The sequence below is a fragment of the Anas platyrhynchos genome, chromosome 7 (assembly GCF_047663525.1).
Source record: "Anas platyrhynchos isolate ZD024472 breed Pekin duck chromosome 7, IASCAAS_PekinDuck_T2T, whole genome shotgun sequence".
Lineage (NCBI taxonomy): Eukaryota > Metazoa > Chordata > Aves > Anseriformes > Anatidae > Anas > Anas platyrhynchos.
Genome location: NC_092593.1, coordinates 41,182,149 through 41,251,866, shown reverse-complemented (window position 1 = coordinate 41,251,866; position 69,718 = coordinate 41,182,149).

The window sequence follows — 69,718 nt, the reverse complement described above, 5'->3', positions numbered from 1 at the left end:
CTGGGGAGTTGACTTGTACCCAAAGCCTTCCTTTGGTGACACCTTTGGATGGTCCAAAGGGGCTCGCAACGCATTTCCTGGGGCTGGATTTTTCACTCGTCTACGATGACTGCTAGGGTTACGTTTAGGGTTGCTCGGAAACAGCGAACCCAGAGGGTCCAGTTGCATGTGGGGCTGCGTAAAGGCTCCCCTGGGGAGTTCACTTTTACCCAAACCCTCCTTTGGGGGCACTTTTGAATTGGTGAAAAGGGCTCGTAACGCATTTCCTGGGGTCTGATTTTTCAGTTGTCATCGATGCCGGCTAGGGCTATGTTTAGGGATGCTCGGAAACAGCGAACCCTGAGGGTCCAGTTGCATGTGGGGCTGCCTAAAGGCTCCCCTGGGGAGTTCTCTTGTACCCAAAGTCTTCCTTTGGGGACACTTTTTGATGGGCGAAAAGGGCTCGTAACGCATTTCCTGGGGCCTGATTTTTCAGTCGTCTTCGATGCCGGCAAGGGCTATGTTTAGGTTTGCTCGGAAACAACAAACCCGGAGGGTCCAGTTGCATGTGGGGCTGCGTAAAGGCTCCCCTGGGGAGTTCACTTGTACCCAAAGCCTTCCTTTGGTGACACTTTTGGATAGTCCAAAGGGGCTTGGAACGCGTTTTCTCGGAGCCGGGTTTTCAGTCTTCTCCCATTCCGGCTAGTGATATATTTAGAGTTGCTCGGAAAAATAGAACCCGGAGGGTCCAGTTGCATGTGGGGCTGCGTAAAGGCTCCTCTGGGGAGTTCTCTTGTACCCAAAGCCTTCCTTTGCGGGCACTTTTGGATGGGAGAAAAGGGATCGCAACACGTTTCCTGGGGCCTGATTTTTCAGTCGTCTTCGATGCCGGCAAGTGCTATGTTTAGGGATGCTCGGAAACAGCGAACCCGGAGGGTCCAGTTGCATGTGGGGCTGCGTAAAGGCTCCCCTGGGGAGTTCACTTGTACCCAAAGCCTTCCTTTGGTGACACTTTTGGATGGTCCAAAGTAGCTTGCAACGCCTTTCCTGGGGCCTGATTTTTCAGTCGTCTTCGATGACAGCTAGTGATATGTTTAGGGATGCTCGAAAACAGCGAACCCGGATGGTCCAGTTGCATGTGGGGCTGCGTAAAGGCTCCCCTGGGGAGTTCACTTGTACCCAAAGCCTTCCTTTGGTGACAAATTTGGATGGTCCAAAGGGGCTCGTAACGCATTTCCTGGGGCCGGATTTTTCACTCGTCTCCGTTGACTGCTAGGGATATGTTAAGGGATGCTCGGAAACAGCGAACCCGGAGGGTCCAGTTGCATGTGGGGCTGCGTAAAGGCTCCCCTGGGGAGTTCACTTGTACCCAAAGCCTTCCTTTGGTGACACATTTGGATGGTCCAAAGGGGCTTGCAACGCATTTCCTGGTGCCGGATTTTTCACTCGTCTACGATGACTGCTAGGGCTACGTTTAGGGTTGCTCGGAAACAGCGAACCCGAAGGGTCCAGTTGCATGTGGGACTGCGTAAAGGCTCCCCTGGGGAGTTCTCTTGTACCCAAAGCCTTCCTTTGGGGGCACTTTTGGATGGGCGAAAAGGGCTCGGAACTCTTTTCCTGGGGCCTGATTTTTCACTCGTCTTCGATGCCGGCTAGGGTAATGTTTAGGGATGCTCGGAAACAGCGAACCCGGAGGGTCCAGTTGCATGTGGGGCTGCGTAAAGGCTCCCCTGGGGAGTTCACTTGTACCCAAAGCCTTCCTTTCGTGACACTTTGGGATGGTCCAAAGGGGCTTGAAACGGGTTTTCTGGGGCCCGTGTTTTCAGTCTTCTCCCATGCCGGCTAGGGATATATTTAGGGTTGCTCGGAAACAGCGAACCCGGAGGGTCCAGTTGCATGTGGGGCTGCGTAAAGGCTCCCCTGGGGAGTTCTCTTGTACCCAAATCCTTCCTTTGGGGGCACTTTTGCATGGGCGAAAAGGGCTCGCAACGCATTTCCTGGGGCCTGATTTTTCAGTCGTCTTCGATGCCGGCTAGGGATATGTTTAGGGTTGCTCAGAAATAGCGAACCCGGATGGTCCAGTTGCATGTGGGGCTGAGTAAAGGCTCCCCTGGGGAGTTCACTTTTACCCAAAGCCTTCCTTTGGGGGCACTTTTGAATTGGTGAAAAGGGCTCGTAACGCATTTCCTGGGGTCTGATTTTTCAGTTGTCATCGATGCCGGCTAGAGATATGTTTAGGGATGCTCGGAAACAGCGAACCCTGAGGGTCCAGTTGCATGTGGGGCTGCCTAAAGGCTCCCCTGGGGAGTTCTCTTGTACCCAAAGTCTTCCTTTGGGGACACTTTTTGATGGGCGAAAAGGGCTCGTAACGCATTTCCTGGAGCCTGATTTTTCAGTCGTCTTCGATGCCGGCAAGGGCTATGTTTAGGTTTGCTCGGAAACAGCAAACCCGGAGGGTCCAGTTGCATGTGGGGCTGCGTAAAGGCTCCCCTGGGGAGTTCACTTGTACCCAAAGCCTTCCTTTGGTGACACTTTTGGATAGTCCAAAGGGGCTTGGAACGCGTTTTCTGGGAGCCGGGTTTTCAGTCTTCTCCCATTCCGGCTAGTGATATATTTAGGGTTGCTCTGAAAAAAAGAACCCGGAGTGTCCAGTTGCATGTGGGGCTGCGTAAAGGCTCCCCTGGGGAGGTCACTTGTACCCAAAGCCTTCCTTTGGGGGCACTTTTGGATGGGTGAAAAGGGCTCGTAACGCATTTCCTGGGGATTGATTTTTCAGTCGTCATCGACGTCGGTAGTGCTATGTATAGGGATGCTCGGAAAGAGCGAACCCGGAGGGTCCAGTTGCATGTGGGGCTGCGTATAGGCTCCCCTGGGGAGTTCACTTGTACCCAAAGCCTTCCTTTGGTGACACTTTTGGATGGTCCAAAGGGGCTTGAAACACGTTTCCTGGGGCCTGATTTTTCAGTCGTCTTCGATGCCGGCTAGGGCTATGTTTAGGGATGCTCGAAAACAGCGAACCCGGAGGGTCCAGTTGCATGTGGGGCTGCGTAAAGGCTCCCCTGGGGAGTTCACTTGTACCCAAGGCCTTCCTGTGGTGACAATTTTGGATGGTCCAAAGGGGCTCGCAACGCATTTCCTGGGGCCGGATTTTTCACTCTTCTCCGATGCCGGCTAGGGCTATGTTTAGGGATGTTCGAAAACAGCGAACCCGGAGGGTCCAGTTGCATGTGGGGCTGCGTAAAGGCTCCCCTGGGGAGTTCACTTGTATCCAAAGCCTTCCTTTGGTGACACTTTTGGATGGTCCAAAGGGTCTTGCAACGCTTTTTCTGGGGCCCGGGTTTTCAGTCTTCTCCCATGCCGGCTACGGATATATTTAGGGTTGCTCGGAAAAATCGAACCCGAAGGGTCCAGTTGCATGTAGGACTGCGTAAAGGCTCCCCTGGGGAGTTCTCTTGTACAAAAAGCCTTCCTTTGGGGGCACTTTTGGATGGGCGAAAAGGGCTCGGAACTCTTTTCCTGGGGCCTGATTTTTCACTCGTCTTCGATGCCGGCTAGGGTAATGTTTAGGGATGCTCGGAAACAGCGAACCCGGAGGGTCCAGTTGCATGTGGGGCTGCGTAAAGGCTCCCCTGGGGAGTTCACTTGTACCCAAAGCCTTCCTTTCGTGACACTTTGGGATGGTCCAAAGGGGCTTGCAACGCGTTTTCTGGGGCCGGTGTTTTCAGTCTTCTCCGATGCCGGCTAGCGATATATTTAGGGTTGCTCGAAAACAGCGAACCCGAAGGGTCCAGTTGCATGTGGGGCTGCGTAAAGGCTCCCCTGGGGAGTTGACTTGTACCCAAAGCCTTCCTTTGGTGACACCTTTGGATGGTCCAAAGGGGCTCGCAACGCATTTCCTGGGGCTGGATTTTTCACTCGTCTACGATGACTGCTAGGGTTACGTTTAGGGTTGCTCCGAAACAGCAAACCCAGAGGGTCCAGTTGCATGTGGGGCTACATAAAGGCTCCCCCGGGGGAGTTCACTTGTACCCAAAGCCTTCCTTTGGTGACACTTTGGGATGGTCCAAAGGGGCTTGGAACGCGTTTTCTGGGACCCGGGTTTTCAGTCTTCTCCCATGCCGGCTAGAGATATATTTAGGGTTGCTCTGAAAAAAAGAACCCGGAGGGTCCAGTTGCATGTGGGGCTGCGTAAAGGCTCCCCTGGGGAGTTCACTTGTACCCAAAGCCTTCCTTTGGGGGCACTTTTAGATGGTCCAAAGGGGCTCAGAACGCATTTCCTGGGGCCTGATTTATCACTCGTCTCCGATGACGGCTAGGGTTAGGTTTAGGTTTGCTCAGGAACAGCGAACCCGGAGGGTCCAGTTGCATGTTGGGCTGCGTAAAGGCTCCCCTGGGGAGTTCTCTTGTACCCAAAGCCTTCCTTTGGGGGCACTTTTGCATGGGCGAAAAGGGCTCGCAACGCATTTCCTGGGGCCTGATTTTTCAGTCGTCTTCGATGCCGGCTAGGGATATGTTTAGGGTTGCTCGGAAATAGCGAACCCGGATGGTCCAGTTGCATGTGGGGCTGAGTAAAGGCTCCCCTGGGGAGTTCACTTTTACCCAAAGCCTTCCTTTGGGGGCACTTTTGAATTAGTGAAAAGGGCTCGTAACGCATTTCCTGGGGTCTGATTTTTCAGTTGTCATCGATGCCGGCTAGGGCTATGTTTAGGGATGCTCGGAAACAGCGAACCCTGAGGGTCCAGTTGCATGTGGGGCTGCGTAAAGGCTCCCCTGGGGAGTTGACTTGTACCCAAAGCCTTCCTTTGGTGACACTTTTGGATGGTCCAAAGGGGCTCGAAACGCATTTCCTGGGGCTGGATTTTTCACTCGTCTACGATGACTGCTAGGGTTACGTTTAGGGTTGCTCGGAAACAGCGAACCCAGAGGGTCCTGTTGCATGTGGGGCTGCGTAAAGGCTCCCCTGGGGAGTTCACTTGTACCCAAAGCCTTCCTTTCGTGACACTTTGGGATGGTCCAAAGGGGCTTGGAACGCGTTTTCTGGGGCCCGTGTTTTCAGTCTTCTCCCATGCCGGCTAGGGATATATTTAGGGTTGCTCTGAAAAAAAGAACCCGAAGGGTCCAGTTGCATGTGGGGCTGCGTAAAGGCTCCCCTGGGGAGTTCACTTGTACCCAAAGCCTTCCTTTGGGGGCACATTTGGATGGTCCAAATGGGCTCAGAACGCATTTCCTGGGTCCTGATTTTTCACTCGTCTCCGATGACGGATAGGGTTAGGTTTAGGTTTGCTCAGGAACAGCGAACCCGGAGGGTCCAGTTGCATGTGGGGCTGCGTAAAGGCTCCCCTGGGGAGTTCTCTTGTACCCAAAGCCTTCCTTTGGGGGCACTTTTGCATGGGCGAAAAGGGCTCGCAACGCATTTCCTGGGGCCTGATTTTTCAGTCGTCTTCGATGCCGGCTAGGGATATGTTTAGGGTTGCTCGGAAACAGCGAACCCGGAGGGTCCAGTTTCATGTGGGGCTGCGTAAAGGCTCCCCTGGGGAGTTCACTTGTACCCAAAGCCTTCCTTTCGTGACACTTTGGGATGGTCCAAAGGGGCTTGCAACGGGTTTTCTGGGACCCGTGTTTTCAGTCTTCTCCCATGCCGGCTAGGAATATATTTAGGGTTGCTCGGAAATAGCGAACCCGAAGGGTCCAGTTGCATGTGGGGCTGCGTAAAGGCTCCCCTGGGGAGTTCACTTGTACCCAAAGACTTCCTTTGGTGACACTTTTGGATGGTCCAAAGGGGCTTGCAACGCATTTCCTGGGACTGATTTTTCAGTCGTCTTCAATGCCGGCTAGGACTATGTTTAGGGATGCTCGAAAACAGCAAACCCGGAGGGTCCAGTTGCATGTGGGGCTGCGTAAAGGCTCCCCTGGGAACTTCAGATGTACCCAAGGCCTTCCTTTGGTGACACATTTGGATGGGCCAAAGGGGCTCGCAACTCATTTCCTGGGGCCGGATTTTTCACTCGTCTACGATGACTGCTAGGGCTACATTTAGGATTGCTCGGAAACAGTGAACCCGGAGGGTCCAGTTGCATGTGGGGCTGCGTAAAGGATCCCCTGGGGAGTTCACTTGTACCCAAAGCCTTCCTTTGCTGACACTTTGGGATGGTCCAAAGGGGCTTGCAACGCGTTTTCTGGGGCCCATGTTTTCACTCTTCTCCCATGCCGGCTAGGGATATATTTAGGGTTGCTCGGAAACAGCGAACCCTGAGGGTCCAGTTGAATGTGGGGCTGCGTAAAGGCTCCCCTGGGGAGTTCTCTTGTACCCAAAGCCTTCCTTTGGGGGCACTTTTGGATGGTCCAAAGGGGCTCGTAACGCATTTCCTGGGGCCTGATTTTTCACTCGTCTCCGAATACTGCTAGGGATATGTTTAGGGATGCTCGGAAACAGCGAACCCGGAGGGTCCAGTTGCATGTGGGGCTGCGTAAAGGCTCCCCTGGTGAGTTCACTTGTATCCAAAGCCTTCCTTTGGGGGCACTTTTGGATGGGCGAAAAGGGATCGCAACGCATTTCCTGGGGCCTGATTTTTCAGTCGTCATTGATGCCCGCTAGGGTTATGTTTAGGGTTGCTCATAAACAGCGAACCCGGAGGGTCCAGTTGCATGTGGGGCTGCGTAAAGGCTCCCCTGGGGAGTTCACTTGTACCCAAAGCCTTCCTTTGGGGGCACTATTGGATGGGCGAAAAGGGCTCGCAACGCATTTCCTGGGGCCTGATTTTTCATTCATCATCGATGCCGGCTAGGGATATGTTTAGGGATGCTCGGAAACAGCGAACCCGGAGGGTCCAGTTGCATGTGGGGCTGCGTAAAGGCTCCCCTGGGGAGTTCACTTGTACCCAAAGCCTTCCTTTGGTGACACTTTTGGATGGTCCAAAGGGGCTTGCAACACGTTTCCTGGGGCCCGGGTTTTCAGTCTTCTCCCATGCCGGCTAGGACTATGTTTAGGGATGCTCGAAAAATCGAACCCGGAGGGTCCAGTTGCATGTGGGGCTGCGTAAAGGCTCCCCTGGGAACTTCAGATGTACCCAAAGCCTTCCTTTGGTGACACTTTTGGATGGTCCAAAGGGTCTCGCAAAGCACTTCCTGGGGGGGGATTTTTCACTCGTCTACGATGACTGCTAGTGCTACGTTTAGGGTTGCTCGGAAACAGCGAACCCGGAGGGTCCAGTTGCATGTGGGGCTGCGTAAAGTATCCCCTGGGGAGTTCACTTGTACCCAAAGCCTTCCTTTCGTGACACTTTGGGATGGTCCAAAGGGGCTTGCAACGCGTTTTCTGGGGCCTGTGTTTTCAGTCTTCTCCCATGCCGGCTAGGGATATATTTAGGGTTGCTCAGAAAAATCGAACCCGGAGGGTCCAGTTGCATGTGGGGCTGCGTAAAGGCTCCCCTGGGGAGTTCACTTGTACCCAAAGCCTTCCTTTCGTGACACTTTGGGATGGGCGAAAAGGGCTCGCAACGCATTTCCTGGGCCCTGATTTTTCAGTCGTCTTCGATGCCGGCTAGGGCTATGTTTAGGGATGCTCGGAAACAGCGAACCCGGAGGGTCCAGTTGCATGTGGGGCTGCGTTAAGGCTCCCCTGGGGAGTTCTCTTGTACCCAAAGTCTTCCTTTGGGGGCACATTTGGATGGGCGAAAATGGCTCGCAACGCATTTCCTGGGGCCTGATTTTTCACTCGTCTCCGATGACGGCTACGGCTACGTTTAGGTTTGCTCAGGAACAGTGAACCCGGGGGGTCCAGCTGCATGTGGGGCTGCGTAAAGGCTCCCCTGGGGAGTTCACTTGTACCCAAAGCCTTCCTTTGGATGCACTTTTGGATGGTCCAAAGGGGCTCGCAACGCATTTCCTGGGGCCTGATTTTTCAGTCGTCTTTTATGCCGGCAAGGGTTATGTTTAGGGATGCTCGAAAACAGCGAACCCGGAGGGTGCAGTTGCATGTGGGGCTTCGTAAAGGCTCCCCTGGGGAGTTCTCTTGTACCCAAAGCCTTCCTTTGGGGGCACTTTTGGATGGGCGAAAAGGGCTCGCAACGCATTTCCTGGGGCCTGATTTTTCGGTCGTCTTCGATGCCGGCTAGGGATATGTTTAGGGATGCTCGGAAACAGCGAACCAGGAGAGTCCAGTTGCATGTGGGGCTGCGTAAAGGCTCCCCTGGGGAGTTCTCTTGTACCCAAAGCCTTCCTTTGGGGGCACTTTTGGATGGGCGAAAAGGGGCTTGCAACGGGTTTTCTGGGGCCTGATTTTTCAGTCGTCTTCGATGCCGGCTAGGGCTATGTTTAGGGATGCTCGGAAACAGCGAACACGGAGGGTCCAGTTGCATGTGGGGCTGCGTAAAGGCTCCCCTGCGGAGTTCACTTGTACCCAAAGCCTTCCTTTGGGGGCACATTTGGATGGGCGAAAAGGGCTCGCAACGCGTTTCCTGGGGCCTGATTTTTCAGTCGTCTTCGATGCCGGCTAGGGCTATGTTTAGGAATGCTCGGAAACAGCGAACCTGGAGGGTCCAGTTGCATGTGGGGCTGCGTAACAGCTCCCCTGGGGAGTTCTCTTGTACCCAAAGTCTTCCTTTGGGGGCACATTTTGATGGGCGAAAATGGCTCGCAACGCATTTCCTGGGGCCTGATTTTTCACTCGTCTCCGATGACGGCTAGGGCTACTATAGGTTTGCTCAGGAACAGCGAACCCGGGGGGTCCAGCTTCATGTGGGGCTGCGTAAAGGCTCCCCTGGGGAGTTCACTTGTACCCAAAGCCTTCCTTCGGTGACACTTTTGGATGGTCCAAAGGGACTCGCAACGCGTTTTCTGGGTCCCGGTTTTTGAGTCTTCTCCCATGCCGGATAGGGCTATGTTCAGGGATGCTCGGAAACAGCGTACCCAAAGGTCCAGTTGCATGTGGGGCTGCGTAAAGGCTCCCCTGGGGAGTTCACTTGTACCCAAAGCCTTCCTTTGGTGACACTTTTGGATGGACCAAAGGGGCTTGCAACGCGTTTTCTGGGCCTCATGTTTTCAGTCGTCTTCGATGCCGGCTAGGGCTATTTTTAGGGATGCTCGGAAACAGCGAACCAGGAGGTTCCAGTTGCATGTGGGGCTGCGTAAAGGCTCCCCTGGGGAGTTCACTTGTACCCAAAGCCTTCCTTTGGGGGCACTTTTGGATGGGCGAAAAGGGCTAGGAATGCATTTCCTGGGGCCTGATTTTTCACTCGTCTTCGAAGACTGCTATGGCTACGTTTAGGGTTGCTCGGAAACAGAGAACACGGAGGGTCCAGTTGCATATGGGGCTGCGTAAAGGCTCCCCTGGGAACTTCAAATGTACCAAAAGCCTTCCTTTGGGGGCACTTTTGGATGGTCCAAAGGGGCTTGCAACCCATTTCCTGGGGCCTGATTTTTCAGTAGTCTCCAATGACGGCTAGGGCTATGTTTAGGGTTGCTCGGAAACAGCGAACCCGGAGGGTCCAGTTGCATGTGGGGCTGCGTAAAGGCTCCCCTGGGGAGTTCACTTGTACCCAAAGCCTTCCTTTGGTGACACTTTGGGATGGTCCAATGGGGCTTGCAACGCGTTTTCTGGGGCCCGTGTTTTCAGTCTTCTCCCATGCCGGCTAAGGATATATTTAGGGTTGCTCGGAAACAGCGAACCCGAAGGGTCCAGTTGCATGTGGGGCTGCGTAAAGGCTCCCTTGGGGAGTTCTCTTGTACCCAAAGCCTTCCTTTGGGGGCACATTTGGATGGGCGAAAATGGCTCGCAACGCATTTCCTGGGGCCTGATTTTTCAGTCATGTTCAATGCCGGCTAGGGCTATGTTTAGGGATGCTCGGAAACAGCGAACCCGAAGGGTTCAGTTGCATGTGGGGCTGCGTAACGGCTCCCCTGGGGAGTTCTCTTGTACCCAAAGCCTTCCTTTGGGGGCACATTTGGATGGGCGAAAATGGCTCGCAACGCATTTCCTGGGGCCTGATTTTTCACTCGTCTCCGATGACGGCTAGGGCTACGTTTAGGTTTGCTCAGGAACAGCGAACCCGGAGGGTCCAGTTGCATGTGGGGCTGCGTAAAGGCTCCCCTGGGGAGTTCTCTTGTACCCAAAGCCTTCCTTTGGGGGCACTTTTGGATGGGCGAAAAGGGCTCGCAACGCATTTCCTGGGGCCTGATTTTTCAGTCGTCTTCGATGCCCGCAAGGGCTATGTTTAGGGATGCTCGGAAACAGCGAACCAGGAGAGTCCAGTTGCATGTGGGGCTGCGTAAAGGCTACCCTGGGGAGTTCTCTTGTACCCAAAGACTTCCTTTGGTGACACTTTTGGATGATCCAAAGGGGCTTGCAACCTGTTTTCTGGGGCCCGGATTTTCAGTCTTCTCCCATGCCGGCAAGGGATATATTAAGGGTTGATCGGAAAAATCGAACCCGAAGGGTCCAGTTGCATGTGGGGCTGCGTAAAGGCTCCCCTGGGGAGTTCTCTTGTACCCAAAGCCTTCCTTTGGGGGCACTTTTGGATGGGCGAAAAGGTCTAGGAATGCATTTCCTGGGGCCTGATTTTTCACTCGTCTTCGAAGACTGCTATGGCTACATTTAGGGTTGCTCGGAAACAGAGAACACGGAGGGTCCAGTTGCATATGGGGCTGCGTAAAGGCTCCCCTGGGAACTTCAAATGTACCAAAAGCCTTCCTTTGGGGGCACTTTTGGATGGTCCAAAGGGGCTTGCAACCCATTTCCTGGGGCCTGATTTTTCAGTCGACTTTTATGCCGGCAAGTGTTATGTTTAGGGATGCTCGAAAACAGCGAACCCTAAAGGTGCAGTTGCATGTGGGGCTTCGTAAAGGCTCCCCTGGGGAGTTCTCTTGTACCCAAAACCTTCCTTTGGGGGCACTTTTGGATGGGCGAAAAGGGATCGTAACGCATTTCCTGGGGCCTGATTTTTCAGTCGTATCCAATGACGGCTAGGGCTACGTTTAGATTTGCTCAGGAACAGCGAACCCGGAGGGTCCAGTTGCATGTGGGGCTGCGTAAAGACTCCCCTGGGGAGTTCACTTGTACCCAAAGCCTTCCTTTGGTGACACTTTTGGATGGTCCAAAGGGGCTTGCAACGCATTTCCTGGGCCTGATTTTTCAGTCGTCTTCGATGACGGCTAGGGCTATGTTTAGGGATGCTCGGAAACAGCGAACCCGGAGGGTCCAGTTGCATGTGGGGCTGCGTAAAGGCTCCATGGGGAATTCACTTGTACCCAACGCCTTCCTTTGGTGACACTTTTGGATGGTCCAAAGGGGTCGCAACGCTTTTCCTGGGGCTGGATTTTTCACTCGTCTCCGATGACGGCTAGGGCTACGTTTAGGGTTGCTCGGAAACAGCGAACACGGAGGGTCCAGTTGCATGTGGGGCTGCGTAAAGGCTCCCCTGGGGAGTTCTCTTGTACCCAAAGCCTTCCTTTGGTGACACTTTTGGATGGTCCAAAGGGGCTTGCAACGCGTTTCCTGGGGCCTGATTTTTCAGTCATGTTCAATGCCGGCTAGGGATATGTTTAGGGATGCTCGGAAACAGCGAACCCGAAGGGTCCAGTTGCATGTGGGGCTGCGTAAAGGCTCCCCTGGGCAGTTCACCTTTACCCAAAGCCTTCCTTTGGTGACACTTTTGGATGGTCCAAACGGGCTTGAAACGCTTTTTCTGGGGCCCGGGTTTTCAGTCTTCTCCCATGCCGGCTAGTGATATATTTAGGGTTGGTCAGAAAAATCGAACCCGGAGGGTCCAGTTGCATGTGGGGCTGCGTAAAGGCTCCCCTGGGGAGTTCACTTGTACCCAAAGCCTTCCTTTGGGGGCACTTTTGGATGGTCGAAAAGGGCTCGCAACGCGTTTTCTGGGGCCCGGTTTTTCAGTCCTCTCCCTTGCTGGCTACGGATATGTTTAATGATACTCGGAAACAGCGAACCCGAAGGGTCCAGTTGCATGTGGGGCTGCGTAAAGGCTCCCCTGGGGAGTTCACTTGTACCCAAAGCCTTCCATTGGGGGCACTTTTGGATGGTCCAAAGGGGCTCGCAACACATTTCCTGGGGCCTGATTTTTGACTCGTCTCTGATGACGGCTAGGGCTACGTTTAGGTTTGCTCAGGAACAGCGAACCCGGAAGGTGCAGTTGCATGTGGGGCTGCGTAAAGGCTCCCCTGGGGAGTTCACTTGTACCCAAAGCCTTCCTTTGGGGGCACTTTTGGATGGGCGAAAAGGGCTCGTAACGCATTTCCTGGGGCCTGATTTTTCAGTCGTCTCCGAAGACGGCTAGGGCTACGTTTAGGTTTGCTCAGGAACAGCGAACCCAGAGGGTGCAGTTGCATGTGGGGCTGCGTAAAGGCTCCCCTGGGGAGTTCACTTGTACCCAAAGCTTTCTTTTGGGGGCACTTTTGGATGGTCTAAAGGGACATGCAACGCGTTTTCTGGGGCTCCGTTTTTCAGTCTTCTCCCATGCCGCCTAGGGATATGTTTAGAGATGCTCGGAAACAGCGAACCCAGAGGGTCCAGTTGCATGTGGGGCTGCGTAAAGGCTCCCCTGGGGAGTTCACTTGTACCCAAAGCCTTCCTTTGGGGGCATTTTTGGATGGGCGAAAAGGGATCGCAACGCGTTTTCTTGGGCCCGGTTTTTCAGTCTTCTCCCATGCCGGATAGGGCTATGTTCAGGGATTCTCGGAAACAGCGAACCCGGAGGGTGCAGATGCCTGTGGGGCTGCGTAAAGGCTCCCCTGGGGAGTTCACTTTTACCCAAAGCCTTCCTTTGGTGACACTTTTGGATGGTCCAAATGGGCTTTCAACGCTTTTTCTTGGGCCCGGTTTTTCAGTCTTCTCTTATGCCGGCTAGGGCTATGTTTAGGGATGCTGGGAAACAGCGAACCCGGAGGGTCCAGTTGCATGTGGGGCTGCGTAAAGGCTCCCCTGGGGAGTTCACTTGTACCCAAAGCCTTCCTTTGGGGGCACTTTTGGATGGTCGAAAAGGGCTCGCAACGCGTTTTCTGGGGCCCGGTTTTTCAGTCCTCTCCCTTGCTGGCTACGGATATGTTTAATGATGCTCGGAAACAGCGAACCCGGAGGGTCCAGTTGCATGTGGGGCTGCGTAAAGGCTCCCCTGGGGAGTTCACTTGTACCCAAAGCCTTCCATTGGGGGCACTTTTGGATGGTCCAAAGGGGCTCGCAACACATTTCCTGGGGCCTGATTTTTGACTCGTCTCTGATGACGGCTAGGGCTACGTTTAGGTTTGCTCAGGAACAGCGAACCCGGAAGGTGCAGTTGCATGTGGGGCTGCGTAAAGGCTCCCCTGGGGAGTTCACTTGTACCCAAAGCCTTCCTTTGGGGGCACTTTTGGATGGGCGAAAAGGGCTCGTAACGCATTTCCTGGGGCCTGATTTTTCAGTCGTCTCCGAAGACGGCTAGGGCTACGTTTAGGTTTGCTCAGGAACAGCGAACCCAGAGGGTGCAGTTGCATGTGGGGCTGCGTAAAGGCTCCCCTGGGGAGTTCACTTGTACCCAAAGCTTTCTTTTGGGGGCACTTTTGGATGGTCTAAAGGGACATGCAACGCATTTTCTGGGGCCCCGTTTTTCAGTCTTCTCCCATGCCGCCTAGGGATATGTTTAGAGATGCTCGGAAACAGCGAACCCAGAGGGTCCAGTTGCATGTGGGGCTGCGTAAAGGCTCCCTTGGGGAGTTCTCTTGTACCCAAAGCCTTCCTTTGGGGGCACATTTGGATGGGCGAAAATGGCTCGCAACGCATTTCCTGGGGCCTGATTTTTCAGTCATGTTCAATGCCGGCTAGGGCTATGTTTAGGGATGCTCGGAAACAGCGAACCCGAAGGGTTCAGTTGCATGTGGGGCTGCGTAACGGCTCCCCTGGGGAGTTCTCTTGTACCCAAAGCCTTCCTTTGGGGGCACATTTGGATGGGCGAAAATGGCTCGCAACGCATTTCCTGGGGCCTGATTTTTCACTCGTCTCCGATGACGGCTAGGGCTACGTTTAGGTTTGCTCAGGAACAGCGAACCCGGAGGGTCCAGTTGCATGTGGGGCTGCGTAAAGGCTCCCCTGGGGAGTTCTCTTGTACCCAAAGCCTTCCTTTGGGGGCACTTTTGGATGGGCGAAAAGGGCTCGCAACGCATTTCCTGGGGCCTGATTTTTCAGTCGTCTTCGATGCCCGCAAGGGCTATGTTTAGGGATGCTCGGAAACAGCGAACCAGGAGAGTCCAGTTGCATGTGGGGCTGCGTAAAGGCTACCCTGGGGAGTTCTCTTGTACCCAAAGACTTCCTTTGGTGACACTTTTGGATGATCCAAAGGGGCTTGCAACCTGTTTTCTGGGGCCCGGATTTTCAGTCTTCTCCCATGCCGGCAAGGGATATATTAAGGGTTGATCGGAAAAATCGAACCCGAAGGGTCCAGTTGCATGTGGGGCTGCGTAAAGGCTCCCCTGGGGAGTTCTCTTGTACCCAAAGCCTTCCTTTGGGGGCACTTTTGGATGGGCGAAAAGGTCTAGGAATGCATTTCCTGGGGCCTGATTTTTCACTCGTCTTCGAAGACTGCTATGGCTACATTTAGGGTTGCTCGGAAACAGAGAACACGGAGGGTCCAGTTGCATATGGGGCTGCGTAAAGGCTCCCCTGGGAACTTCAAATGTACCAAAAGCCTTCCTTTGGGGGCACTTTTGGATGGTCCAAAGGGGCTTGCAACCCATTTCCTGGGGCCTGATTTTTCAGTCGACTTTTATGCCGGCAAGTGTTATGTTTAGGGATGCTCGAAAACAGCGAACCCTAAAGGTGCAGTTGCATGTGGGGCTTCGTAAAGGCTCCCCTGGGGAGTTCTCTTGTACCCAAAACCTTCCTTTGGGGGCACTTTTGGATGGGCGAAAAGGGATCGTAACGCATTTCCTGGGGCCTGATTTTTCAGTCGTATCCAATGACGGCTAGGGCTACGTTTAGATTTGCTCAGGAACAGCGAACCCGGAGGGTCCAGTTGCATGTGGGGCTGCGTAAAGACTCCCCTGGGGAGTTCACTTGTACCCAAAGCCTTCCTTTGGTGACACTTTTGGATGGTCCAAAGGGGCTTGCAACGCATTTCCTGGGCCTGATTTTTCAGTCGTCTTCGATGACGGCTAGGGCTATGTTTAGGGATGCTCGGAAACAGCGAACCCGGAGGGTCCAGTTGCATGTGGGGCTGCGTAAAGGCTCCATGGGGAATTCACTTGTACCCAACGCCTTCCTTTGGTGACACTTTTGGATGGTCCAAAGGGGTCGCAACGCTTTTCCTGGGGCTGGATTTTTCACTCGTCTCCGATGACGGCTAGGGCTACGTTTAGGGTTGCTCGGAAACAGCGAACACGGAGGGTCCAGTTGCATGTGGGGCTGCGTAAAGGCTCCCCTGGGGAGTTCTCTTGTACCCAAAGCCTTCCTTTGGTGACACTTTTGGATGGTCCAAAGGGGCTTGCAACGCGTTTCCTGGGGCCTGATTTTTCAGTCATGTTCAATGCCGGCTAGGGATATGTTTAGGGATGCTCGGAAACAGCGAACCCGAAGGGTCCAGTTGCATGTGGGGCTGCGTAAAGGCTCCCCTGGGCAGTTCACCTTTACCCAAAGCCTTCCTTTGGTGACACTTTTGGATGGTCCAAACGGGCTTGAAACGCTTTTTCTGGGGCCCGGGTTTTCAGTCTTCTCCCATGCCGGCTAGTGATATATTTAGGGTTGGTCAGAAAAATCGAACCCGGAGGGTCCAGTTGCATGTGGGGCTGCGTAAAGGCTCCCCTGGGGAGTTCACTTGTACCCAAAGCCTTCCTTTGGGGGCACTTTTGGATGGTCGAAAAGGGCTCGCAACGCGTTTTCTGGGGCCCGGTTTTTCAGTCCTCTCCCTTGCTGGCTACGGATATGTTTAATGATACTCGGAAACAGCGAACCCGAAGGGTCCAGTTGCATGTGGGGCTGCGTAAAGGCTCCCCTGGGGAGTTCACTTGTACCCAAAGCCTTCCATTGGGGGCACTTTTGGATGGTCCAAAGGGGCTCGCAACACATTTCCTGGGGCCTGATTTTTGACTCGTCTCTGATGACGGCTAGGGCTACGTTTAGGTTTGCTCAGGAACAGCGAACCCGGAAGGTGCAGTTGCATGTGGGGCTGCGTAAAGGCTCCCCTGGGGAGTTCACTTGTACCCAAAGCCTTCCTTTGGGGGCACTTTTGGATGGGCGAAAAGGGCTCGTAACGCATTTCCTGGGGCCTGATTTTTCAGTCGTCTCCGAAGACGGCTAGGGCTACGTTTAGGTTTGCTCAGGAACAGCGAACCCAGAGGGTGCAGTTGCATGTGGGGCTGCGTAAAGGCTCCCCTGGGGAGTTCACTTGTACCCAAAGCTTTCTTTTGGGGGCACTTTTGGATGGTCTAAAGGGACATGCAACGCGTTTTCTGGGGCTCCGTTTTTCAGTCTTCTCCCATGCCGCCTAGGGATATGTTTAGAGATGCTCGGAAACAGCGAACCCAGAGGGTCCAGTTGCATGTGGGGCTGCGTAAAGGCTCCCCTGGGGAGTTCACTTGTACCCAAAGCCTTCCTTTGGGGGCATTTTTGGATGGGCGAAAAGGGATCGCAACGCGTTTTCTTGGGCCCGGTTTTTCAGTCTTCTCCCATGCCGGATAGGGCTATGTTCAGGGATTCTCGGAAACAGCGAACCCGGAGGGTGCAGATGCCTGTGGGGCTGCGTAAAGGCTCCCCTGGGGAGTTCACTTTTACCCAAAGCCTTCCTTTGGTGACACTTTTGGATGGTCCAAATGGGCTTTCAACGCTTTTTCTTGGGCCCGGTTTTTCAGTCTTCTCTTATGCCGGCTAGGGCTATGTTTAGGGATGCTGGGAAACAGCGAACCCGGAGGGTCCAGTTGCATGTGGGGCTGCGTAAAGGCTCCCCTGGGGAGTTCACTTGTACCCAAAGCCTTCCTTTGGGGGCACTTTTGGATGGTCGAAAAGGGCTCGCAACGCGTTTTCTGGGGCCCGGTTTTTCAGTCCTCTCCCTTGCTGGCTACGGATATGTTTAATGATGCTCGGAAACAGCGAACCCGGAGGGTCCAGTTGCATGTGGGGCTGCGTAAAGGCTCCCCTGGGGAGTTCACTTGTACCCAAAGCCTTCCATTGGGGGCACTTTTGGATGGTCCAAAGGGGCTCGCAACACATTTCCTGGGGCCTGATTTTTGACTCGTCTCTGATGACGGCTAGGGCTACGTTTAGGTTTGCTCAGGAACAGCGAACCCGGAAGGTGCAGTTGCATGTGGGGCTGCGTAAAGGCTCCCCTGGGGAGTTCACTTGTACCCAAAGCCTTCCTTTGGGGGCACTTTTGGATGGGCGAAAAGGGCTCGTAACGCATTTCCTGGGGCCTGATTTTTCAGTCGTCTCCGAAGACGGCTAGGGCTACGTTTAGGTTTGCTCAGGAACAGCGAACCCAGAGGGTGCAGTTGCATGTGGGGCTGCGTAAAGGCTCCCCTGGGGAGTTCACTTGTACCCAAAGCTTTCTTTTGGGGGCACTTTTGGATGGTCTAAAGGGACATGCAACGCATTTTCTGGGGCCCCGTTTTTCAGTCTTCTCCCATGCCGCCTAGGGATATGTTTAGAGATGCTCGGAAACAGCGAACCCAGAGGGTCCAGTTGCATGTGGGGCTGCGTAAAGGCTCCCCTGGGGAGTTCACTTGTACCCAAAGCCTTCCTTTGGGGGCATTTTTGGATGGGCGAAAAGGGATCGCAACGCGTTTTCTTGGGCCCGGTTTTTCAGTCTTCTCCCATGCCGGATAGGGCTATGTTCAGGGATTCTCGGAAACAGCGAACCCGGAGGGTGCAGATGCCTGTGGGGCTGCGTAAAGGCTCCCCTGGGGAGTTCACTTTTACCCAAAGCCTTCCTTTGGTGACACTTTTGGATGGTCCAAATGGGCTTTCAACGCTTTTTCTTGGGCCCGGTTTTTCAGTCTTCTCTTATGCCGGCTAGGGCTATGTTTAGGGATGCTGGGAAACAGCGAACCCGGAGGGTCCAGTTGCATGTGGGGCTGCGTAAAGGCTCCCCTGGGGAGTTCACTTGTACCCAAAGCCTTCCTTTGGTGACACTTTTGGATGGTCCAAAGGGGCTTGCAACGCGTTTTCTGGAGCCAGGTTTTTCAGTCCAATCCCATGCCGGCTAGGGATATATTTAGGGTTGCTCGGAAACTGCGAACCCGGAGTGTCCAGTTGCATGTGGGACTGCGTAAAGGCTCCCCTGGGGTGATCTCTTGTACCCAAAGCCTTCCTTTGGTGACACTTTTGGATGGGCGAAAAGGGCTCGTAACGCATTTCCTGGGGCCTGATTTTTTAAGTCGTCTTCAATGCCGGCAAGGGCTATGTTTAGGGATGCTCGGAAACAGCGAACACGGAGGGTCCAGTTGCATGTGGGGCTGCGTAAAGGCTCCCCTGGGGAGTTCACTTATACCCAAAGCCTTCCTTTGGGGGCACTTTTGGATGGGAGAAAAGGGCTCGTAACGCCGTTCTTGGGGCCTGATTTTTCAGTCGTCTTCGGTGCCGGCTAGGGCTATGTTTAGGGATGCTCGGAAACAGCGAACCCGGAGGGTCCAGTTGCATGTGGGGCTGCGTAAAGGCTCCCCTGGGGAGTTCACTTGTACCCAAAGCCTTCCTTTGGTGACACTTTTGGATGGTCCAAAGGGGCTTGCAACGCGTTTTTTGGAGCCAGGTTTTTCAGTCCAATCCCATGCCTGCTAGGGATATATTTAGGGTTGCTCGGAAACAGCGAACCCGGAGGGTGCATTTGCATGTGGGGCTGCGCAAAGGCTCCCCTGGGGAGTTCACTTGTACCCAAAGCCATCCTTTGGGGGCACTTTTGGATGGGCGAAAAGGGCTCGCAACGCATTTCCTGGGGCCTGATTTTTCACTCATCTCCGATGACGGCTAGGGCTACGTTTAGGTTTGCTCAGGAACAGCGAACCCGGAGGGTGCAGTTGTATGTGGGACTGCGTAAAGGCTCCCCTGGGGAGTTCACTTGTACCCAAAGCCTTCCTTTGGGGGCACTTCTGGATGGGTGAATGGGGCTTGAAACGCATTTTCTGGAGCCCAAATTTTCAGTCTTCTGCCATGGTGGCTAGGGGTATATTTAGGGTTGGTCGTAAAGAGTGAACAAGGAGGGTCCAGTTGCATGTGGGGCTGCGTAAAGGCTCCCCTGGGGAGTTCAGTTGTACCCAAAGCCTTCCTCTGGGGGCACTTTTGGATGGGCGAATTAGGCTTTTAACAGTTTTTCTGGGGCCCGAGTTTTCAGTCGTCTTCCATGCGGGCCAGGGATATATTTAGGGTTGCTGAGAAAGAGCGAATACGGAGGGTCCAGTTGCATGTGGGGCTGCGTAAAGGCTCCCCTGGGGAGTCCAGTTGTACCCAAAGCCTTCCTTTGGGGGCACTTTTGCATGATCCAAGGGGAATCGCAATGCGTTTACTGAGGCCCGCTTTTTCAGTCTTCTCCCATTGCGCCGAGGGCTATATTTAGGCTTGCGGTGAAAGAGTGAACCCGGAGGGTCCAGTTGCATGTGGGGCTGCATAAAGGCTCCCCTGCGGAGTTCAGCTGTACCCAAAGCCTTCCTTTGGGGGCACTTCTGGATGGGCGAAAGGGGCTTGAAACGCTTTTTCTGTGGCCCGAGTTTTCAGTCTTCTGCCATGCTGGCTAGGGTTATATTTAGGGTTGCTGTAAAGAGCGAACACGGAGGGTCCAGTTGCATGTGGGGCTGCGTAAAGGCTCCCCTGGGGAGTTCAGATGTACCCAAAGCCTTCCTTTGGGGGCACTTTTGGATGGGCGAATGGGGCTCGTAACACATTTTCTGTGTCCCGAGCTTTCAGTCGACTGCCAGGCGTGCTAGGGCTATATTTAGGCTTGCGGTGAAAGAGTGAACCCGGAGGGTCCAGTTGCATGTGGGGCTGCATAAAGGCTCCCCTGGGGAATTCAGCTGTACCCAAAGCCTTCCTTTGGGGGCACTTCTGGATGGGTGAATGGGGCTTGAAACGCATTTTCTGGAGCCCGAGTTTTCAGTCTTCTGCCATGGTGGCTAGGGGTATATTTAGGGTTGCTGGTAAACAGTGAACAAGGAGGGTCCAGTTGCATGTGGGGCTGCATAAAGGCTCCCCTGGGGAGTTCACTTGTACCCAAAGCCTTCCTTTGGGGGCACTTCTGGATGGGCGAAAGGGGCTTGAAACTCTTTTTCTGTGGCCCGAGTTTTCAGTCTTCTGCCATGCTGGCTAGGGTTGTATTTAGGGTTGCTGTAAAGAGCGAACCCGGAGGGTCCAGTTGCATGTGGGGCTGCGTAAAGGCTCCCCTGGGGAGTTCAGATGTACCCAAAGCCTTCCTTTGGGGGCACTTTTGGATGGCCGAATGGGTCTCGTAACACATTTTCTGTGGCCCGAGCTTTCAGTCGACTGCCAGGTGTGCTGGGGCTATATTTGGGCTTGCGGTGAAAGAGTGAACCCGGAGGGTCCAGTTGCATATGGGGCTGCATAAAGGCTCCCCTGGGGAGTTCAGTTGTACCCAAAGCCTTCCTTTGGGGGCACTTTTGGATGGGCGAATGGGGCTCGTAACACATTTTCTGTGTCCCGAGCTTTCAGTCGACTGCCAGGCGTGCTAGGGCTATATTTAGGCTTGCGGTGAAAGAGTGAACCCGGAGGGTCCAGTTGCATGTGGGGCTGTATAAAGGCTCCCCTGGGAAGTTCACTTGTACCCAAAGCCTTCCTTTGGGGGCACTTCTGGATGGGCGAAAGGGGCTTGAAACGCTTTTTCTGTGGCCCGAGTTTTCAGTCTTCTGCCATGCTGGCTAGGGTTATATTTAGGGTTGCTGTAAAGAGCGAACATGGAGGGTCCAGTTGCGTATGGGCCTGCGTAAAGGCTCCCCTGGGGAGTTCAATTGTGCCCAAAGCCTTCCTTTGGGGGCACTTCTGGATGGGCGAAAGGGGCTTGAAACGCTTTTTCTGTGGCCCAAGTTTTCAGTCTTCTGCCATGCTGGCTAGGGTTATATTTAGGGTTGCTGTAAAGAGGGAACACGGATGGTCCAGTTGCATGTGGGGCTGCGTAAAGGCTCCCCTGGGGAGTTCAGATGTACCCAAAGCCTTCCTTTGGGGCACTTTTGGATGGTCCAAAGGGAATCGTAATGCGTTTTCTGAGGCCCGCTTTTTCAGTCTTCTCCCATTGCGCCGAGAGATATATTTAGGCTTGCGGTGAAAGAGTGAACCCGGAGGGTCCAGTTGCATGTGGGGCTGCATAAAGGCTCCCCTGGGGAATTCAGCTGTACCCAAAGCCTTCCTTTGGGGGCACTTCTGGATGGGTGAATGGGGCTTGAAACGCATTTTCTGGAGCCCGAGTTTTCAGTCTTCTGCCATGGTGGCTAGGGGTATATTTAGGGTTGCTCGTAAACAGTGAACAAGGAGGGTCCAGTTGCATGTGGGGCTGCGTAAAGGCTCCCCTGGGGAGTTCACTTGTACCCAAAGCCTTCCTCTGGGGGCACTTTTGTATGGGCGAATTAGGCTTTGAATGCATTTTCTGGGGCCCGAGTTTTCAGTCGACTGCCAGGCGGGCCAGGGCTATATTTAGGGTTGCTGTGAAAGAGCAAATACGGAGGGTCCAGTTGCATGTGGGGCTGCGTTAAGGCTCCCCTGGGGAGTTCAGTTGTACCCAAAGCCTTCTTCTGGGGGCACTTTTGGATGGGCGAATTAGTCTTTTAATGCATTTTCTGGGGCCCGAGTTTTCAGTCGACTGCCAGGCGGGCCAGGGCTATATTTAGGGTTGCTGTGAAAGAGTGAACCCGGAGGGTCCAGTTGCATGTGGGGCTGCGTTAAGGCTCCCCTGGGGAGTTCAGTTGTTCCCAAAGCCTTCCTCTGGGGGCACTTTTGGATGGGCGAATGGGGCTTGTAGCACGTTTTCTGGGGCCCGATTTTTCAGTCGTCTGCCATGCGGGCCAGGGTTATATTTAGGGTTGCTGTGAAAGAGCGAATACGGAGGGTCCAGTTGCATGTGGGGCTGCATAAAGGCTCCCCTGGGGAGTTCACTTGTACCCAAAGCCTTCCTTTGGGGGCACTTCTGGATGGGTGAATGGGGCTTGAAACGCTTTTTCTGTGGCCCGAGTTTTCAGTTTTCTGCCATGCTGGCTAGTGTTATATTTAGGGTTGCTTGTAAACAGCGAACACGGGGGGTCCAGTTGCGTATGTGCCTGCATAAAGGCTCCCCTGGGGAGTTCACTTGTTCCCAAAGCCTTCCTTTGGGGGCACTTTTGGATGGTCGAATGGGGCTTGTAGCACGTTTTCTGTGGCCCGATTTTTCAGTCTTCTGCCATGCTGGCTAGGGTTATATTTAGGGTTGCTGTAAAGAGCGAACACGGAGGGTCCAGTTGCATGTGGGGCTGCGTAAAGGCTCCCCTGGGGAGTTCAGATGTACCCAAAGCCTTGCTTTGGAGGCACTTTTGGATGGGCGAATGGGGCTTGTAACACATTTTCTGTGGCCCGAGCTTTCAGTCGACTGCCAGGCGTGCTAGGGCTATATTTAGGCTTGCGGTGAAAGAGTGAACCCGGAGGGTCCAGTTGCATGTGGGGCTGCATAAAGGCTCCCCTGGGGAGTTCAGTTGTACCCAAAGCCTTCCTCTGGGGGCACTTTTGGATGGGCGAATTAGGCTTTTAACAGTTTATCTGGGGCCCAAGTTTTCAGTCGACTACCATGTGGGCCAGGGATATATTTAGGGTTGCTGTGAAAGAGCGAATACGGAGGGTCCAGTTGCATGTGGGGCTGCGTTAAGGCTCCCCTGGGGAGTCCAGTTGTACCCAAAGCCTTCCTTTGGGGGCACTTTTGCATGATCCAAGGGGAATCGCAATGCGTTTTCTGAAGCCCGCTTTTTCAGTCTTCTCCCATTGCGCCGAGGGCTATATTTAGGCTTGCGGTGAAAGAGTGAACCCGGAGGGTCAAGTTGCATGTGGGGCTGCATAAAGGCTCCCCTGGGGAGTTCACTTGTACCCAAAGCCTTCCTTTGGGGGCACTTCTGGATGGGCGAAAGGGGCTTGAAACTTTTTTTCTTTGGCCCGAGTTTTCAGTCTTCTGCCATGCTGGCTAGGGTTGTATTTAGGGTTGCTGTAAAGAGCGAACACGGAGGGTCCAGTTGCATGTGGGGCTGCGTAAAGGCTCCCCTGGGGAGTTCAGTTGTACCCAAAGCCTTCCTTTGGGGGCACTTTTGGATGGCCGAATGGGGCTCGTAACACATTTTCTGTGTCCCGAGCTTTCAGTCGACTACCAGGCGTGCTAGGGATATATTTAGGCTTGCGGTGAAAGAGTGAACCCGGAGGGTCCAGTTGCATGTGGGGCTGTATAAAGGCTCCCCTGGGAAGTTCACTTGTACCCAAAGCCTTCCTTTGGGGGCACTTCTGGATGGGCGAAAGGGGCTTGAAACGCTTTTTCTGGGGCCCGAGTTTTCAGTCTTCTGCCATGCTGGCTAGGGTTATATTTAGGGTTGCTGTAAAGAGCGAACATGGAGGGTCCAGTTGCATGTGGGGCTGCGTTAAGGCTCCCCTGGGGAGTTCAGTTGTACCCAAAGCCTTCCTTTGGGGGCACTTCTGGATGTGCGAAAGGGGCTTGAAACGCATTTTCTGGAGCCCAAATTTTCAGTCTTCTGCCATGGTTGCTAGTGGTATATTTAGGGTTGCTCGTAAACAGTGAACAAGGAGGGTCCAGTTGCATGTGGGGCTGCGTTAAGGCTCCCCTGGGTAGTTCAGTTGTACCCAAAGCCTTCCTCTGGGGGCACTTTTGGATGGGCGAATTAGGCTTTTAACAGTTTATCTGGGGCCCAAGTTTTCAGTCGACTGCCAGGCGGGCCAGGGCTATATTTAGGGTTGCTGTGAAAGAGCGAATACGGAGGGTCCAGTTACATGTGGGGCTGCGTTAAGGCTCCCCTGGGGAGTCCAGTTGTACCCAAAGCCTTCCTTTCGGGGCTCTTTTGGATGGTCCAAGGGGAATCGCAATGCGTTTTCTGAGGCCCGCTTTTTCAGTCTTCTCCCATTGCGCCGAGGGCTATATTTAGGCTTGCGGTGAAAGAGCGAACACGGAGGGTCCAGTTGCATGTGGGGCTGCATAAAGGCTCCCCTGGGGAGTTCAGTTGTACCCAAAGCCTTCCTTTGGGGGCACTTCTGGATGGGTGAATGGGGCTTGAAACGCATTTTCTGGGGCCCGATTTTTCATTCGTCTGCCATGCGGGACAGGGATATATTTAGGGTTGCTGTGAAAGAGCGAATACGGAGGGTCCAGTTGCATGTGGGGCTGCGTAAAGGCTCCCCTGGGGAGTTCAGATGTACCCAAAGCCTTCCTTTGGGGGCGCTTTTGGATGGGCGAATGGGGCTCGTAACACATTTTCTGTGGCCCGAGCTTTCAGTCGACTGCCAGGCGTGCTAGGGATATATTTAGGCTTGCGGTGAAAGAGTGAACCCGGAGGGTCCAGTTGCATGTGGGGCTGCATAAAGGCTCCCCTGGGGAGTTCACTTGTACGCAAAGCCTTCCTTTGGGGGCACTTCTGGATGGGTGAATGGGGCTTGAAACGCATTTTCTGGAGCCCAAGTTTTCAGTCTTCTGTCATGGTGGCTAGGGGTATATTTAGGGTTGCTCGTAAACAGTGAACAAGGAGGGTCCAGTTGCATGTGGGGCTGCGTAAAGGCTCCCCTGGGGAGTTCAGTTGTACCCAAAGCCTTCCTCTGGGGGCACTTCTGGATGGGCGAATTAGGCTTTTAATGCATTTTCTGGGGCCCGAGTTTTCAGTCGACTGCCAGGCGTGCTAGGGCTATATTTAGGGTTGCTGTGAAAGAGCGAATACGGAGGGTCCAGTTGCATGTGGGGCTGCGTTGAGGCTCCCCTGGGGAGTCCAGTTGTACCCAAAGCCTTCCTTTGGGGGCACCTTTGGATGGGCGAATTAGGTTTTTAACGCATTTTCTGGGGCCCGAGTTTTCAGTCGACTGCCAGGCGGGCCAGGGCTATATTTAGGGTTGCTGTGAAAGAGTGAACCCGGAGGGTCCAGTTGCATGTGGGGCTGCATAAAGGCTCCCCTGGGGAGTTCACTTGTACCCAAAGCCTTCCTTTGGGGGCACTTCTGGATGGGTGAATGGGGCTTGAAACGCCTTTTCTGGAGCCCAAGTTTTCAGTCTTCTGCCATGGTGGCTAGGGGTATATTTAGGGTTGCTCGTAAACAGTGAACAAGGAGGGTCCAGTTGCATATGGGGCTGCGTAAAGGCTCCCCTGGGGAGTTCAGTTGTACCCAAAGCCTTCCTTTGGGGGCACTTTTGGATGGTCGAATTAGGCTTTTAATGCATTTTCTGGGGCCGAGTTTTCAGTCTTCTCCCATTGCGCCGAGGGCTATATTTAGGGTTGCTGTGAAAGAGTGAACCCGGAAGGTCCAGTTGAATGTGGGTTTGCATAAAGGCTCCCCTGGGGAGTTCAGTTGTACCCAAAGCCTTCCTTTGCTGACACGTTTGGATGGTCCAAAGGGGCTTGCAACGCGTTTCCTGGGGCCTGATTTTTCAGTCGTCTTCGATGCCGGCTAGGGCTATGTTTAGGGATGCTCGTAAACAGCGAACCCGGAGGGTCAAGTTGCATGTGGGGCTGCGTAAAGGCTCCCCTGGGAGTTCTCTTGTACCCAAAGTCTTCCTTTGGGGGCAGTTTTGGATGAGCGAAAAGGACTCGGAACGCATTTCCTGGGGCCTGATTTTTCAGTCGTCTTCGATGCCGGCAAGTGCTATGTTTAGGGATGCTCGGAAACAGCGAACCCGGAGGGTCCAGTTGCATGTGGGGCTGCGTAAAGGCTCCCCTGGGAACTTCAGATGTACCGAAGGCCTTCCTTTGGTGACACTTTTGGATGGTCCAAAGGGGCTCGCAAAGCATTTCCTGGGGCCGTATTTTTCACTCGTCTACGATGACTGCTAGGGCTACATTTAGGGTTGCTCGGAAACAGCGAACACGGAGGGTCCAGTTGCATTTGGGGCTGCGTAAAGGCTCCCCTGGGGAGTTCACTTGTACCCAAAGCCTTCCTTTGGGGGCACTTTTGGATGGGTGAAAAGGGCTCGGAATGCATTTCCTGGGGCCTGATTTTTCAGTCATCATCAATGTCGGTAGGGCTATGTTTAGGGATGCTCGGAAACAGCGAACCCGGAGGGTCCAGTTGCATGTGGGGCTGCGTAAAGGCTCCCCTGGGAACTTGAGATGTACCCAATCCTTCCTTTGCTGACACTTTTGGATGGTCCAAAGGGGCTCGCAACGCATTTCCTGGGGCTGATTTTTCAGTCGTCTTCGATGCCGGTAAGGCTATGTTTAGGGATGCTCGGAAACAGCGAACCCGGAGGGTGCAGTTGCATGTGGGGCTGCGTAAAGGCTCCCCTGGGGAGTTCACTTGTTCCCAAAGCCTTCATTTGGAGGCACTTTTGGATGGGCGAAAAGGGCTCGCAACGCATTTCCTGGGGCCTGATTTTTCACTCATCTCCGATGACGGCTAAGGCTACGTTTAGGTTTGCTAAGGAAAAGAGAACCCGGAGGGTCCAGTTGCATGTGGGGCTGCGTAAAGGCTCCCCTGGGGAGTTCTCTTGTTCCCAAAGCCTTCCTTTGTGGGCACTTTTGGATGGGTGAAAAGGGCTCGCAAACCATTTCCTGGGGCCTGATTTTTCAGTCGTCTTCGATGCCGGTTAGTGCTATGTTTAGGGATGCTCGGAAACAGCGAAACCGGAGGGTCCAGTTGCATGTGGGGCTGCGTAAAGGCTCCCCTGGGGAGTTCACTTGTACCCAAAGCCTTCCTTTGGTGACACTTTGGGATGGTCCAAAGGGGCTTGCAACGCGTTTTCTGGGCCCTGTGTTTTCAGTCTTCTCCCATGCCGGCTAGGGATATATATAGGGTTGCTCGGAAACAGCGAACCTGAAGGGTCCAGTGGCATGTGGGGCTGCGTAAAGGCTCCCCTGGGGAGTTCACTTGTACCCAAAGCCTTCCTTTGCTGACAATTTTGGATGGTCCAAAGGGGCTTGCAACGCGTTTCCTGGGGCCTAATTTTTCAGTCGTCTTCGATGCCGGCCATGGCTATGTTTAGGGATGCTCGAAAACAGCGAACCCGGAGGGTCCAGTTGCATGTGGGGCTGCGTAAAGGCTCCCCTGGGGAGTTCACTTGTACCCAAAGCCTTCCTTTGGGGGCACTTTTGGATGGGCGAAAAGTGCTCGCAACGCATTTCCTTGGGCCTGATTTTTCAGTCGTCATCAATGTCGGTAGGGCTATGTTTAGGGATGCTCGGAAACAGCGAACCCGGAGGGTCCAGTTGCATGTGGGGCTGCGTAAAGGCTCCCCTGGGAACTTGAGATGTACCCAAGGCCTTCCTTTGGTGACACTTTTGGATGGTCCAAAGGGGCTCGCAACGCATTTCCTGGGGCTGATTTTTCAGTCGTCTTCGATGCCGGTAAGGCTATGTTTAGGGATGCTCGGAAACAGCAAACCCGGAGGGTGCAGTTGCATGTGGGGCTGCGTAAAGGCTCCCCTGGGGAGTTCACTTGTTCCCAAAGCCTTCATTTGGAGGCACTTTTGGATGGGCGAAAAGGGCTCGCAACGCATTTCCTGGGGCCTGATTTTTCACACATCTCCGATGACGGCTAGGGCTACGTTTAGGTTTGCTAAGGAACAGAGAACCCGGAGGGTCCCGTTGCATGTGGGGCTGCGTAAAGGCTCCCCTGAGGAGTTCTCTTGTTCCCAAAGCCTTCCTTTGGGGGCACTTTTGGATGGGCGAAAAGGGCTCGGAACGCATTTCCTGGGGCCTGATTTTTCACTCGTCTCCGATGCCGGTTAGGGCTATGTTTAGGGATGCTCGGAAACAGCGAACCCGGAGGGTCCAGTTGCATGTGGGGCTGCGTAAAGGCTCCCCTGGGGAGTTCACTTGTACCCAAAGCCTTCCTTTGGTGACACTTTTGGATGGTCCAAAGGGGCTTGCAACGGGTTTTCTGGGGCCTGATTTTTCAGTCGTCTTCGATGCTGGCTAGGGCTATGTTTAGGGATGCTCGGAAACAGCGAACCCTGAGGGTCCAGTTGCATGTGGGGCTGCGTAAAGGCTCCCCTGGGGAGTTCACTTGTATCCAAAGCCTTCCTTTGGGGGCACTTTTGGATGGTCCAAAGGGGCTCGGAACGCATTTCCTGGGGCCTGATTTTTCACTCGTCTACGATGATGGCTAGGGCTACGTTTAGGTATGCTCAGGAACAGCGAACCCGGAGGGTCCAGTTGCATGTGGGGCTGCGTAAAGGCTCCCCTGGGGAGTTCTCTTGTACTCAAAGCCTTCCTTTGGTGACACTTTGGGATGGTCCAAAGGGGCTTGCAACGCGTTTTCTGGGGCCCGTGTTTTCAGTCGTCTTCGATGCCGGCTAGGGATATATTTAGGGTTGCTCGGAAACATCGAACCCGGAGGGTGCAGTTGCATGTGGGGCTGCGTAAAGGCTCCCCTGGGGAGTTCTCTTGTACTCAAAGCCTTCCTTTGGGGGCACTTTTGGATGGGCGAAAAGGGGCTTGCAACGGGTTTTCTGGGGCCTGATTTTACAGTCGTCTTCGATGCCGGCTAGGGCTATGTTTAGGGATGCTCGGAAACAGCGAACCCGGAGGGTCCAGTTGCATGTGGGGCTGCGTAAAGGCTCCCCTGGGGAGTTCACTTGTACCCAAAGCCTTCCTCTGGTGACACTTTGGGATGGTCCAAAGGGGCTTGCAATGTCTTTTCTGGGCCCCGTGTTTTCAGTCTTCTCCCATGCCGGCTAGGGATATATATAGGGTTGCTCGGAAACAGCGAACCCGAAGGGTCCAGTTGCATGTGGGGCTGCGTAAAGGCTCCCCTGGGGAGTTCTCTTGTACTCAAAGCCTTCCTTTGGGGGCACTTTTGGATGGGCGAAAAGGGGCTTGCAACGGGTTTTCTGGGGCCTGATTTTTCAGTCGTCTTCGATGCCGGCTAGGGCTATGTTTAGGGATGCTCGGAAACAGCGAACCCGGAGGGTGCAGTTGCATGTGGGGCTGCGTAAAGGCTCCCCTGGGGAGTTCACTTGTACCCAAAGCCTTCCTTTGGTGACACTTTTGGATTGTCCAAAGGGGCTTGCAACGCATTTCCTGGGGCCTGATTTTTCAGTCGTCTTCGATGCCTGGTAGGGCTATGTTTAGGGATGCTCGAAAACAGCGAACCCGGAGGGTCCAGTTGCATGTGGGGCTGCGTAAAGGCTCCCCTGGGAACTTCAGATGTACCCAAGGCCTTCCTTTGGTGACGCTTTTGGATGGTCCAAAGGGGCTCGCAACGCATTTCCTGGGGCCGGATTTTTCACTCGTCTATGATGACTGCTAGGGCTACATTTAGGGTTGCTCGGAAACAGCGAACCCGGAGGGTCCAGTTGCATGTGGGGCTGCGTAAAGACTCCCCTGGGGAGTTCACTTGTACCCAAAGCCTTCCTTTGGTGACACTTTTGGATGGTCCAAAGGGGATTGCAACGGGTTTTCTGGGGCCCGTGTTTTAAGTCTTTTCCCATGCCGGCTCGGGATATATATAGGGTTGCTCGGAAACAGCGAACCCGAAGGGTCCAGTTGCATGTGGGGCTGCGTAAAGGCTCCCCTGGGGAGTTCACTTGTACCCAAAGCCTTCCTTTGGGGGCACTTTTGGATGGTCCAATGGGGCTCGGAACGCATTTCCTGGGGCCTGATTTTTCACTCGTCTCCGATGACGGCTAGGGCTACGTTTAGGTATGCTCAGGAACAGCGAACCCGGAGGGTCCAGTTGCATGTGGGGCTGCGTAAAGGCTCCCCTGGGGAGTTCACTTGTACCCAAAGCCTTCCTTTGGGGGCACTTTTGGATGGGCGAAAAGGGGCTTGCAACGGGTTTTCTGGGGCCTGATTTTTCAGTCGTCTTCGATGCCGGCTAGGGCTATGTTTAGGGATGCTCGGAAACAGCGAACCCGGAGGGTGCAGTTGCATGTGGGGCTGCGTAAAGGCTCCCCTGGGGAGTTCACTTGTACCCAAAGCCTTCCTTTGGTGACACTTTTGGATTGTCCAAAGGGGCTTGCAACGCATTTCCTGGGGCCTGATTTTTCAGTCGTCTTCGATGCCTGGTAGGGCTATGTTTAGGGATGCTCGAAAACAGCGAACCCGGAGGGTCCAGTTGCATGTGGGGCTGCGTAAAGGCTCCCCTGGGAACTTCAGATGTACCCAAGGCCTTCCTTTGGTGACGCTTTTGGATGGTCCAAAGGGGCTCGCAACGCATTTCCTGGGGCCGGATTTTTCACTCGTCTATGATGACTGCTAGGGCTACATTTAGGGTTGCTCGGAAACAGCGAACCCGGAGGGTCCAGTTGCATGTGGGGCTGCGTAAAGACTCCCCTGGGGAGTTCACTTGTACCCAAAGCCTTCCTTTGGTGACACTTTTGGATGGTCCAAAGGGGATTGCAACGGGTTTTCTGGGGCCCGTGTTTTAAGTCTTTTCCCATGCCGTCTCGGGATATATATAGGGTTGCTCGGAAACAGCGAACCCGAAGGGTCCAGTTGCATGTGGGGCTGCGTAAAGGCTCCCCTGGGGAGTTCACTTGTACCCAAAGCCTTCCTTTGGGGGCACTTTTGGATGGTCCAATGGGGCTCGGAACGCATTTCCTGGGGCCTGATTTTTCACTCGTCTCCGATGACGGCTAGGGCTACGTTTAGGTATGCTCAGGAACAGCGAACCCGGAGGGTCCAGTTGCATGTGGGGCTGCGTAAAGGCTCCCCTGGGGAGTTCACTTGTACCCAAAGCCTTCTTTTGGGGGCACTTTTGGATGGGCGAAAAGGGCTTGCAACGAGTTTCCTGGGGACTGATTTTTCAGTCGTCTCCCATGACGGCTAGGGATATATTTAGGGTTGCTCGGAAACAGCGAACCCGAAGGGTCCAGTTGCATGTGGGGCTGCGTAAATGCTCCCCTGGGGAGTTCTCTTGTACTCAAAGCCTTCCTTTGGGGGCACTTTTGGATGGGCGAAAAGGGGCTTGCAACGGGTTTTCTGGGGCCTGATTTTTCAGTCGTCTTCGATGCCGGCTAGGGCTATGTTTAGGGATGCTCGGAAACAGCGAACACGGAGGGTCCAGTTGCCTGTGGGGCTGCGTAAAGGCTCCCCTGGGGATTTCACTTGTATCCAAAGCCTTCCTTTGGGGGCACTTTTGGATGGTCCAAAGGGGCTCGCAACGCATTTCCTGCGGCCTGATTTTTCACTCGTCTACGATGACGGCTAGGGCTACGTTTAGGTATGCTCAGGAACAGCGAACCCGGAGGTTCCAGTTGCATGTGGGGCTGCGTAAAGGCTCCCCTGTGGAGTTCTCTTGTACTCAAAGCCTTCCTTTGGTGACACTTTGGGATGGTCCAAAGGGGCTTGCAACGCGTTTTCTGGGGCCCGTGTTTTCAGTCTTCTCCCATGCCGGCTAGGGATATACTTAGGGTTGGTCGGAAAAATCGAACCCGAAGGGTCCAGTTGCATGTGGGGCTGCGTAAAGGCTCCCCTGGGGAGTTCTCTTGTACTCAAAGCCTTCCGTTGGGGGCACTTTTGGATGGGCGAAAAGGGGCTTGCAACGGGATTTCTGGGGCCTGATTTTTCAGTCGTCTTCGATGCCGGCTAGGGCTATGTTTAGGGATGTTCGGAAACAGCGAACCCGGAGGGTCCAGTTGCATGTGGGGCTGCGTAAAGGCTCCCCTGGGGAGTTCACTTGTATCCAAAGCCTTCCTTTGGGGGCACTTTTGGATGGGTGAAAAGGGCTCGGAACGCATTTCCTGGGGCCTGATTTTTCAGTCGTCATCAATGTCGGTAGGGCTATGTTTAGGGATGCTGGGAAACAGCGAACCCGGAGGGTCCAGTTGCATGTGGGGCTGCGTAAAGGCTCCCCTGGGGAGTTCACTTGTACTCAAAGCCTTCCTTTGGTGACACTTTGGGATGGTCCAAAGGGGCTTGCAACGCCTTTACTGGGGCCTGATTTTTCAGTTGTCTTCGATGCCGGTTAGGGCTATGTTTAGGGATGCTCGGAAACAGCGAACCCGGATGGTCCAGTTGCATGTGGGGCTGCGTAAAGGCTCCCCTGGAAACTTGAGATGTACCCAAGGCCTTCCTTTGGTGACACATTTGGATGGTCCAAAGGGGATCGCAACGCATTTCCTGGGGCTGATTTTTCAGTCGTCTTTGATGCCGGTAAGGTTATGTTTAGGGATGCTCGGAAACAGCGAACCCGGAGGGTGCAGTTGCATGTGGGGCTGCGTAAAGGCTCCCCTGGGGAGTTCACTTGTACCTAAAGTCTTCATTTGGAGGCACTTTTGGATGGGCGAAAAGGGCTTGCAACGAGTTTCCTGGGGACTGATTTTTCAGTCGTCTCCCATGACGGCTAGGGCTACATTTAGGGATGCTCGGAAACAGCGAACCCGGAGGGTCCAGTTGCATGTGGGGCTGCGTAAAGGCTCCCCTGGGGAGTTCACTTGTACCCAAAGCCTTCCTTTGGTGACACTTTGGGATTGTCCAAAGGGGCTTGCAACGGGTTTTCTGGGGCCCGTGTTTTCAGTCTTCTCCCATGCCGGCTAGGGATATATTTAGGGTTGCTCGGAAACAGCGAACCCGAAGGGTCCAGTTGCATGTGGGGCTGCGTAAAGGCTCCCCTGGGGAGTTCTCTTGTACCCAAAGCCTTCCTTTGGGGGCACTTTTGGATGGGCGAAAAGGGGCTTGCAACGGGTTTTCTGGGGCCTGATTTTTCAGTCGTCTTCGATGCCGGCTAGGGCTATGTTTAGGGATGATCGGAAACAGCGAACACGGAGGGTCCAGTTGCATGTGGGGCTGCGTAAAGGCTCCCCTGGGGATTTCACTTTTATCCAAAGCCTTCCTTTGGGGGCACTTTTGGATGGTCCAAAGGGGCTCGGAACGCATTTCCTGGGGCCTGATTTTTCACTCGTCTCCGATGACGGCTAGGGCTACGTTTAGGTATGCTCAGGAACAGCGAACCCGGAGGTTCCAGTTGCATGTGGGGCTGCGTAAAGGCTCCCCTGGGGAGTTCTCTTGTACCCAAAGCCTTCTTTTGGGGGCACTTTTGGATGGGCGAAAAGGGCTTGCAACGAGTTTCCTGGGGACTGATTTTTCAGTCTTCTCCCATGACGGCTAGGGCTACATTTAGGGATGCTCGGAAACAGCGAACCCGTAGGGTCCAGTTGCATGTGGGGCTGCGTAAAGGCTCCCCTGGGGAGTTCACTTGTACCCAAAGCCTTCCTTTGTTGACACTTTTGGATTGTCCAAAGGGGCTTGCAACGGGTTTTCTGGGGCCCGTGTTTTCAGTCTTCTCCCATGCCGGCTAGGGATATATTTAGGGTTGCTCGGAAACAGCGAACCCGAAGGGTCCAGTTGCATGTGGGGCTGCGTAAAGGCTCCCCTGGGGAGTTCTCTTGTACTCAAAGCCTTCCTTTGGGGGCACTTTTGGATGGGCGAAAAGGGGCTTGCAACGGGTTTTCTGGGGCCTGATTTTTCAGTCGTCTTCGATGCCGGCTAGGGCTATGTTTAGGGATGCTCGGAAACAGCGAACACGGAGGGTCCAGTTGCATGTGGGGCTGCGTAAAGGCTCCCCTGGGGATTTCACTTGTATCCAAAGCCTTCCTTTGGGGGCACTTTTGGATGGTCCAAAGGGGCTCGGAACGCATTTCCTGGGGCCTGATTTTTCACTCGTCTACGATGACGGCTAGGGCTACGTTTAGGTATGCTCAGGAACAGCGAACCCGAAGGGTCCAGTTGCATGTGGGGCTGCGTAAAGGCTCCCCTGGGGAGTTCTCTTGTACTCAAAGCCTTCCGTTGGGGGCACTTTTGGATGGGCGAAAAGGGGCTTGCAACGGGATTTCTGGGGCCTGATTTTTCAGTCGTCTTCGATGCCGGCTAGGGCTATGTTTAGGGATGTTCGGAAACAGCGAACCCGGAGGGTCCAGTTGCATGTGGGGCTGCGTAAAGGCTCCCCTGGGGAGTTCACTTGTATCCAAAGCCTTCCTTTGGGGGCACTTTTGGATGGGTGAAAAGGGCTCGGAACGCATTTCCTGGGGCCTGATTTTTCAGTCGTCATCAATGTCGGTAGGGCTATGTTTAGGGATGCTCGGAAACAGCGAACCCGGAGGGTCCAGTTGCATGTGGGGCTGCGTAAAGGCTCCCCTGGAAACTTGAGATGTACCCAAGGCCTTCCTTTGGTGAAACTTTTGGATGGTCCAAAGGGGATCGCAACGCATTTCCTGGGGCTGATTTTTCAGTCGTCTTCGATGCCGGTAAGGTTATGTTTAGGGATGCTCGGAAACAGCGAACCCGGAGGGTGCAGTTGCATGTGGGGCTGCGTAAAGGCTCCCCTGGGGAGTTCACTTGTACCCAAAGTCTTCATTTGGAGGCACTTTTGGATGGGCGAAAAGGGCTCGCAACGCATTTCCTGGGGCCTGATTTTTCACTCATCTCCGATGACGGCTAGGGCTACGTTTAGGTTTGCTAAGGAACAGAGAACCCGGAGGGTCCAGTTGCATGTGGGGCTGCGTAAAGGCTCCCCTGGGGAGTTCACTGGTACCCAAAACCTTCCTTTGGTGACACTTTTGGATGGTCCAAAGGGGCTTGCAACGCGTTTCCTGGGGCCTGATTTTTCAGTCGTCTTCGATGCCGGCTAGGGCTATGTTTAGGGATGCTCGGAAACAGCGAACCCGGAGGGTCCAGTTGCATGTGGGGCTGCGTAAAGGCTCCCCTGGGGAGTTCACTTGTACCCAAAACCTTCCTTTGGTGACACTTTTGGATGGTCCAAAGGGGCTCGCAACGCATTTCCTGGGGATGGATTTTTCAATCGTCTACTTTGACTGCTAGGGCTACGTTTAGGGTTGCTCGGAAACAGCGAACCCGGAGGGTCCAGTTGCATGTGGGGCTGCGTAAAGGCTCCCCTGGGGAGTTCACTTGTACCCAAAGCCTTCCTCTGGTGACACTTTGGGATGGTCCAAAGGGGATTGCAATGCCTTTTATGGGCCCCGTGTTTTCAGTCTTCTCCCATGCCGGCTAGGGATATATTTAGGGTTGCTCGGAAACAGCGAACCCGAAGGGTCCAGTTGCATGTGGGGCTGCGTAAAGGCTCCCCTGGGGAGTTCTCTTGTACCCAAAGCCTTCCTTTGGGGGCACTTTTGGATGGGCGAAAAAAACTCGGAAGGCATTTCCTGGGGCCTGATTTTTCAGTCGTCTTCGATGCCGGTTAGGGATATGTTTAGGGATGCTCGGAAACAGCGAACCCGGAGGGAGCAGTTGCATGTGGGGCTGCGTAAAGGCTCCCCTGGGGAGTTCACTTGTACCCAAAGCCTTCCTTTGTGGGCACTTTTGGATGGTCCAATGGGGCTCGGAACGCATTTCCTGGGGCCTGATTTTTCACTCGTCTCCGATGACGGCTAGGGCTACGTTTAGGTATGCTCAGGAACAGCGAACCCGGAGGGTCCAGTTGCATGTGGGGCTGCGTAAAGGCTCCCCTGGGGAGTTCACTTGTACCCAAAGCCTTCTTTTGGGGGCACTTTTGGATGGGCGAAAAGGGCTTGCAACGAGTTTCCTGGGGACTGATTTTTCAGTCGTCTCCCATGACGGCTAGGGCTACATTTAGGGATGCTCGGAAACAGCGAACCCGGAGGGTCCAGTTGCATGTGGGGCTGCGTAAAGGCTCCCCTGGGGAGTTCACTTGTACCCAAAGCCTTCCTTTGTTGACACTTTTGGATTGTCCAAAGGGGCTTGCAACGGGTTTTCTGGGGCCCGTGTTTTCAGTCTTCTCCCATGCCGGCTAGGGATATATTTAGGGTTGCTCGGAAACAGCGAACCCGAAGGGTCCAGTTGCATGTGGGGCTGCGTAAAGGCTCCCCTGGGGAGCTCTCTTGTACCCAAAGCCTTCCTTTGGGGGCACTTTTGGATGGGCGAAAAGGGGCTTGCAACGGGTTTTCTGGGGCCTGATTTTTCAGTCGTCTTCGATGCCGGCTAGGGCTATGTTTAGGGATGCTCGGAAACAGCGAACACGGAGGGTCCAGTTGCATGTGGGGCTGCGTAAAGGCTCCCCTGGGGATTTCACTTGTATCCAAAGCCTTCCTTTGGGGGCACTTTTGGATGGTCCAAAGGGGCTCGGAACGCATTTCCTGGGGCCTGATTTTTCACTCGTCTACGATGACGGCTAGGGCTACGTTTAGGTATGCTCAGGAACAGCGAACCCGGAGGTTCCAGTTGCATGTGGGGCTGCGTAAAGGCTCCCTTGGGGAGATCTCTTGTACTCAAAGCCTTCCTTTGGTGACACTTTGGGATGGTCCAAAGGGGCTTGCAACGGGTTTTCTGGGGCCCGTGTTTTCAGTCTTCTCCCATGCCGGCTAGGGATATATTTAGGGTTTTTCGGAAACAGTGAACCCGAAGGGTCCAGTTGCATGTGGGGCTGCGTTAAGGCTCCCCTGGGGAGTTCTCTTGTACTCAAAGCCTTCCTTTGGGGGCACTTTTGGATGGTCCAATGGGGCTCGGAACGCATTTCCTGGGGCCTGATTTTTCACTCGTCTCCGATGACGGCTAGGGCTACGTTTAGGTATGCTCAGGAACAGCGAACCCGGAGGGTCCAGTTGCATGTGGGGCTGCGTAAAGGCTCCCCTGGGGAGTTCACTTGTACCCAAAGCCTTCTTTTGGGGGCACTTTTGGATGGGCGAAAAGGGCTTGCAACGAGTTTCCTGGGGACTGATTTTTCAGTCTTCTCCCATGACGGCTAGGGCTACATTTAGGGATGCTAGGAAACAGCGAACCCGGAGGGTCCAGTTGCATGTGGGGCTGCGTAAAGGCTCCCCTGGGGAGCTCTCTTGTACCCAAAGCCTTCCTTTGGGGGCACTTTTGGATGGGCGAAAAGGGGCTTGCAACGGGTTTTCTGGGGCCTGATTTTTCAGTCGTCTTCGATGCCGGCTAGGGCTATGTTTAGGGATGCTCGGAAACAGCGAACACGGAGGGTCCAGTTGCATGTGGGGCTGCGTAAAGGCTCCCCTGGGGATTTCACTTGTATCCAAAGCCTTCCTTTGGGGGCACTTTTGGATGGTCCAAAGGGGCTCGGAACGCATTTCCTGGGGCCTGATTTTTCACTCGTCTACGATGACGGCTAGGGCTACGTTTAGGTATGCTCAGGAACAGCGAACCCGGAGGTTCCAGTTGCATGTGGGGCTGCGTAAAGGCTCCCTTGGGGAGATCTCTTGTACTCAAAGCCTTCCTTTGGTGACACTTTGGGATGGTCCAAAGGGGCTTGCAACGGGTTTTCTGGGGCCCGTGTTTTCAGTCTTCTCCCATGCCGGCTAGGGATATATTTAGGGTTTTTCGGAAACAGTGAACCCGAAGGGTCCAGTTGCATGTGGGGCTGCGTTAAGGCTCCCCTGGGGAGTTCTCTTGTACTCAAAGCCTTCCTTTGGGGGCACTTTTGGATGGTCCAATGGGGCTCGGAACGCATTTCCTGGGGCCTGATTTTTCACTCGTCTCCGATGACGGCTAGGGCTACGTTTAGGTATGCTCAGGAACAGCGAACCCGGAGGGTCCAGTTGCATGTGGGGCTGCGTAAAGGCTCCCCTGGGGAGTTCACTTGTACCCAAAGCCTTCTTTTGGGGGCACTTTTGGATGGGCGAAAAGGGCTTGCAACGAGTTTCCTGGGGACTGATTTTTCAGTCTTCTCCCATGACGGCTAGGGCTACATTTAGGGATGCTAGGAAACAGCGAACCCGGAGGGTCCAGTTGCATGTGGGGCTGCGTAAAGGCTCCCCTGGGGAGTTCACTTGTACCCAAAGCCTTCCTTTGTTGACACTTTTGGATTGTCCAAAGGGGCTTGCAACGGGTTTTCTGGGGTCCGTGTTTTCAGTCTTCTCCCATGCCGGCTAGGGATATATTTAGGGTTGCTCGGAAACAGCGAACCCGAAGGGTCCAGTTGCATGTGGGGCTGCGTAAAGGCTCCCCTGGGGAGTTCTCTTGTACCCAAAGCCTTCCTTTGGGGGCACTTTTGGATGGGCGAAAAAAACTCGGAACGCATTTCCTGGGGCCTGATTTTTCAGTCGTCTTCGATGCCGGTTAGGGCTATGTTTAGGGATGCTCGGAAACAGCGAACCCGGAGGGTCCAGTTGCATGTGGGGCTGCGTAAAGGCTCCCCTGGGGAGTTCACTTGTACCCAAAGCCTTCCTTTGGTGACACTTTTGGATGGTCCAAAGGGGCTCGCAACGCATTTCCTGGGGATGGATTTTTCAATCGTCTACGATGACTGCTAGGGCTACGTTTAGGGTTGCTCGGAAACAGCGAACCCGGAGGGTCCAGTTGCATGTGGGGCTGCGTAAAGGCTCCCCTGGGGAGTTCACTTCTACCCAAAGCCTTCCTTTGGTGACACTTTTGGATGGTCCAAAGGGGCTCGCAACGCATTTCCTGGGGATGGATTTTTCAATCGTCTACGATGACTGCTAGGGCTACGTTTAGGGTTGCTCGGAAAGAGCGAACCCGGAGGGTCCAGTTGCATTTGGGGCTGCGTAAAGGCTCCCCTGGGGAGTTCACTTGTACCCAAAGCCTTCCTTTGGTGACACTTTGGGATGGTCCAAAGGGGCTAGCAACGCCTTTACTGGGGCCTGATTTTTCAGACGTCTTCGATGCCGGTTAGGGCTATGTTTAGGGATGCTCGGAAACAGCGAACCCGGATTGTCCAGTTGCATGTGGGGCTGCGTAAAGGCTCCCCTGGAAACCTGAGATGTACCCAAGGCCTTCCTTTGGTGAAACTTTTGGATGGTCCAAAGGGGATCGCAACGCATTTCCTGGGGCTGATTTTTCAGTCGTCTTCGATGCCGGTAAGGTTATGTTTAGGGATGCTCGGAAACAGCGAACCCTGAGGGTCCAGTTGAATGTGGGGCTGCGTAAAGGCTCCCCTGGGGAGTTCACTTGTACCCAAAGTCTTCATTTGGAGGCACTTTTGGATGGGCGAAAAGGGCTCGCAACGCATTTCCTGGGGCCTGATTTTTCACTCATCTCCGATGACGGCTAGGGCTACGTTTAGGTTTGCTAAGGAACAGAGAACCCGGAGGGTCCAGTTGCATGTGGGGCTGCGTAAAGGCTCCCCTGGGGAGTTCTCTTGTACCCAAAGCCTTCCTTTGGGGGCACTTTTGAATGGGCGAAAAAAACTCGGAAGGCATTTCCTGGAGCCTGATTTTTCAGTCGTCTTCGATGCCGGTTAGGGATATGTTTAGGGATGCTCGGAAACAGCGAACCCGGAGGGAGCAGTTGCATGTGGGGCTGCGTAAAGGCTCCCCTGGGGAGTTCACTGGTACCCAAAGCCTTCCTTTGGTGACAATTTTGGATGGTCCAAAGGGGCTTGCAACGCGTTTCCTGGGGCCTGATTTTTCAGTCGTCTTCGATGCCGGCTAGGGCTATGTTTAGGGATGCTCGGAAACAGCGAACCCGGAGGGTCCAGTTGCATGTGGGGCTGCGTAAAGGCTCCCCTGGGGAGTTCACTTGTACCCAAAGCCTTCCTTTCGTGACACTTTTGGATGGTCCAAAGGGGCTCGCAACGCATTTCCTGGGGATGGATTTTTCAATCGTCTACTTTGACTGCTAGGGCTACGTTTAGGGTTGCTCGGAAACAGCGAACCCGGAGGGTCCAGTTGCATGTGGGGCTGCGTAAAGGCTCCCCTGGGGAGTTCACTTGTACCCAAAGCCTTCCTCTGGTGACACTTTGGGATGGTCCAAAGGGGATTGCAATGCCTTTTATGGGCCCCGTATTTTCAGTCTTCTCCCATGCCGGCTAGGGATATATTTTTAGGGTTGGTCGGAAACAGCGAACCCGAAGGGTCCAGTTGCATGTGGGGCTGCGTAAAGGCTCCCCTGGGAACTTGAGATGTACCCAAGGCCTTCCTTTGCTGACACTTTTGGATGGTCCAAAGGGGCTCGCAACGCATTTCCTGGGGCTGATTTTTCAGTCGTCTTCGATGCCGGTAAGGCTATGTTTAGGGATGCTCGGAAACAGCGAACCCAGAGGGTGCAGTTGCATGTGGGGCTGCGTAAAGGCTCCCCTGGGGAGTTCACTTGTTCCCAAAGCCTTCATTTGGAGGCACTTTTGGATGGGCGAAAAGGGCTCGCAACGCATTTCCTGGGGCCTGATTTTTCACTCATCTCCGATGACGGCTAAGGCTACGTTTAGGTTTGCTAAGGAACAGAGAACCCGGAGGGTCCAGTTGCATGTGGGGCTGCGTAAAGGCTCCCCTGGGGAGTTCTCTTGTTCCCAAAGCCTTCCTTTGGGGGCACTTTTGGATGGGTGAAAAGGGCTCGCAAACCATTTCCTGGGGCCTGATTTTTCAGTCGTCTTCGATGCCGGTTAGTGCTATGTTTAGGGATGCTCGGAAACAGCGAAACCGGAGGGTCCAGTTGCATGTGGGGCTGCGTAAAGGCTCCCCTGGGGAGTTCACTTGTACTCAAAGCCTTCCTTTGGTGACACTTTGGGATGGTCCAAAGGGGCTTGCAACGCGTTTTCTGGGCCCCGTGTTTTCAGTCTTCTCCCATGCCGGCTAGGGATATATATAGGGTTGCTCGGAAACAGCGAACCTGAAGGGTCCAGTGGCATGTGGGGCTGCGTAAAGGCTCCCCTGGGGAGTTCACTTGTACCCAAAGCCTTCCTTTGCTGACAATTTTGGATGGTCCAAAGGGGCTTGCAACGCGTTTCCTGGGGCCTAATTTTTCAGTCGTCTTCGATGCCGGTTAGTGCTATGTTTAGGGATGCTCGAAAACAGCGAACCCGGAGGGTCCAGTTGCATGTGGGGCTGCGTAAAGGCTCCCCTGGGGAGTTCACTTGTACCCAAAGCCTTCCTTTGGGGGCACTTTTGGATGGGCGAAAAGTGCTCGCAACGCATTTCCTTGGGCCTGATTTTTCAGTCGTCATCAATGTCGGTAGGGCTATGTTTAGGGATGCTCGGAAACAGCGAACCCGGAGGGTCCAGTTGCATGTGGGGCTGCGTAAAGGCTCCCCTGGGAACTTGAGATGTACCCAAGGCCTTCCTTTGGTGACACTTTTGGATGGTCCAAAGGGGCTCGCAACGCATTACGTGGGGCTGATTTTTCAGTCGTCTTCGATGCCGGTAAGGCTATGTTTAGGGATGCTCGGAAACAGCAAACCCGGAGGGTGCAGTTGCATGTGGGGCTGCGTAAAGGCTCCCCTGGGGAGTTCACTTGTTCCCAAAGCCTTCATTTGGAGGCACTTTTGGATGGGCGAAAAGGGCTCGCAACGCATTTCCTGGGGCCTGATTTTTCACACATCTCCGATGACGGCTAGGGCTACGTTTAGGTTTGCTAAGGAACAGAGAACCCGGAGGGTCCAGTTGCATGTGGGGCTGCGTAAAGGCTCCCCTGGGGAGTTCTCTTGTTCCCAAAGCCTTCCTTTGGGGGCACTTTTGGATGGGCGAAAAGGGCTCGGAACGCATTTCCTGGGGCCTGATTTTTCACTCGTCTCCGATGCCGGTTAGGGCTATGTTTAGGGATGCTCGGAAACAGCGAACCCGGAGGGTCCAGTTGCATGTGGGGCTGCGTAAAGGCTCCCCTGGGGAGTTCACTTGTACCCAAAGCCTTCCTTTGGTGACACTTTTGGATGGTCCAAAGGGGCTTGCAACGCGTTTCCTGGGGCCTGATTTTTCAGTCGTCTTCGATGCCGGCTAGGGCTATGTTTAGGGATGCTCGGAAACAGCGAACCCGGAGGGTCCAGTTGCATGTGGGGCTGCGTAAAGGCTCCCCTGGGGAGTTCACTTGTACCCAAAGCCTTCCTCTGGTGACACTTTGGGATGGTCCAAAGGGGCTTGCAATGTCTTTTCTGGGCCCCGTGTTTTCAGTCTTCTCCCATGCCGGCTAGGGATATATTTAGGGTTGCTCGGAAACAGCGAACCCGAAGGGTCAAGTTGCATGTGGGGCTGCGTAAAGGCTCCCCTGGGGAGTTCTCTTGTACTCAAAGCCTTCCTTTGGGGGCACTTTTGGATGGGCGAAAAGGGGCTTGCAACGGGTTTTCTGGGGCCTGATTTTTCAGTCGTCTTCGATGCTGGCTAGGGCTATGTTTAGGGATGCTCGGAAACAGCGAACCCTGAGGGTCCAGTTGCATGTGGGGCTGCGTAAAGGCTCCCCTGGGGAGTTCACTTGTATCCAAAGCCTTCCTTTGGGGGCACTTTTGGATGGTCCAAAGGGGCTCGGAACGCATTTCCTGGGGCCTGATTTTTCACTCGTCTACGATGATGGCTAGGGCTACGTTTAGGTATGCTCAGGAACAGCGAACCCGGAGGGTCCAGTTGCATGTGGGGCTGCGTAAAGGCTCCCCTGGGGAGTTCTCTTGTACTCAAAGCCTTCCTTTGGTGACACTTTGGGATGGTCCAAAGGGGCTTGCAACGGGTTTTCTGGGGCCCGTGTTTTCAGTCGTCTTCGATGCCGGCTAGGGATATATTTAGGGTTGCTCGGAAACAGCGAACCCGGAGGGTGCAGTTGCATGTGGGGCTGCGTAAAGGCTCCCCTGGGGAGTTCTCTTGTACTCAAAGCCTTCCTTTGGGGGCACTTTTGGATGGGCGAAAAGGGGCTTGCAACGGGTTTTCTGGGGCCTGATTTTACAGTCGTCTTCGATGCCGGCTAGGGCTATGTTTAGGGATGCTCGGAAACAGCGAACCCGGAGGGTCCAGTTGCATGTGGGGCTGCGTAAAGGCTCCCCTGGGAAGTTCTCTTGTACCCAAAGACTTCCTCTGGTGACACTTTGGGATGGTCCAAAGGGGCTTGCAATGTCTTTTCTGGGCCCCGTGTTTTCAGTCTTCTCCCATGCCGGCTAGGGATATATATAGGGTTGCTCGGAAACAGCGAACCCGAAGGGTCCAGTTGCATGTGGGGCTGCGTAAAGGCTCCCCTGGGGAGTTCTCTTGTACTCAAAGCCTTCCTTTGGGGGCACTTTTGGATGGGCGAAAAGGGGCTTGCAACGGGTTTTCTGGGGCCTGATTTTTCAGTCGTCTTCGATGCCGGCTAGGGCTATGTTTAGGGATGCTCGGAAACAGCGAACCCGGAGGGTGCAGTTGCATGTGGGGCTGCGAAAAGGCTCCCCTGGGGAGTTCACTTGTACCCAAAGCCTTCCTTTGGTGACACTTTTGGATTGTCCAAAGGGGCTTGCAACGCATTTCCTGGGGCCTGATTTTTCAGTCGTCTTCGATGCCTGGTAGGGCTATGTTTAGGGATGCTCGAAAACAGCGAACCAGGAGGGTCCAGTTGCATGTGGGGCTGCGTAAAGGCTCCCCTGGGAACTTCAGATGTACCCAAGGCCTTCCTTTGGTGACGCTTTTGGATGGTCCAAAGGGGCTCGCAACGCATTTCCTGGGGCCGGATTTTTCACTCGTCTATGATGACTGCTAGGGCTACATTTAGGGTTGCTCGGAAACAGCGAACCCGGAGGGTCCAGTTGCATGTGGGGCTGCGTAAAGACTCCCCTGGGGAGTTCACTTGTACCCAAAGCCTTCCTTTGGTGACACTTTTGGATGGTCCAAAGGGGATTGCAACGGGTTTTCTGGGGCCCGTGTTTTAAGTCTTTTCCCATGCCGGCTCGGGATATATATAGGGTTGCTCGGAAACAGCGAACCCGAAGGGTCCAGTTGCATGTGGGGCTGCGTAAAGGCTCCCCTGGGGAGTTCACTTGTACCCAAAGCCTTCCTTTGGGGGCACTTTTGGATGGTCCAATGGGGCTCGGAACGCATTTCCTGGGGCCTGATTTTTCACTCGTCTCCGATGACGGCTAGGGCTACGTTTAGGTATGCTCAGGAACAGCGAACCCGGAGGGTCCAGTTGCATGTGGGGCTGCGTAAAGGCTCCCCTGGAAACTTGAGATGTACCCAAGGCCTTCCTTTGGTGAAACTTTTGGATGGTCCAAAGGGGATCGCAACGCATTTCCTGGGGCTGATTTTTCAGTCGTCTTCGATGCCGGTAAGGTTATGTTTAGGGATGCTCGGAAACAGCGAACCCGGAGGGTGCAGTTGCATGTGGGGCTGCGTAAAGGCTCCCCTGGGGAGTTCACTTGTACCCAAAGTCTTCATTTGGAGGCACTTTTGGATGGGCGAAAAGGGCTCGCAACGCATTTCCTGGGGCCTGATTTTTCACTCATCTCCGATGACGGCTAGGGCTACGTTTAGGTTTGCTAAGGAACAGAGAACCCGGAGGGTCCAGTTGCATGTGGGGCTGCGTAAAGGCTCCCCTGGGGAGTTCTCTTGTACCCAAAACCTTCCTTTGGGGGCACTTTTGAATGGGCGAAAAAAACTCGGAAGGCATTTCCTGGAGCCTGATTTTTCAGTCGTCTTCGATGCCGGTTAGGGATATGTTTAGGGATGCTCGGAAACAGCGAACCCGGAGGGAGCAGTTGCATGTGGGGCTGCGTAAAGGCTCCCCTGGGGAGTTCACTGGTACCCAAAGCCTTCCTTTGGTGACACTTTTGGATGGTCCAAAGGGGCTTGCAACGCGTTTCCTGGGGCCTGATTTTTCAGTCGTCTTCGATGCCGGCTAGGGCTATGTTTAGGGATGCTCGGAAACAGCGAACCCGGAGGGTCCAGTTGCATGTGGGGCTGCGTAAAGGCTCCCCTGGGGAGTTCACTTGTACCCAAAACCTTCCTTTGGTGACACTTTTGGATGGTCCAAAGGGGCTCGCAACGCATTTCCTGGGGATGGATTTTTCAATCGTCTACTTTGACTGCTAGGGCTACGTTTAGGGTTGCTCGGAAACAGCGAACCCGGAGGGTCCAGTTGCATGTGGGGCTGCGTAAAGGCTCCCCTGGGGAGTTCACTTGTACCCAAAGCCTTCCTCTGGTGACACTTTGGGATGGTCCAAAGGGGATTGCAATGCCTTTTATGGGCCCCGTGTTTTCAGTCTTCTCCCATGCCGGCTAGGGATATATTTAGGGTTGCTCGGAAACAGCGAACCCGAAGGGTCCAGTTGCATGTGGGGCTGCGTAAAGGCTCCCCTGGGGAGTTCTCTTGTACCCAAAGCCTTCCTTTGGGGGCACTTTTGGATGGGCGAAAAAAACTCGGAAGGCATTTCCTGGGGCCTGATTTTTCAGTCGTCTTCGATGCCGGTTAGGGATATGTTTAGGGATGCTCGGAAACAGCGAACCCGGAGGGAGCAGTTGCATGTGGGGCTGCGTAAAGGCTCCCCTGGGGAGTTCACTTGTACCCAAAGCCTTCCTTTGTGGGCACTTTTGGATGGTCCAATGGGGCTCGGAACGCATTTCCTGGGGCCTGATTTTTCACTCGTCTCCGATGACGGCTAGGGCTACGTTTAGGTATGCTCAGGAACAGCGAACCCAAAGGGTCCAGTTGCATGTGGGGCTGCGTAAAGGCTCCCCTGGGGAGTTCACTTGTACCCAAAGCCTTCTTTTGGGGGCACTTTTGGATGGGCGAAAAGGGCTTGCAACGAGTTTCCTGGGGACTGATTTTTCAGTCGTCTCCCATGACGGCTAGGGCTACATTTAGGGATGCTCGGAAACAGCGAACCCGGAGGGTCCAGTTGCATGTGGGGCTGCGTAAAGGCTCCCCTGGGGAGTTCACTTGTACCCAAAGCCTTCCTTTGCTGACACTTTGGGATTGTCCAAAGGGGCTTGCAACGGGTTTTCTGGGGCCCGTGTTTTCAGTCTTCTCCCATGCCGGCTAGGGATATATTTAGGGTTGCTCGGAAACAGCGAACCCGAAGGGTCCAGTTGCATGTGGGGCTGCGTAAAGGCTCCCCTGGGGAGTTCTCTTGTACCCAAAGCCTTCCTTTGGGGGCACTTTTGGATGGGCGAAAAGGGGCTTGCAACGGGTTTTCTGGGGCCTGATTTTTCAGTCGTCTTCGATGCCGGCTAGGGCTATGTTTAGGGATGCTCGGAAACAGCGAACACGGAGGGTCCAGTTGCATGTGGGGCTGCGTAAAGGCTCCCCTGGGGATTTCACTTGTATCCAAAGCCTTCCTTTGGGGGCACTTTTGGATGGTCCAAAGGGGCTCGGAACGCATTTCCTGGGGCCTGATTTTTCACTCGTCTACGATGACGGCTAGGGCTACGTTTAGGTATGCTCAGGAACAGCGAACCCGGAGGTTCCAGTTGCATGTGGGGCTGCGTAAAGGCTCCCTTGGGGAGATCTCTTGTACTCAAAGCCTTCCTTTGGTGACACTTTGGGATGGTCCAAAGGGGCTTGCAACGGGTTTTCTGGGGCCCGTGTTTTCAGTCTTCTCCCATGCCGGCTAGGGATATATTTAGGGTTTTTCGGAAACAGTGAACCCGAAGGGTCCAGTTGCATGTGGGGCTGCGTTAAGGCTCCCCTGGGGAGTTCTCTTGTACTCAAAGCCTTCCTTTGGGGGCACTTTTGGATGGTCCAATGGGGCTCGGAACGCATTTCCTGGGGCCTGATTTTTCACTCGTCTCCGATGACGGCTAGGGCTACGTTTAGGTATGCTCAGGAACAGCGAACCCGGAGGGTCCAGTTGCATGTGGGGCTGCGTAAAGGCTCCCCTGGGGAGTTCACTTGTACCCAAAGCCTTCTTTTGGGGGCACTTTTGGATGGGCGAAAAGGGCTTGCAACGAGTTTCCTGGGGACTGATTTTTCAGTCTTCTCCCATGACGGCTAGGGCTACATTTAGGGATGCTAGGAAACAGCGAACCCGGAGGGTCCAGTTGCATGTGGGGCTGCGTAAAGGCTCCCCTGGGGAGTTCACTTGTACCCAAAGCCTTCCTTTGTTGACACTTTTGGATTGTCCAAAGGGGCTTGCAACGGGTTTTCTGGGGTCCGTGTTTTCAGTCTTCTCCCATGCCGGCTAGGGATATATTTAGGGTTGCTCGGAAACAGCGAACCCGAAGGGTCCAGTTGCATGTGGGGCTGCGTAAAGGCTCCCCTGGGGAGTTCTCTTGTACCCAAAGCCTTCCTTTGGGGGCACTTTTGGATGGGCGAAAAAAACTCGGAACGCATTTCCTGGGGCCTGATTTTTCAGTCGTCTTCGATGCCGGTTAGGGCTATGTTTAGGGATGCTCGGAAACAGCGAACCCGGAGGGTCCAGTTGCATGTGGGGCTGCGTAAAGGCTCCCCTGGGGAGTTCACTTGTACCCAAAGCCTTCCTTTGGTGACACTTTTGGATGGTCCAAAGGGGCTCGCAACGCATTTCCTGGGGATGGATTTTTCAATCGTCTACGATGACTGCTAGGGCTACGTTTAGGGTTGCTCGGAAACAGCGAACCCGGAGGGTCCAGTTGCATGTGGGGCTGCGTAAAGGCTCCCCTGGGGAGTTCACTTGTACCCAAAGCCTTCCTTTGGTGACACTTTTGGATGGTCCAAAGGGGCTCGCAACGCATTTCCTGGGGATGGATTTTTCAATCGTCTACGATGACTGCTAGGGCTACGTTTAGGGTTGCTCGGAAAGAGCGAACCCGGAGGGTCCAGTTGCATTTGGGGCTGCGTAAAGGCTCCCCTGGGGAGTTCACTTGTACCCAAAGCCTTCCTTTGGTGACACTTTGGGATGGTCCAAAGGGGCTAGCAACGCCTTTACTGGGGCCTGATTTTTCAGTCGTCTTCGATGCCGGTTAGGGCTATGTTTAGGGATGCTCGGAAACAGCGAACCCGGATTGTCCAGTTGCATGTGGGGCTGCGTAAAGGCTCCCCTGGAAACTTGAGATGTACCCAAGGCCTTCCTTTGGTGAAACTTTTGGATGGTCCAAAGGGGATCGCAACGCATTTCCTGGGGCTGATTTTTCAGTCGTCTTCGATGCCGGTAAGGTTATGTTTAGGGATGCTCGGAAACAGCGAACCCGGAGGGTGCAGTTGCATGTGGGGCTGCGTAAAGGCTCCCCTGGGGAGTTCACTTGTACCCAAAGTCTTCATTTGGAGGCACTTTTGGATGGGCGAAAAGGGCTCGCAACGCATTTCCTGGGGCCTGATTTTTCACTCATCTCCGATGACTGCTAGGGCTAAGTTTAGGGTTGCTCGGAAACAGCGAACCCGAAGGGTCCAGTTGCATGTGGGGCTGCGTAAAGGCTCCCCTGGGGAGTTCTCTTTTACCCAAAGCCTTCCTTTGGGGGCACTTTTGAATGGGCGAAAAAAACTCGGAAGGCATTTCCTGGGGCCTGATTTTTCAGTCGTCTTCGATGCCGGTTAGGGATATGTTTAGGGATGCTCGGAAACAGCGAACCCGGAGGGAGCAGTTGCATGTGGGGCTGCGTAAAGGCTCCCCTGGGGAGTTCACTTGTACCCAAAGCCTTCCTTTGGTGACACTTTTGGATGGTCCAAAGGGGCTTGCAACGCGTTTCCTGGGGCCTGATTTTTCAGTCGTCTTCGATGCCGGCTAGGGCTATGTTTAGGGATGCTCGGAAACAGCGAACCCGGAGGGTCCAGTTGCATGTGGGGCTGCGTAAAGGCTCCCCTGGGGAGTTCACTTGTACCCAAAACCTTCCTTTGGTGACACTTTTGGATGGTCCAAAGGGGCTCGCAACGCATTTCCTGGGGATGGATTTTTCAATCGTCTACTTTGACTGCTAGGGCTACGTTTAGGGTTGCTCGGAAACAGCGAACCCGGAGGGTCCAGTTGCATGTGGGGCTGCGTAAAGGCTCCCCTGGGGAGTTCACTTGTACCCAAAGCCTTCCTCTGGTGACACTTTGGGATGGTCCAAAGGGGATTGCAATGCCTTTTATGGGCCCCGTGTTTTCAGTCTTCTCCCATGCCGGCTAGGGATATATTTAGGGTTGCTCGGAAACAGCGAACCCGAAGGGTCCAGTTGCATGTGGGGCTGCGTAAAGGCTCCCCTGGGGAGTTCTCTTGTACCCAAAGCCTTCCTTTGGGGGCACTTTTGGATGGGCGAAAAAAACTCGGAAGGCATTTCCTGGGGCCTGATTTTTCAGTCGTCTTCGATGCCGGTTAGGGATATGTTTAGGGATGCTCGGAAACAGCGAACCCGGAGGGTCCAGTTGCATGTGGGGCTGCGTAAAGGCTCCCCTGGGGAGTTCACTTGTACCCAAAGCCTTCCTTTGTGGGCACTTTTGGATGGTCCAATGGGGCTCGGAACGCATTTCCTGGGGCCTGATTTTTCACTCGTCTCCGATGACGGCTAGGGCTACGTTTAGGTATGCTCAGGAACAGCGAACCCGGAGGGTCCAGTTGCATGTGGGGCTGCGTAAAGGCTCCCCTGGGGAGTTCACTTGTACCCAAAGCCTTCTTTTGGGGGCACTTTTGGATGGGCGAAAAGGGCTTGCAACGAGTTTCCTGGGGACTGATTTTTCAGTCGTCTCCCATGACGGCTAGGGCTACATTTAGGGATGCTCGGAAACAGCGAACCCGGAGGGTCCAGTTGCATGTGGGGCTGCGTAAAGGCTCCCCTGGGGAGTTCACTTGTACCCAAAGCCTTCCTTTGTTGACACTTTTGGATTGTCCAAAGGGGCTTGCAACGGGTTTTCTGGGGCCCGTGTTTTCAGTCTTCTCCCATGCCGGCTAGGGATATATTTAGGGTTGCTCGGAAACAGCGAACCCGAAGGGTCCAGTTGCATGTGGGGCTGCGTAAAGGCTCCCCTGGGGAGTTCTCTTGTACCCAAAGCCTTCCTTTGGGGGCACTTTTGGATGGGCGAAAAGGGGCTTGCAACGGGTTTTCTGGGGCCTGATTTTTCAGTCGTCTTCGATGCCGGCTAGGGCTATGTTTAGGGATGCTCGGAAACAGCGAACCCGGAGGGAGCAGTTGCATGTGGGGCTGCGTAAAGGCTCCCCTGGGGAGTTCACTTGTACCCAAAGCCTTCCTTTGGTGACACTTTTGGATGGTCCAAAGGGGCTTGCAACGCGTTTCCTGGGGCCTGATTTTTCAGTCGTCTTCGATGCCGGCTAGGGCTATGTTTAGGGATGCTCGGAAACAGCGAACCCGGAGGGTCCAGTTGCATGTGGGGCTGCGTAAAGGCTCCCCTGGGGAGTTCACTTGTACCCAAAACCTTCCTTTGGTGACACTTTTGGATGGTCCAAAGGGGCTCGCAACGCATTTCCTGGGGATGGATTTTTCAATCGTCTACTTTGACTGCTAGGGCTACGTTTAGGGTTGCTCGGAAACAGCGAACCCGGAGGGTCCAGTTGCATGTGGGGCTGCGTAAAGGCTCCCCTGGGGAGTTCACTTGTACCCAAAGCCTTCCTCTGGTGACACTTTGGGATGGTCCAAAGGGGATTGCAATGCCTTTTATGGGCCCCGTGTTTTCAGTCTTCTCCCATGCCGGCTAGGGATATATTTAGGGTTGCTCGGAAACAGCGAACCCGAAGGGTCCAGTTGCATGTGGGGCTGCGTAAAGGCTCCCCTGGGGAGTTCTCTTGTACCCAAAGCCTTCCTTTGGGGGCACTTTTGGATGGGCGAAAAAAACTCGGAAGGCATTTCCTGGGGCCTGATTTTTCAGTCGTCTTCGATGCCGGTTAGGGATATGTTTAGGGATGCTCGGAAACAGCGAACCCGGAGGGTCCAGTTGCATGTGGGGCTGCGTAAAGGCTCCCCTGGGGAGTTCACTTGTACCCAAAGCCTTCCTTTGTGGGCACTTTTGGATGGTCCAATGGGGCTCGGAACGCATTTCCTGGGGCCTGATTTTTCACTCGTCTCCGATGACGGCTAGGGCTACGTTTAGGTATGCTCAGGAACAGCGAACCCGGAGGGTCCAGTTGCATGTGGGGCTGCGTAAAGGCTCCCCTGGGGAGTTCACTTGTACCCAAAGCCTTCTTTTGGGGGCACTTTTGGATGGGCGAAAAGGGCTTGCAACGAGTTTCCTGGGGACTGATTTTTCAGTCGTCTCCCATGACGGCTAGGGCTACATTTAGGGATGCTCGGAAACAGCGAACCCGGAGGGTCCAGTTGCATGTGGGGCTGCGTAAAGGCTCCCCTGGGGAGTTCACTTGTACCCAAAGCCTTCCTTTGTTGACACTTTTGGATTGTCCAAAGGGGCTTGCAACGGGTTTTCTGGGGCCCGTGTTTTCAGTCTTCTCCCATGCCGGCTAGGGATATATTTAGGGTTGCTCGGAAACAGCGAACCCGAAGGGTCCAGTTGCATGTGGGGCTGCGTAAAGGCTCCCCTGGGGAGTTCTCTTGTACCCAAAGCCTTCCTTTGGGGGCACTTTTGGATGGGCGAAAAGGGGCTTGCAACGGGTTTTCTGGGGCCTGATTTTTCAGTCGTCTTCGATGCCGGCTAGGGCTATGTTTAGGGATGCTCGGAAACAGCGAACACGGAGGGTCCAGTTGCATGTGGGGCTGCGTAAAGGCTCCCCTGGGGATTTCACTTGTATCCAAAGCCTTCCTTTGGGGGCACTTTTGGATGGTCCAAAGGGGCTCGGAACGCATTTCCTGGGGCCTGATTTTTCACTCGTCTACGATGACGGCCAGGGCTACGTTTAGGTATGCTCAGGAACAGCGAACCCGGAGGTTCCAGTTGCATGTGGGGCTGCGTAAAGGCTCCCTTGGGGAGATCTCTTGTACTCAAAGCCTTCCTTTGGTGACACTTTGGGATGGTCCAAAGGGGCTTGCAACGGGTTTTCTGGGGCCCGTGTTTTCAGTCTTCTCCCATGCCGGCTAGGGATATATTTAGGGTTTTTCGGAAACAGTGAACCCGAAGGGTCCAGTTGCATGTGGGGCTGCGTAAAGGCTCCCCTGGGGAGTTCTCTTGTACTCGAAGCCTTCCTTTGGGGGCACTTTTGGATGGTCCAATGGGGCTCGGAACGCATTTCCTGGGGCCTGATTTTTCACTCGTCTCCGATGACGGCTAGGGCTACGTTTAGGTATGCTCAGGAACAGCGAACCCGGAGGGTCCAGTTGCATGTGGGGCTGCGTAAAGGCTCCCCTGGGGAGTTCACTTGTACCCAAAGCCTTCTTTTGGGGGCACTTTTGGATGGGCGAAAAGGGCTTGCAACGAGTTTCCTGGGGACTGATTTTTCAGTCTTCTCCCATGACGGCTAGGGCTACATTTAGGGATGCTAGGAAACAGCGAACCCGGAGGGTCCAGTTGCATGTGGGGCTGCGTAAAGGCTCCCCTGGGGAGTTCACTTGTACCCAAAGCCTTCCTTTGGTGACACTTTTGGATTGTCCAAAGGGGCTTGCAACGGGTTTTCTGGGGCCCGTGTTTTCAGTCTTCTCCCATGCCGGCTAGGGATATATTTAGGGTTGCTCGGAAACAGCGAACCCGAAGGGTCCAGTTGCATGTGGGGCTGCGTAAAGGCTCCCCTGGGGAGTTCTCTTGTACCCAAAGCCTTCCTTTGGGGGCACTTTTGGATGGGCGAAAAAAACTCGGAACGCATTTCCTGGGGCCTGATTTTTCAGTCGTCTTCGATGCCGGTTAGGGCTATGTTTAGGGATGCTCGGAAACAGCGAACCCGGAGGGTCCAGTTGCATGTGGGGCTGCGTAAAGGCTCCCCTGGGGAGTTCACTTGTACCCAAAGCCTTCCTCTGGTGACACTTTTGGATGGTCCAAAGGGGCTCGCAACGCATTTCCTGGGGATGGATTTTTCAATCGTCTACGATGACTGCTAGGGCTACGTTTAGGGTTGCTCGGAAACAGCGAACCCGGAGGGTCCAGTTGCATGTGGGGCTGCGTAAAGGCTCCCCTGGGGAGTTCATTTGTACCCAAAGCCTTCCTTTGGTGACACTTTTGGATGGTCCAAAGGGGCTTGCAACGCGTTTCCTGGGGCCTGATTTTTCAGTCATCTTCCATGACGGCTAGGGCTATGTTTAGGGATGCTCGAAAACAGCGAACCCGGAGGGTGCAGTTGCATGTGGGGCTGCGTAAAGGCTCCCCTGGGGAGTTCTCTTGTACTCAAAGCCTACCTTTGGGGGCACTTTTGGATGGGCGAAACGGGGCTTGCTACGGGTTTTCTGGGGCCTGATTTTTCAGTCGTCTTCGATGCTGGCTAGATCTATATTTAGGGTTGCTCGGAAACAGCGAACCCGGAGGGTCCAGTTGCATGTGGGGCTGCGTAAAGGCTCCCCTGGGGAGTTCACTTGTACCCAAAGCCTTCCTTTTGGGGCACTTTTGGATGGGCGAAAAGGGGCTTGCAACGGGTTTTCTGGGGCCTGATTTTTCAGTCGTCTTCAATGCCGGCAAGGGCTATGTTTAGGGATGCTCGAAAACAGCGAACCTGGAGGGTCCAGTTGCATGTGGGGCTGCGTAAAGGCTCCCCTGGGAACTTCAGATGTACCCAAGGCCTTCCTTTGGTGACACTTTTGGATGGTCCAAAGGGGCTCCCAACGCATTTCCTGGGGCCGGATTTTTCACTCGTCTACGATGACTGCTAGGGCTACATTTAGGGTTGCTCGGAAACAGCGAACCCGGAGGGTCCAGTTGCATGTGGGGCTGCGTAAAGGCTCCCCTGGGGATTTCACTTGTACCCAAAGCCTTCCTTTGGTGACACTTTGGGATGGTCCAAAGGGGCTTGCAACGCGTTTTCTGGGGCCCGTGTTTTCAGTGTTCTCCCATGCCGGCTAGGGATATATTTAGGGTTGCTTGGAAACAGCGAACCCGAAGGGTCCAGTTGCATGTGGGGCTGCGTAAAGGCTCCCGTGGGGAGTTCTCTTGTACACAAAGTCTTCCTTTGAGGGCACTTTTGGATGGGCGAAAAGGGCTCGCAACGCATTTCCTGGGGCCTGATTTTTCAGTCGTCTTCGATGCCGGCTAGGGCTATGTTTAGGGATGCTCGGAAACAGCGAACCCGGAGGGTCCAGTTGCATGTGGGGCTGCGTAAAGGCTCCACTGGGGAGATCACTTGTATCCAAAGCCTTCCTTTGGGGGCACTTTTGGATGGTCCAAAGGGGTTCGGAACGCATTTCCTGGGGCCTGATTTTTCAGTCGTCTCCGATGACGGCTAGGACTACGTTTAGGTATGCTCAGGAACAGCGAACCTGGAGGGTCCAGTTGCATGTGGGGCTGCGTAAAGGCTCCCCTGGGGAGTTCTCTTGTACCCAAAGCCTTCCTTTGGGGGCACTTTTGGATGGGCGAAAAGGGCTCGCAACGCATTTCCTGGGGCTGATTTTTCAGTCGTCTTCGATGCCTGCTAGGGATATGTTTAGGGATGCTCGGAAACAGCGAACCCGGAGGGTCCAGTTGCATGTGGGGCTGCGTAAAGGCTCCCCTGGGGAGATCACTTGTACCCAAAGCCTTCATTTGGAGGCACTTTTGGATGGGCGAAAAGGGCTCGCAACGCATTTCCTGGGGCCTGATTTTTCACTCATCTCCGATGACGGCTAGGGCTACGTTTAAGTTTGCTAAGGAACAGTGAACCCGGAGGGTCCAGTTGCATGTGGGGCTGCGTAAAGGCTCCCCTGGGGAGTTCTCTTGTACCCAAAGCCTTCCTTTGGGGGCACTTTTGGATGGGCGAAAAGGGCTTGCAACGAGTTTCCTGGGGCCTGATTTTTCATTCGTCTTCGATGCCGGCAAGGGCTATTTTTAGGGATGCTCGGAAACACCGAACCCGGAGGGTCCAGTTGCATGTGGGGCTGCGTAAAGGCTCCCCTGGGGAGTTCACTTGTACCCAAAGCCTTCCTTTGCTGACACTTTTGGATGGTCCAAAGGGGCTTGCAACGCGTTTTCTGGGGCCCGGGTTTTTAGTCTTATCCCATGCCGGCTAGGGATATATTTAGGGTTGCTCTGAAAAAAAGAACCTGGAGGGTCCAGTTGCATGTGGGGCGGAGTAAAGGCTCCCCTGGGGAGTTCACTTGTACCCAAAGCCTTCCTTTGGGGGCACTTTTGGATGGGCGAAAAGGGCTTGCAACCCATTTCCTGGGGCCTGATTTTCCAGTCGTCTTCGATGCCGGCTAGGGCTATGTTTAGGGATGCTCGGAAACAGCGAACCCGGAGCGTGCAGTTGCATGTGGGGCTGCGTAAAGGCTCCCCTGGGGAGATCACTTGTACCCAAAGCCTTCCTTTGGGGGCACTTTTGGATGGGCGAAAAGGGCTCGCAACGCATTTCCTGGGGCCTGATTGTTCACTCATCTCCGTTGACGGCTAGGGCTACGTTTAGGTTTGCTAAGGAACAGAGAACCCGGAGGGTCCAGTTGCATGTGGGGCTGCGTAAAGGCTACCCTGGGGAGTTCAACTGTACCGAAAGTCTTCCATTGGGGGCACTTTTGGATGGGCGAAAAGGGCTTGCAACGAGTTTCCTGGGGCCTGATTTTTCATTCGTCTTCGATGCCGGCAAGGGATATATTTAGGGATGCTCGGAAACAGCGAACCCGGAGGGTCAAGTTGCATGTGGGGTTGCGTAAAGGCTCCCCTGGGGAGTTCACTTGTACCCAAAGCCTTCCTTTGGTGACACTTTTGGATGGTCCAAAGTGGCTTGCAACGCGTTTACTGGGGCCTGATTTTTCAGTCGTCTTCGATGCTGGCTAGAGATACGTTTAGGGTTGCTCGGAAACAGCGAACCCGGAGGGTCCAGTTGCATGTGGGGCTGCGTAAAGGCTCCCCTGGGGAGTTCACTTGTACCCAAAGCCTTCCTTTGGTGACATTTTGGGGTGGTCCAAAGGGGCTTGCAACGCGTTTTCTGGGGCCCGTGTTTTCAGTCTTCTCCCATGCCTGCTAGGGATATATTTAGGGTTGCTCGGAAACAGCGAACCCGGAGGGTCCAGTTGCATGTGGGGCTGCGTAAAGGCTCCCCTGGGGAGTTCACTTGTATCCAAAGCCTTCCTTTGGGGGCACTTTTAGATGGTCCAAAGGGGCTTGCAACGCATTTCCTGGGGCCGGATTTTTCAGTCTTCTCCCATGCCGGCTAGGGTTATGTTTAGGGATGCTCGAAAACAGCGAACCCGGAGGGTCCAGTTGCATGTGGGACTGCGTAAAGGCTCCCCTGGGAACTTCAGATGTACCCAAGGCCTTCCATTGGTGACACTTTTGGATGGTCCAAAGGGGCTCGCAACGCATTTCCTGGGGCCGGATTTTTCACTCGTCTATGATGACTTCTAGGGCTACATTTAGGGTTGCTCGGAAACAGCGAACCCGGAGGGTGCAGTTGCATGTGGGGCTGCGTAAAGGCTCCCCTGGGGAGTTCACTTGTACCCAAAGTCTTCCTTTGGTGACACTTTTGGATGGGTGAAAACGGCTCGCAACGCATTTCCTGGGGCCTGATTTTTCAGTCGTCTTCGATGCCAGCTAGGGCTATGTTTAGGGATGCTCGGAAACAGAGAACCCGGAGGGTGCAGTTGCATGTGGGGCTGCGTAAAGGCTCCCCTGGGGAGTTCACTTGTACCCAAAGCCTTCCTTTGGGGGCACTTTTGGATGGGCGAAAAGGGCTCGCAACGCATTTCCTGGGGCCTGATTTTTCAGTCGTCTTCGATGCCTGCTAGGGATATGTTTAGGGATGCTCGGAAACAGCGAACCCGGAGGGTCCAGTTGCATGTGGGGCTGAGTAAAGGCTCCCCTGGGGAGTTCACTTGTACCAAAAACCTTCCTTTGGGGGCACTTTTGGATGGGTGAAAAGGGCTCGTAACGCATTTCCTGGGCCTGATTTTTCAGTTGTCATCGATGCCAGCTAGGGATATGTTTAAGGATGCTGGAAAACAGAGAACCCAGAGGGTCCAGTTGCATGTGGGGCTGCGTAAAGGCTCCCCTGGGAACTTCAGATGTACCCAAGGCCTTCCTTTGGTGACACTTTTGGATGGTCCAAAGGGGCTCGCAACGCATTTCCTGGGGCTGGATTTTTCACTCGTCTACGATGACTGCTAGGGCTACGTTTAGGGTTGCTCGGAAAAATCGAACCCGGAGGGTGCAGTTGCATGTGGGGCTGCGTAAAGGCTCCCCTGGGGAGTTCACTTGTACCCAAAGCCTTCCTTTGGGGGCACTTTTGGATGGTCCAAAGGGGCTTGCAACGCATTTCCTGGGGCCTGATATTTCAGTCGTCTTCGATGCCGGCTAAGGGTTATGTTTAGGGATGCTCGAAAACAGCAAACCCGGAGGGTCAAGTTGCATGTGGGGTTGCGTAAAGGCTCCCCTGGGGAGTTCACTTGTACCCAAAGCCTTCCTTTGGTGACACTTTTGGATGGTCCAAAGTGGCTTGCAACGCGTTTACTGGGGCCTGATTTTTCAGTCGTCTTCGATGCTGGCTAGAGATACGTTTAGGGTTGCTCGGAAACAGCGAACCCGGAGGGTCCAGTTGCATGTGGGGCTGCGTAAAGGCTCCCCTGGGGAGTTCACTTGTACCCAAAGCCTTCCTTTGGTGACATTTTGGGATGGTCCAAAGGGGCTTGCAACGCGTTTTCTGGGGCCCGTGTTTTCAGTCTTCTCCCATGCCTGCTAGGGATATATTTAGGGTTGCTCGGAAACAGCGAACCCGGAGGGTCCAGTTGCATGTGGGGCTGCGTAAAGGCTCCCCTGGGGAGTTCACTTGTATCCAAAGCCTTCCTTTGGGGGCACTTTTAGATGGTCCAAAGGGGCTTGCAACGCATTTCCTGGGGCCGGATTTTTCAGTCTTCTCCCATGCCGGCTAGGGTTATGTTTAGGGATGCTCGAAAACAGCGAACCCGGAGGGTCCAGTTGCATGTGGGACTGCGTAAAGGCTCCCCTGGGAACTTCAGATGTACCCAAGGCCTTCCATTGGTGACACTTTTGGATGGTCCAAAGGGGCTCGCAACGCATTTCCTGGGGCCGGATTTTTCACTCGTCTATGATGACTTCTAGGGCTACATTTAGGGTTGCTCGGAAACAGCGAACCCGGAGGGTGCAGTTGCATGTGGGGCTGCGTAAAGGCTCCCCTGGGGAGTTCACTTGTACCCAAAGTCTTCCTTTGGTGACACTTTTGGATGGGTGAAAACGGCTCGCAACGCATTTCCTGGGGCCTGATTTTTCAGTCGTCTTCGATGCCAGCTAGGGCTATGTTTAGGGATGCTCGGAAACAGAGAACCCGGAGGGTGCAGTTGCATGTGGGGCTGCGTAAAGGCTCCCCTGGGGAGTTCACTTGTACCCAAAGCCTTCCTTTGGGGGCACTTTTGGATGGGCGAAAAGGGCTCGCAACGCATTTCCTGGGGCCTGATTTTTCAGTCGTCTTCGATGCCTGCTAGGGATATGTTTAGGGATGCTCGGAAACAGCGAACCCGGAGGGTCCAGTTGCATGTGGGGCTGAGTAAAGGCTCCCCTGGGGAGTTCACTTGTACCAAAAACCTTCCTTTGGGGGCACTTTTGGATGGGTGAAAAGGGCTCGTAACGCATTTCCTGGGCCTGATTTTTCAGTTGTCATCGATGCCAGCTAGGGATATGTTTAAGGATGCTGGAAAACAGAGAACCCAGAGGGTCCAGTTGCATGTGGGGCTGCGTAAAGGCTCCCCTGGGAACTTCAGATGTACCCAAGGCCTTCCTTTGGTGACACTTTTGGATGGTCCAAAGGGGCTCGCAACGCATTTCCTGGGGCTGGATTTTTCACTCGTCTACGATGACTGCTAGGGCTACGTTTAGGGTTGCTCGGAAAAATCGAACCCGGAGGGTGCAGTTGCATGTGGGGCTGCGTAAAGGCTCCCCTGGGGAGTTCACTTGTACCCAAAGCCTTCCTTTGGGGGCACTTTTGGATGGTCCAAAGGGGCTTGCAACGCATTTCCTGGGGCCTGATATTTCAGTCGTCTTCGATGCCGGCTAAGGGTTATGTTTAGGGATGCTCGAAAACAGCAAACCCGGAGGGTCCAGTTGCATGTGGGGCTGCGTAAAGGCTCCCCTGGGAAATTCAGATGTACCCAAGGCCTTCCTTTGGTGACACTTTTGGATGGTCCAAAGGGGCTCCCAACGCATTTCCTGGGGCCGGATTTTTCACTCGTCTATGATGACTTCTAGGGCTACATTTAGGGTTGCTCGGAAACAGCGAACCCGGAGGGTGCAGTTGCATGTGGGGCTGCGTAAAGGCTCCCCTGGGGAGTTCACTTGTACCCAAAGTCTTCCTTTGGTGACAATTTTGGATGGGCGAAAAGGGCTTGCAACGCGTTTCCTGGGGCCTGATTTTTCAAACGTCTTCGATGCCGGCAAGGGCTATGTTTAGGGATGCTCGGAAACAGCGAACCCGGAGGGTCCAGTTGCATGTGGGGCTGCGTAAAGGCTCCCATGGGGAGTTCACTTGTACCCAAAGCCTTCCTTTGGTGACACTTTGGGATGGTCCAAAGGGGTTTGCAACGCGTTTCCTGGGGCCTGATTTTTCAGTCGTCTTCGATGCCGGCTAGGGCTATGTTTAGTGTTGCTCGGAAACAGCGATCCCGGAGGGTCCAGTTGCATGTGGGGCTGCGTAAAGGCTCCCCTGGGAACTTCACATGTACCAAAGACCTTCCTTTGGAGACACTTTTGGATGGTCCAAAGGGGCTTGTAACGCATTTCCTGGGGCCGGATTTTTCACTCGTCTACGATGCCGGCTAGGGCTATGTTTAGGGATGCTCGGAAACAGCGAACCCGGAGGGTCCAGTTGCATGTGGGGCTGCGTAAAGGCTCCCCTGGGGAGTTCATTTGTACCCAAAGCCTTCCTTTGGTGACACTTTTGGATGGTCCAAAGGGGCTTGCAACGCCTTTTCTGGGGCCCGTGTTTTCAGTCTTCTCCCATGCCGGCTAGGGATATATTTAGGGTTGCTCTGAAAATTCGAACCCGGAGGGTCCAGTTGCATGTGGGGCTGCGTAAAGGCTCCCCTGGGGAGTTCACTTGTACCCAAAGCCTTCCTTGGGGGCACTTTTGGATGGGCGAAAAGGGCTCGGAACACATTTCCTGGGGCCTGAATTTTCATTCGTCATCGATGCCGGCTAGGGATACGTTTAGGTTTGCTAAGGAACAGAGAACCCGGAGGGTCCAGTTGCATGTGGGGCTGCGTAAAGTCTCCCCTGGGGAGTTCACTTGTACCCAAAGCCTTCCTTTGGTGACACTTTTGGATGGTCCAAAGGGGCTTGCAACGCGTTTTCTGGGGCCCGGGTTTTCAGTCTTATCCCATGCGGGCTAGGGATATATTTAGCGTTGCTCTGAAAAAAGAACCCTAAGGGTCCAGTTGCATGTGGGGCTGCGTAAAGGCTCCCCTGGGGAGTTCACTTGTACCCAAAGCCTTACTTTGGGGCCACTTTTGGATGGGCGAAAAGGGCTTGCAACGCATTTCCTGGGGCCTTATTTTTCATTCGTCTTCGATGCCAGCTAGGGCTATGTTTAGGGATGCTCGGAATGAGCGAACCCTGAGGGACCAGTTGCATGTGGGGCTGAGTAAAGGCTCCCCTGGGGAGTTGTCTTGTACCCAAAGCCTTCCTTTGGGGGCACTTTTGGATGGGCGAAAAGGGCTCGCAACGCATTTCCTGGGGCCTGATTTTTACTCATCTCCGATGACGGCTAGGGCTACTTTTAGGTTTGCTAAGGAACAGAGAACCCAGAGGGTCCAGTTGCATGTGGGGCTGCGTAAAGGCTCCCCTGGGAAGTTCTCTTGTACCCAAAGCCTTCCTTTGGGGGCACTTTTTGATGGGCGAAAAGGGCTCGCAACGCATTTCCTGGGGCCTGATTTTTCAGTCGTCTTCGATGCCGGCTAGGGCTATGTTTAGGGATGCTCGGAAACAGCGAACCCGGAGGGTCCAGTTGCATGTGGGGCTGCGTAAAGGCTCCGGAGTTCACTTGTACCCAAAGCCTTCCTTTGGTGACACTTTGGGATGGTCCAAAGGGGCTTGCAACGCGTTTTCTGGGGCCCGTGTTTTCAGTCTTCTCCCATGCCGGCTAGGGAAATATTTAGGGTTGCTCTGAAAAATCGAACCCGGAGGGTCCAGTTGCATGTGGGGCTGCGTAAAGGCTCCCCTGGGGAGTTCACTTGTACCCAAAGCCTTCCTTTGGGGGCACTTTTGGATGGTCCAAAGGGGCTTGAAACGCATTTCCTGGGGCCTGATTTTTCGCTCGTCTCCGATGACGGCTCGGGCTATGTTTAGGGATGCTCGGAAACAGCGAACCCGGAGGGTCCAGTTGCATGTGGGGCTGCGTAAAGGCTCCCCTGGGGAGTTCTCTTGTACCCAAAGTCTTACTTTGGGAGCACTTTTGGATGGGCGAAAAGGGCTCGGATTGCATTTCCTGGGGCCTGATTTTTCAGTCATGTTCAATGCCGGCAAGGTCTATGTTTAGGGATGCTCGGAAAAAGCGAACCCGGAGGGTCCAGTTGCATGTGGGGCTGCGTAAAGGCTCCCCTGGGGAGTTCTCTTGTACCCAAAGTCTTACTTTGGGAGCACTTTTGGATGGGCGAAAAGGGCTCGTAACGCATTTCCTGGGGCCTGATTTTTCACTCGTCTTCAATGCCGGCAAGGTCTATGTTTAGGGATGCTCGGAAACAGCGAACCCGGAGGGTCCAGTTGCATGTGGGGCTGCGTAAAGGCTCCACCGGGGAGTTCACTTGTACCCAAAGCCTTCCTTTGCTGACACTTTTGGATGGTCCAAAGGGGCTTGCAACGCGTTTTCTGGGGCCCGTGTTTTCAGTCTTCTCCCATGCCGGCTAGGGATATATTTAGGGTTGCTCGGAAAAATCGAACCCGAAGGGTCCAGTTGCATGTGGGGCTGCGTAAAGGCTCCCCTGGGGAGTTCTCTTGTACCCAAAGCCTTCCTTTGGGGGCACTTTTGGATGGGCGAAAAGGGCTCGCAACGCATTTCCTGGGGCCTGATATTTCAGTCGTCTTCGATGCCGGCTAGGGCTATGTTTAGGGATGCTCGGAAACAGAGAACCCGGAGGGTCCAGTTGCATGTGGGGCTGCGTAAAGGCTCCCCTGGGGAGTTCTCTTGTACCCAAAGTCTTACTTTGGGAGCACTTTTGGAAGGGCGAAAAGGGCTCGGAACGCATTTCCTGGGGTCTGATTTTTCACTCGTCTTCAATGCGGGCAAGGTCTATGTTTAGGGATGCTCGGAAACAGCGAACCCGGAGGGTCCAGTTGCATGTGGGGCTGCGTAAAGGCTCCCCTGGGGAGTTCACTTGTACCCAAAGCCTTCCTTTGGTGACACTTTTGGATGGTCCAAAGGGGCTTGCAACGCTTTTTCTGGGGCCCGTGTTTTCAGTCTTCTCCCATGCCGGCTAGGGATATATTTAGGGTTGCTCGGAAAAATCGAACCCGAAGGGTCCAGTTGCATGTGGGGCTGCGTAAAGGCTCCCCTGGGGAGTTCAGTTGTACCCAAAGCCTTTGATTGGGGGCACTGTTTTATTGGCGAAAAGGGCTCGAAACGCATTTCCTGGGGCCTGATTTTTCAGTCGTCTTCGATGCCGGCTAGGGCTATGTTTAGGGATGCTCGGAAACAGCGAACCCGGAGGGTCCAGTTGCATGTGGGGCTGCGTAAAGGCTCCCCTGGGGAGTTCTCTTGTACCCAAAGTCTTACTTTGGGAGCACTTTTGGATGGGCGAAAAGGGCTCGTAACGCATTTCCTGGGGCCTGATTTTTCACTCGTCTTCAATGCCGGCAAGGTATATGTTTAGGGATGCTCGGAAACAGCGAACCCGGAGGGTCCAGTTGCATGTGGGGCTGCGTAAAGGCTCCACCGGGGAGTTCACTTGTATCCAAAGCCTTCCTTTGGGGGCACTTTTTGATGGGCGAAAAGGGCTCGGAACGCATTTCCTGGAGCCTGATTTTTCACTCGTGTTCGATGCCGGCTAGGGATATGTTTAGGGATGCTCGGAAACAGCGAACCCGGAGGGTCCAGTTGCATGTGGGGCTGCGTAAAGGCTCCCCTGGGGAGTTCACTTGTACCCAAAGCCTTCCTTTGGTGACACTTTTGGATGGTCCAAAGGGGCTCGGATTGCATTTCCTGGGGTCTGATTTTTCACACGTCTCCAATGACGGCTACTGCTACGTTTAGGTTTGCTCATGAACAGCGAACACGGAGGGTCCAGTTGCATGTGGGGCTGCGTAAAGGCTCCCCTGGGGAGTTCACTTGTACCCAAAGCCTTCCTTTGGTAACACTTTTGGATGGTCCAAAGCGGATTGCAAAGCGTTTCCTGGGGCGTGATTTTTCAGTCGTCTTCGATGCCGGCTAGGGCTATGTTTAGGGATGCTCGGAAACAGCGAACCCGGAGGGTCCAGTTGCATGTGGGGCTGCGTAAAGGCTCCCCTGGGGAGTTCACTTGTACCCAAAGCCTTCCTTTGCTGACACTTTTGGATGGTCCAAAGGGGCTTGCAACGCGTTTTCTGGGGCCTGCGTTTTCAGTCTTCTCCCATGCCGGCTAGTGATATATTTAGTGTTGCTCTGAAAAATCGAACCTGGAGGGTCCAGTTGCATGTGGGGCTGCGTAAAGGCTCCCCTGGGGAGTTCACTTGTACCCAAAGCCTTCCTTTGGTAACACTTTTGGATGGTCCATAGGGGCTCGGATTGCATTTCCTGGGGCCTGATTTTTCACACGTCTCCGATGATGGCTACGGCTACGTTTAGGTTTGCTCATGAACAGCGAACCCGGAGGGTCCAGTTGCATGTGGGGCTGCATAAAGGCTCCCCTGGGGAGTTCACTTGTACCCAAAGCCTTCCTTTGGTGACACTTTTGGATGGTCCAAAGGGGATTGCAACGCTTTTTCTGTATCCCGGGTTTTCAGTCTTCTCCCATGCCGGCTAGGGATATATTTAGGGTGGCTCGGAAAAATCGAACCCGGATGGTCCAGTTGCATGTGGGGCTGCGTAAAGGCTCCCCTGGGAAGTTCTCTTGTACCCAAAGCCTTCCTTTGGGGGCACTTTTTGATGGGCGAAAAGGGCTCGCAACGCATTTCCTGGGGCCTGATTTTTCAGTCGTCTTCGATGCCGGCTAGGGCTATGTTTAGGGATGCTCGGAAACAGCGAACCCGGAGGGTCCAGTTGCATGTGGGGCTGCGTAAAGGCTCCGGAGTTCACTTGTACCCAAAGCCTTCCTTTGGTGACACTTTGGGATGGTCCAAAGGGGCTTGCAACGCGTTTTCTGGGGCCCGTGTTTTCAGTCTTCTCCCATGCCGGCTAGGGAAATATTTAGGGTTGCTCTGAAAAATCGAACCCGGAGGGTCCAGTTGCATGTGGGGCTGCGTAAAGGCTCCCCTGGGGAGTTCACTTGTACCCAAAGCCTTCCTTTGGGGGCACTTTTGGATGGTCCAAAGGGGCTTGAAACGCATTTCCTGGGGCCTGATTTTTCGCTCGTCTCCGATGACGGCTCGGGCTATGTTTAGGGATGCTCGGAAACAGCGAACCCGGAGGGTCCAGTTGCATGTGGGGCTGCGTAAAGGCTCCCCTGGGGAGTTCTCTTGTACCCAAAGTCTTACTTTGGGAGCAATTTTGGATGGGCGAAAAGGGCTCGGATTGCATTTCCTGGGGCCTGATTTTTCAGTCATGTTCAATGCCGGCAAGGTCTATGTTTAGGGATGCTCGGAAAAAGCGAACCCGGAGGGTCCAGTTGCATGTGGGGCTGCGTAAAGGCTCCCCTGGGGAGTTCTCTTGTACCCAAAGTCTTACTTTGGGAGCACTTTTGGATGGGCGAAAAGGGCTCGTAACGCATTTCCTGGGGCCTGATTTTTCACTCGTCTTCAATGCCGGCAAGGTCTATGTTTAGGGATGCTCGGAAACAGCGAACCCGGAGGGTCCAGTTGCATGTGGGGCTGCGTAAAGGCTCCACCGGGGAGTTCACTTGTACCCAAAGCCTTCCTTTGCTGACACTTTTGGATGGTCCAAAGGGGCTTGCAACGCGTTTTCTGGGGCCCGTGTTTTCAGTCTTCTCCCATGCCGGCTAGGGATATATTTAGGGTTGCTCGGAAAAATCGAACCCGAAGGGTCCAGTTGCATGTGGGGCTGCGTAAAGGCTCCCCTGGGGAGTTCACTTGTACCCAAAGCCTTCCTTTGGTAACACTTTTGGATGGTCCAAAGGGGCTCGGATTGCATTTCCTGGGGTCTGATTTTTCACACGTCTCCGATGACGGCTACAGCTACGTTTAGGTTTGCTCATGAACAGCGAACCCGGAGGGTCCAGTTGCATGTGGGGCTGCGTAAAGGCTCCCCTGGGGAGTTCACTTGTACCCAAAGCCTTCCTTTGGTGACACTTTTGGATGGTCCATAGGGGATTGCAAAGCGTTTCCTGGGGCGTGATTTTTCAGTCGTCTTCAATGCCGGCTAGGGCTATGTTTAGGGATTCTCGAAAACAGCGAACCCGGAGGGTCCAGTTGCATGTGGGGCTGCGTAAAGGCTCCCCTGGGGAGTTCACTTGTACCCAAAGCCTTCCTTTGGTAACACTTTTGGATGGTCCATAGGGGCTCGGATTGCATTTCCTGGGGTCTGATTTTTCACACGTCTCCGATGATGGCTACGGCTACGTTTAGGTTTGCTCATGAACAGCGAACCCGGAGGGTCCAGTTGCATGTGGGGCTGCGTAAAGGCTCCCCTGGGGAGTTCACTTGTACCCAAAGCCTTCCTTTGCTGACACTTTTGGATGGTCCAAAGGGGCTTGCAACGCTTTTTCTGTGGCCCGGGTTTTCAGTCTTCTCCCATGCCGGCTAGGGATATATTTAGGGTTGCTCGGAAAAATCGAACCCGAAGGGTCCAGTTGCATGTGGGGCTGCGTAAAGGCTCCCCTGGGGAGTTCTCTTGTACCCAAAGCCTTCCTTTGGGGGCACTTTTGGATGGGCGAAAAGGGCTCGCAACGAATTTCCTGGGGCCTGATTTTTCAGTCGTCTTCGATGCCGGCTAGGGTTATGTTTAGGGATGCTCGGAAACAGCGAACCCGGAGGGTCCAGTTGCATGTGGGGCTGCGTAAAGGCTCCACCGGGGAGTTCACTTGTACCCAAAGCCTTCCTTTGCTGACACTTTTGGATGGTCCAAAGGGGCTTGCAACGCGTTTTCTGGGGCCCGTGTTTTCAGTCTTCTCCCATGCCGGCTAGGGATATATTTAGGGTTGCTCTGAAAAATCGAACCCGGAGGGTCCAGTTGCATGTGGGGCTGCGTAAAGGCTCCCCTGGGGAGTTCACTTGTATCCAAAGCCTTCCTTTGGGGGCACTTTTGGATGGGCGAAAAGGGCTCGGAACGCATTTCCTGGGGCCTGATATTTCAGTCGTCTTCGATGCCGGCTAGGGCTATGTTTAGGGATGCTCGGAATCAGAGAACCCGGAGGGTCCAGTTGCATGTGGGGCTGCGTAAAGGCTCCCCTGGGGAGTTCTCTTGTACCCAAAGTCTTACTTTGGGAGCACTTTTGGATGGGCGAAAAGGGCTCGTAACGCATTTCCTGGGGCCTGATTTTTCACTCGTCTTCAATGCCGGCAAGGTATATGTTTAGGGATGCTCGGAAACAGCGAACCCGGAGGGTCCAGTTGCATGTGGGGCTGCGTAAAGGCTCCCCTGGGGAGTTCACTTGTATCCAAAGCCTTCCTTTGGGGGCACTTTTTGATGGGCGAAAAGGGCTCGGAACGCATTTCCTGGAGCCTGATTTTTCACTCGTGTTCGATGCCGGCTAGGGATATGTTTAGGGATGCTCGGAAACAGCGAACCCGGAGGGTCCAGTTGCATGTGGGGCTGCGTAAAGGCTCCCCTGGGGAGTTCACTTGTACCCAAAGCCTTCCTTTGCTGACACTTTTGGATGGTCCAAAGGGGCTTGCAACGCGTTTTCTGGGGCCTGCGTTTTCAGTCTTCTCCCATGCCGGCTAGTGATATATTTAGTGTTGCTCTGAAAAATCGAACCTGGAGGGTCCAGTTGCATGTGGGGCTGCGTAAAGGCTCCCCTGGGGAGTTCACTTGTACCCAAAGCCTTCCTTTGGTAACACTTTTGGATGGTCCATAGGGGCTCGGATTGCATTTCCTGGGGCCTGATTTTTCACACGTCTCCGATGATGGCTACGGCTACGTTTAGGTTTGCTCATGAACAGCGAACCCGGAGGGTCCAGTTGCATGTGGGGCTGCATAAAGGCTCCCCTGGGGAGTTCACTTGTACCCAAAGCCTTCCTTTGGTGACACTTTTGGATGGTCCAAAGGGGATTGCAACGCTTTTTCTGTATCCCGGGTTTTCAGTCTTCTCCCATGCCGGCTAGGGATATATTTAGGGTGGCTCGGAAAAATCGAACCCGGATGGTCCAGTTGCATGTGGGGCTGCGTAAAGGCTCCCCTGGGAAGTTCTCTTGTACCCAAAGCCTTCCTTTGGGGGCACTTTTTGATGGGCGAAAAGGGCTCGCAACGCATTTCCTGGGGCCTGATTTTTCAGTCGTCTTCGATGCCGGCTAGGGCTATGTTTAGGGATGCTCGGAAACAGCGAACCCGGAGGGTCCAGTTGCATGTGGGGCTGCGTAAAGGCTCCCCTGGGGAGTTCTCTTGTACCCAAAGTCTTACTTTGGGAGCAATTTTGGATGGGCGAAAAGGGCTCGGATTGCATTTCCTGGGGCCTGATTTTTCAGTCATGTTCAATGCCGGCAAGGTCTATGTTTAGGGATGCTCGGAAAAAGCGAACCCGGAGGGTCCAGTTGCATGTGGGGCTGCGTAAAGGCTCCCCTGGGGAGTTCTCTTGTACCCAAAGTCTTACTTTGGGAGCACTTTTGGATGGGCGAAAAGGGCTCGTAACGCATTTCCTGGGGCCTGATTTTTCACTCGTCTTCAATGCCGGCAAGGTCTATGTTTAGGGATGCTCGGAAACAGCGAACCCGGAGGGTCCAGTTGCATGTGGGGCTGCGTAAAGGCTCCACCGGGGAGTTCACTTGTACCCAAAGCCTTCCTTTGGTGACACTTTTGGATGGTCCAAAGGGGCTTGCAACGCGTTTTCTGGGGCCCGTGTTTTCAGTCTTCTCCCATGCCGGCTAGGGATATATTTAGGGTTGCTCGGAAAAATCGAACCCGAAGGGTCCAGTTGCATGTGGGGCTGCGTAAAGGCTCCCCTGGGGAGTTCACTTGTACCCAAAGCCTTCCTTTGGTAACACTTTTGGATGGTCCAAAGGGGCTCGGATTGCATTTCCTGGGGTCTGATTTTTCACACGTCTCCGATGACGGCTACAGCTACGTTTAGGTTTGCTCATGAACAGCGAACCCGGAGGGTCCAGTTGCATGTGGGGCTGCGTAAAGGCTCCCCTGGGGAGTTCACTTGTACCCAAAGCCTTCCTTTGGTGACACTTTTGGATGGTCCATAGGGGATTGCAAAGCGTTTCCTGGGGCGTGATTTTTCAGTCGTCTTCAATGCCGGCTAGGGCTATGTTTAGGGATTCTCGAAAACAGCGAACCCGGAGGGTCCAGTTGCATGTGGGGCTGCGTAAAGGCTCCCCTGGGGAGTTCACTTGTACCCAAAGCCTTCCTTTGGTAACACTTTTGGATGGTCCATAGGGGCTCGGATTGCATTTCCTGGGGTCTGATTTTTCACACGTCTCCGATGATGGCTACGGCTACGTTTAGGTTTGCTCATGAACAGCGAACCCGGAGGGTCCAGTTGCATGTGGGGCTGCGTAAAGGCTCCCCTGGGGAGTTCACTTGTACCCAAAGCCTTCCTTTGCTGACACTTTTGGATGGTCCAAAGGGGCTTGCAACGCTTTTTCTGTGGCCCGGGTTTTCAGTCTTCTCCCATGCCGGCTAGGGATATATTTAGGGTTGCTCGGAAAAATCGAACCCGAAGGGTCCAGTTGCATGTGGGGCTGCGTAAAGGCTCCCCTGGGGAGTTCTCTTGTACCCAAAGCCTTCCTTTGGGGGCACTTTTGGATGGGCGAAAAGGGCTCGCAACGCATTTCCTGGGGCCTGATTTTTCAGTCGTCTTCGATGCCGGCTAGGGTTATGTTTAGGGATGCTCGGAAACAGCGAACCCGGAGGGTCCAGTTGCATGTGGGGCTGCGTAAAGGCTCCACCGGGGAGTTCACTTGTACCCAAAGCCTTCCTTTGCTGACACTTTTGGATGGTCCAAAGGGGCTTGCAACGCGTTTTCTGGGGCCCGTGTTTTCAGTCTTCTCCCATGCCGGCTAGGGATATATTTAGGGTTGCTCTGAAAAATCGAACCCGGAGGGTCCAGTTGCATGTGGGGCTGCGTAAAGGCTCCCCTGGGGAGTTCACTTGTATCCAAAGCCTTCCTTTGGGGGCACTTTTGGATGGGCGAAAAGGGCTCGGAACGCATTTCCTGGGGCCTGATATTTCAGTCGTCTTCGATGCCGGCTAGGGCTATGTTTAGGGATGCTCGGAATCAGAGAACCCGGAGGGTCCAGTTGCATGTGGGGCTGCGTAAAGGCTCCCCTGGGGAGTTCTCTTGTACCCAAAGTCTTACTTTGGGAGCACTTTTGGATGGGCGAAAAGGGCTCGTAACGCATTTCCTGGGGCCTGATTTTTCACTCGTCTTCAATGCCGGCAAGGTATATGTTTAGGGATGCTCGGAAACAGCGAACCCGGAGGGTCCAGTTGCATGTGGGGCTGCGTAAAGGCTCCCCTGGGGAGTTCACTTGTATCCAAAGCCTTCCTTTGGGGGCACTTTTTGATGGGCGAAAAGGGCTCGGAACGCATTTCCTGGAGCCTGATTTTTCACTCGTGTTCGATGCCGGCTAGGGATATGTTTAGGGATGCTCGGAAACAGCGAACCCGGAGGGTCCAGTTGCATGTGGGGCTGCGTAAAGGCTCCCCTGGGGAGTTCACTTGTACCCAAAGCCTTCCTTTGGTGACACTTTTGGATGGTCCAAAGGGGCTCGGATTGCATTTCCTGGGGTCTGATTTTTCACACGTCTCCAATGACGGCTACTGCTACGTATAGGTTTGCTCATGAACAGCGAACACGGAGGGTCCAGTTGCATGTGGGGCTGCGTAAAGGCTCCCCTGGGGAGTTCACTTGTACCCAAAG